At 48.9% G+C, this 69,238-nt stretch overlaps 3 protein-coding genes across 4 annotated transcripts; all 3 read left to right on the plus strand.

Annotated features, from left to right (window-relative positions):
• The first annotated feature begins 6,139 nt into the window (after window positions 1-6,139).
• KRT78 (keratin 78) lies at window positions 6,140-13,526 on the plus strand. 2 transcript variants are annotated; one of them, XM_045829744.1, is made up of 9 exons: window positions 6,146-6,695; window positions 7,094-7,308; window positions 8,065-8,125; window positions 8,596-8,691; window positions 9,562-9,726; window positions 10,067-10,192; window positions 12,514-12,734; window positions 13,008-13,042; window positions 13,124-13,526. In XM_045829744.1, exons 1-9 carry the CDS (start codon window positions 6,330-6,332, stop codon window positions 13,372-13,374), a joined length of 1,536 nt encoding a protein of 511 aa, XP_045685700.1. In that variant the 5' UTR covers window positions 6,146-6,329; the 3' UTR covers window positions 13,375-13,526. The 2 variants fall into 2 exon arrangements, with proteins under 2 accessions (XP_045685699.1, XP_045685700.1); XM_045829743.1 differs by having other exon boundaries at window positions 6,140-6,695; window positions 13,008-13,526.
• A 5,007-nt stretch (window positions 13,527-18,533) lies between these two features.
• On the plus strand, window positions 18,534-30,588 carry KRT79 (keratin 79). The gene is made up of 9 exons (XM_045829269.1): window positions 18,534-19,040; window positions 20,993-21,213; window positions 22,242-22,302; window positions 22,427-22,522; window positions 27,606-27,770; window positions 27,983-28,108; window positions 28,755-28,975; window positions 29,591-29,625; window positions 29,898-30,588. Exons 1-9 carry the CDS (start codon window positions 18,564-18,566, stop codon window positions 30,101-30,103), a joined length of 1,608 nt encoding a protein of 535 aa, XP_045685225.1. The 5' UTR covers window positions 18,534-18,563; the 3' UTR covers window positions 30,104-30,588.
• Window positions 30,589-36,592: 6,004 nt separating this feature from the next.
• KRT4 (keratin 4) lies at window positions 36,593-43,171 on the plus strand. The gene is made up of 9 exons (XM_045829544.1): window positions 36,593-37,131; window positions 38,730-38,944; window positions 39,886-39,946; window positions 40,314-40,409; window positions 40,930-41,094; window positions 41,345-41,470; window positions 41,890-42,110; window positions 42,369-42,403; window positions 42,517-43,171. The coding sequence occupies exons 1-9, from the start codon at window positions 36,670-36,672 to the stop codon at window positions 42,687-42,689; spliced, it is 1,554 nt and encodes a 517-aa protein (XP_045685500.1). The 5' UTR covers window positions 36,593-36,669; the 3' UTR covers window positions 42,690-43,171.
• Window positions 43,172-69,238: the final 26,067 nt, after the last annotated feature.

A 69,238-nucleotide genomic window follows, 5' to 3' on the forward strand; every position in this document is an offset into this window, starting at 1 on the left:
GTTTGTCAAACCAAGAGCAGTTGCTAGCAGCAGGGAACCCAACTGGCTGAACCTGATTGGGTCGGAGTGGTGGTGGCTGCGTGCTGAGCCCTGGATGGGCAAGTCCAGACTCTCAACTCAGGCTTTTCGGTCTGAACACCCCCTCTGCTCTCTCCGTCCAGCCCTCCTCCCTCTCCCAGACACCACCAGTTTGCCCCCAGACGTGTGCTCCTGACTCCCCTCCACCAGAAGGCCCACCCCCTCCCCCCTCCCTGCCCCTCCAAACCCAGGATTGCTGACTGCCTTCGTCTCTTCCCAACTCCGCAGTCAGTGACACCACTGTACTCAACCACAGTCACTATAGTTAGTGACATCTCACTGATAGCCATGGCAGGAGTGTTTACACCCCCCAAAATGGCAAATCCTACAAAACAGAGGGTTCCCAACCCCGCAGAGAGCCAGCTGTCACACAACAGCACACCCTGCCCAGCCTGGAAGCCCCGTGAGTCCCCTCCCTGCACTGGTCTGGGGGAAGCCTCTGGTTCCCTGTTGAACAAGGGAACACGGACATGCTCACATCACACACAAGAGTCTCAGGGGTGCTGCGGTGCTCCCACCAGACTATAGTCTTAAGTCAGAAGGTCTAGGTTCTCACCCTGGCTTGGCCCCTTTCTATCTTTGAGATCTTGGACAATTGCTTTCATTTCTGTGCCCACAGAGTGAAAACAGTAATATCCACTTCTTGGCTGGTGGTGAGGGTGAAAGAAAATGAAATATCTACCAAGGCCTGGATCAGCGATGATATTCAGAGGGTCCTCAATGTACTGAACTTTTTAGTGTGTTGTAAAGCATGACCATGTTACACATGTAAATGGGTCATCACAGCCATGGGTCATGTCATGACATTGCCCGTCAGAAGTGGACTGCACGTGCAGACTGGTGCCATGGTACAGTGGAGCTGAGACGCTCCTGTCATCTGGTGATGTAGCTTTCATAATGTTCTAGTGCACATTTAATGTGCACTAGGCTATGCCATGCCATTTAAGAAATAAATTGAATGTAGCCTAAGTGTACAGTATTTATAAAGTCCACTTATGAAGTCTCACTAGTGCACACTGATGCCCCAGGCTCTCATATTCACTCACCACTCATGGACTCACCCAGTCCGGCAGGCTCCATCCATGGTGAGTGTCCTGCATGGGTGTACCATCTGTATTTTTTAAAAAATCCTCAGCGAGGACATTTTTTCATTGGTTTGAGAGAGAGAGGAAGGGAGGGAGAGAAACACCGATGGGGTGCCTCCCGTACGCGCCCCTCCCGAGGACTGTACGCTCCCAGACCTGGAGCTGAACCCGAAACCTAGGCATGTGCCCTGACCAGGAATTGAACCCGAAACCTTTCAGACAATGCTCCAACCAACTGAGCCGCACTGGCCAGGGCCATCTGCATCTTTTTTTTTTTTTTTATAAAAATTTTATTTATTTATTTATTCATTATTATTTTTAAAATAAATTACTTTATTATTGTTCAATTACAGTTGTCTGCAATTTCTCCCCACCATTCTCCCCAACCCATCCAAATCCACCTCCCTCCCTTGCCTCCATTTCCCCCCTATTTACTTATTTTTAGAGAGAGGGGAAGGGAGGGAGAAAGAGAGGGGGTGAAACATTGATTGATTGCCTTTTGTATGTGCCCTGACCGGGGACTCAACCTGCAACCCAGTTGTGTGCCCTGACTGGGAATTGAACTGGCCACCTCCAGGTACGACTCCCAGCCACCTGAGCTACACCAGTCAGGGCCATTTGTGTTTTTTATACCGTATTTTCAGGTACCTTTTATCTGTTTAGATATATGTAGACACGCAAATACTTACATTGTGTTACAATTGTCCACAGTGTTCAGTAAGGCGACATGCCGTGCAGGACTGCAGCCCAGGAGCCACAGATTGCACCATGCGGCTGAAGTGGGCAGGAGGCTGCGCCCTACGGTTTGCGTGAGCACACTCTCTGATGTTCACAGGACAAAACCGCCTACTGACGCATTTCTCAGAATGAATCCCTGTCCTTACGCAGGGCATGACGATATCGCAAAGTTTGGAGTTGTCCCTCTCTCCTGCTCTCAACTTGGAATGTGAGGACATTCATTGAAATTCTGAACTCCCAGGTGGAACTTTGAAAATTCCTCTTCTCCAAGGCCTCTGTCTTGGGTATGTGCATCCTTTGAGTTTTGGGGTCTCATTGCAGGGGTTTGGGGGGCTGTGGAGGCAGCCGCTCAGCTCACTTGTGGGCAGCCCTTTCCTGGTACAATGAGCCCATTCTCTGGGCTGTGTCGCCACAGCCCATTGTCAGTGCAGCGAGGAGGGCAGGGTCGTCTGCCCCCAGCCCAGCAGGCAGGAGGGAGCCAGGGCAGAGGATGCTGCCCTGCGCCTGCTCTCCCGGCCTGGACAGATGAGGGGCTCTTTTGTCTCTTCCCTGCTGCCCCTACAGGCCAAGAGAGGTATAGTTATGAGGACGACAGACATGGGGCCCGGTTGGAAGGGGGCTTCTCTCTTCTTGCCCTCACTGGTTTGGGGGCAGCTGCGAGCCTTCCAGTTTTTGTGCAGCAAAGACAGGGTTGGATTGACCTGCGTTTCCTAGAGCGTGCTGTGTAAGCCTTTGGCACATGGAGAACATTTTACATTTTAATAGCTATGTTTTATTTGAATATTAATTAGAATTAGCACATGAATGTCACAATTTCAAGAATATTATTGCTGAGGCTCAGAATAAGTTTCGATTTAAATAAAAATATTCAGCACCTAATAGTTCTTATGGCATGATATATGGCATGGTGGTGAAGGTCGAATGAGGGTGACTGATGTTTGGGATATTGGAAATATCCTGGGTTAGAATCTGGCATGTGTTTCTTAGCTGCAAAGGCCAAACTGAGGGAAGGTTCCATGGTGCCCAGGTCAGGCGAAGTTGTCGGGCTGGCTGTGGCCAGAGAGGGGAGGCTGGCTAAAGGCAGGCAGCGCAGACTCACATACACACACAGACATGACCATTTTCGTTAAGTGTATGCATCTCCCAGCCTTGGGTGGGTGGGTGGGGGGTTGGGAGTGATTAATGCTTTAGAGAACAGAATTAAGAGTCACAAGGATCTCCAAACATCGAAAGATAGGAGAAAAGCAAGATGAAATTGAATGGGAATACATTCATTTAAGAAATATTTATTGAGCACCTACTTGCCAGGCACGTCTCTAAATTCAGGGGCTATGACTTCCAGCCAAGATGGAGGCATAAGGTAGACACACTGTGCCTCCTCGCACAACCAAAAGTTGGACAACAACAATTTAAAAACAAAGAAACAACCAGAACTGACAGAAAATCTAAATTCAGGGGCTACAGAAATGAGGAGAGAGACAAAAACCCTCCTCATGGAGCTCACATTCTAGTGCAGGGAGACTGACAAGTGAAAGGAACAACTAAAACACGTGGTGTGTCAGGGAGTGATAGGTACTCAGTGGAAAGCAAGCAAGCAAGCAAGCAAGCAAGCAGGGAAGGGGATAAGAAGTGTGTGAAGAGGGATGGCCTCAGTGCTGCAATTTTGGTGTGGGGCAGCTGGGGATGGTGACTTTTAGCCGTGCAGGTAACCAGGGAGGAGCATTCCTGGAAGAGTGGACAACCAGTGCAAAGGCCCTGAGGAAGGAGTGTTCCTGGCATGTTTGAGAATAAGTTAGGGGACAAACTAGTTTAGGCCTCTTTCATGCCCTATATATTTTTTCCTTATCGTAATTGCAATTAAATACTTGTCTAATTACTTTTGCACTGTCTGTTTCTCTATTAGACTCTAAGCTTTCTTGGTGCTGGGGGTGGTCCTTGCTCTCTGCTAAATTCCTAACTCTCAGCACAAGCCCAGGCACATAGCAGATGCTCAACCATATTTTGTTGACCAAATAAATAAATAAATAAATAAATGTGCATAAATGGCTTTGGGGTCAAAAAATTCACTGCACAAGCAGAACAGGCTTGAGAGCAATCAGAGAGAAAGAGGCTGGGCAGTTGTAGCTGTGGTCAGGGGGAACTTAGGGGCGTGCAGCGAGAGAAGGGGGCTCTGGGGAGCTACGAGGAGCTGGCCTGGTTAGGGGCTTTCTCGAAGGCGGGACCAGGTGGCCAGGGGCTGCAGAGCATGAGGTGTGAGTGCGAATGGCTGACCCGGAGCGGAAATATAACCGAATAGATAGAACCCATAGAGCCTTCGCATTGCCAGGTGCAGTGTCAAGCCCAGGGTTTGAGCCAGGAGCACCCTTGCTGCTGCATGAATTGGGATCCCTTAGTGGACTTCGGTGTGCAGGAACACATCACTTAGTCTGACAGCGGCTGAGCATTCAAATCTCCAAACGATTTTGTCATTCTCTCCATCGCTGCATGATTTTTTTCTACTAGAGGAAAACGTATGTATGTCACAGCGGCATTTGAGAACCTGAGGATTCAAGAAAGGCCTTGCCACGAATGAGAATTCCTTAAAACAAGTGCTTGTTGGCATCCAGTGTGTGCCGGACCCTGAGCTGGATAGAGTGGTGGACAAGACAGACATGGCGGAGCACTGGTCAAAGGTTTAGTGGGCTGCTCCCTGAAGCAGTGGTCTGGGCTCATTGGGGGTCCTGGCTCCAGCCTGATCAGCCTTGTGGGTGGCCCTGAATCAGCCACTCAGACCACAGAGCAATGGGTTAAAGCAGGCTTAGAGGTCATCTGGTGCAATATCTCGGGTTACTCAAGGATGCACAGTTTCTGCACCCCGCCCTACACCCTCCGGGACCTTAGTGTCTTTAAGTGTAAATTGAGGGCATTGGACCTTGAAGCTCGCTTAGGCTCTAATATTTGGTAATATTACAAATATGGGGAAGTTCCAAGGAGGAGAATTTGGCCCCATCCACATGTGAGGGGGGAGGGGTGGTAGAGTCCAGTCCATACAGACCTTTCTCAAGCATATTTGTGGGGCCTGAAGAAGAGCGCCTGGCCCTCTCTGCTTCCTCCGAGTGGTCCCAGGGCTTGGTTTTGGAGGAGGGCTCTCAGCAGGGAGGTGCGGAGCACCTCTGGGATGGTCTGCACTGCTAGGACTGACTTCCTCGTGTTTGGAGTGTTTATTGTGCTGAGTCTCTGTTTGTCCTTGCTTTGAGTTGCCTCATCAAAGGTCCCAGTGTCGCAGTTTCAGGGTGTCCCAGCTCTAGGAAAGGGGGCAGGGGCAGAAAGAAAGAACCCTCCAGTCATGTAAAGAAGAAATTTTGAAAGTTTCTAAAAACCAGAGCTTCTTTATGCTGCTTGCCAGCCGAGGAGGAGCCTCAGCGAGGTGGCTGATGCCTCCTCCCGGGGTTCTGCACTGGGAGAGGCTCACTCAGGGCTGGATGCACCCGGGCTCCTCCACTCAGCAGACCCTCGGGGCAGGGACAGTGTCTATCCTGTGGGGGATCCCAAAGCTCCTGGTTCAGCTCCGGCCCCCAAGGGAGTATGTTTCTAAAGGCACATTTTATTCCATAGCCCAGGTGTCTCTGGTTTGTAACCTGACCGACAGCGCAGTGCTTGACTCAGGTGGGTGGGCCTGGCAGTGGGTGTTTGTGGAAGGGACGAGGCTGGGCCCAGAAGTGCTCCGCTGGCCAGGATCCTGGATGGAGGTGCCGGGGTTGAGTGGGGTGGTGCCTCATGGGTGATCGCTGGGTTGGGCAAGAGGAGGGACTTGGACACCCTGTTTTTCTGTTTCATTACCAAATCCTGGACTATCTTTTAGCCAACACTGACAGTAACACCTCTATTATCCTCCTGGCTTCTCAGTGCTATGAAGTGCCTTCCTTCACCAACTCTTGTTGGTAGATTTTTCCTTGAGAAGCCTCTCTCTCCTCTGTCTAGCATGTCCCAGGCACTCAGGTGCTCTGTCTGAACCCCCTCCATCCTCTTTTCCCCTTGAATGTCCCTCCCTTCTCCCCCATCTTCTCCAGGAAGCCTTCCTTGAGTGACCCTCAATGATATCACTCAGGGCCATCGCTTCCCATCCTCAGCACTGAGGTCCAGGCCTCTGACCACTTCCTTGTCTCAGACACGTGCCCAGCTCTTCCGCAGCCTGGGAGCTCCAAGGGCAGGGCCTGGGTCCCCTTCTTCCTTGGGCTCGGCATGTGCTGGACGCTTATTCTCCAGGCGTGTCAGAATAGGTCAGCTGGAGCCAGTGGCAGACACAGTCAGGCTAAGAGCATCTTGCTCTCCAAGGCCCAGCCCAGGCAAGGGAGGGGATAAAAGTCTTGTGCCGGGGCCTCAGGGCAGGAACTCACACACCTTGACTCTCCTCTGTCTGTCTGCAGCTTGTGACTTTGGGTCCCTGCCATGTCTCTTTCTCCCTGCCGGGCCCAGAGGGGCTTCAGTGCGAGCTCAGCCTGTTCTGCCCTCTCCAGGGGCAGAGGCAGGAGTAGCTTCAGCAGCAGGAGCCTCAGTTCCTTTGGGAGATGCCGAGGAAGCTCTCGTGGAATGGCCTGGGGGTCAGGGGGAAGGCTGGGGGTGCGGTTTGGGCAGGGGAGTGGTGGGCCTGGGCTTTCCCTGTGCCCTCCAGGGGGCATCCGGGAAGTGACCGTCAACCAGGCTCTGCTGTCGCCATTGAAGATTGAGATTGACCCCCAGTTCCAGGTGGTGAGGACTCAGGAGACCCAAGAGATCAGAACCCTCAACAACCAGTTTGCTTCCTTCATTGATAAGGTGAGGGTCAACTCAGCTAAGCCCCTATCTCAGTGCATCCATCCCTCGGAGGAGCTGTTCTTGATGGACTTGGGAGTGGGTCTATCACTTCTAATTTGCTTCTGCAGCAAAGGGGTCCCCTTCGGCCTAACTGAAGTCTCTCGGGCTATGCTGAGGCTCTGTGGTCCCGTGGTTGGGGCTCAGCAGCAGAAAGCTGTCAGCCAGCAGTGGGGAGACCCTTCTCTGTTATTCTTTCTGTTTTGAGGTGCTCAGAGGCTGGTGGAAGGGCATGAGGCTGTGCTCAGGCTGGGTTGGGAGGCAGGGGAAAGGTGGGGTGACTATAGGGTCCACGAGGCTTCAGTTTCTAGAGGCCCAGGGACATCCACAGGGGCCTCAGGGACCCTCTGCTTATGCTGCAGGTGCGGTTCCTAGAACAGCAGAACAAGGTCCTGGAGACCAAGTGGGAGCTGCTGCAGCAGCTGGGGGTGAGTGACAGCCCTCGGGGCCTGGAGTCTTTCTTCGAGGACTTCCTGGCCCAGCTCAGAAAGCAGCTGGAGGAGCTCCAGAGACAACGAGGGGCTCTGGACGCCGAGCTGAAGTTCTGCCAGGACCAGGAGGAGGAGTACAAGGCCAAGTAGGGAGACCAAACCTCCCCATGGGGCCTGAGTGGGGTCTAGGAGGGCTGGGCTGTCAGCTGAGATCCCCCATCCCCCCTGACTGGGCTTCCCTTTGGTCCCTCTGCACTGCACTCCCTCTGACTCTCACAATGGCTCACCTGCTGCAGGTAAGGAGGCCCACGGCCCCTAAGGCCCAGATCTGGAGAGCCAACAGGCCCCAGCTCCCAGGTCTATGTTTCTGGTCAGTGCTGGGAGGGGTTTATTTAAACAATGCTTCAGCGGGTTTTCCTTGAGAAATTCCTGTTGAACAGGCTGTGAGCTGAAGTGACTCAGAGGTTCTCTGGTCTCAGGGTGGAAGACAATGTATTTCATGGGACCATCCCCAGGCCTGTGGCATGATTCACAGCTAGGCTGTGGTTCTGGGTCACCCACCTAAGTCACCTGGTGGTGTGGAGAGAGCCTTGGACTAACAGGAGGCTTGGGTTCAGTGACTTTGAGTGCTAGGTCAGAAAAGTATTTGAATGTGACTCGTAAATGTGAAGTAGTATGGCCCTATGTCATCAAGGGGACATGGGCTGAAAGAGTAGAGAGGGCCATGGCCGGGATGTGACAAAGGTTTCCTGATAGGAAAGGTGGAGACACGGGCTGGCGGTGTGTCCTGCTTTGGAGCATCTAAAGCACGTGTGGCCTTTTCAGGAAGGTTGTGCTCGGAGGAGGGATACTGGCTCTGATCCCCTCCCGTTAGACAATGTCTCTCTGTTTTTACTTGGCAGGTATGAACAGGAGGCCCACAAGCGGGCCACTGTCGAGAATGACTTTGTGGTTCTCAAAAAGGTGAGGGTGGGGGTCAGCTGCTGCACTTGGGGCCTAAGCAGCTGCAGTGCACAGAGCCCGGTTCTGGGCTGCGAGGGCAGAGGGGCGAAGGTGGTCATGAAGGATCTGCTTTCATGCTGCCTGCAGGGGTCTCCAGGGAAATGGGACATCTACCTAGATGCAGGGACCCCAGGACAAGATCCAACTGAGGGAGCATGTGATAAGCTTTGGGTGTCACTGCAGGAGAGGGTAGGGAATGCATAGAAGAAGCAGAACAGGTTGGGATTAATCAGGGAAGACTTCCTGAAGGCAGTGTGGGTCAATGTTAGGCAAAAGGGAGAGCAGGGCTGGGTGGGGCTGGAGGAGGAAGAAGCGGGTATCTGGAGAAGGCTTTGGGTGGGTGCTGGGCAGTGTTGAACAGAATCCCCGAGCCAGAGTGGGCCTGCAGAGAGGGAGAAGGAGATACATGGTTTCTGTCTCCCTGTCCCCAGGATGTGGACGAGGTGTTCCTGAGCAAGATGGAATTGGATGGCAAGCTGGACACTCTGAGGGAGTACATTTGCTTCTTGAGGCGTCTGTATGAAGAAGTGAGGATGTGCCAAGGGCAGAAGTGGTGTCTCCAAGGGCAGGGGGTAGTGAGGGGAAGGGATAGGGTGGGCAGGCTCCTTGTGGCCACTGTGGGAGTGGCCAGGAGGCGAAGCCTGGTTAGGGTGATTTAGATTCCAGTCATTCAGTCATTTGACAAACATTACTGAGAATTTACTATGTGGATGGTTAGGTTCTGGGGATACCCCAGTGAATAACCAGATGAAAGTCACAAATCTTGCTTTCTACTGGGTGATAAACAATAAATAATAGACTTAGTAAATAAGTAAATTATAGAATGTGTTAGAAGGTGATAAATGCTATGAAAAAGGAAAATTAAAATGGAAGAAGGAGGATTAGGAATGTGGTTAGTAGGGTAGATGGCAATTTCAGATAGGATGGTTAGTGTGGCCTTATTTAGAAGATGAAATTTGAGCAAAGTTTTGAAAGAGGTGAGGGAATTAGCCATGCAGGCGGGAATTAGGGGTTCCAGGGCAAGGGAGTGGTCCATCGCCCCGTGTGCTGGTATCTGAGGAACTGCAAGGAGGCTGTGGGGCTGCAGGAGCCTGAGAGAGCGCAGGGTGACAAGAGGTCAGAGGAGTGATGAGGACCAGGTAATTCTGGGCCTTGCAGGACCTTTTCCTTTACATTCCAAGCTGCAAGAGTTGTTGGAGACCACCTCCTGCAGCCTTCATTTCCGATGAGGACACAGCTCCACAGAAGCAGGGAGCATTCAGTGTCACCCAGCATGAAAGAGGGCTGCACCCCCAGATGGGGTGCAGACAGAGAGCCAGGCCTCCCGCCCCTGCCCTGGGGCTCCAAGGGGAACGGGAGCTGCAGGATGGTGGGCGCTGAGTCAGTCTTCCCCGCAGGAGCTGGGTCAGCTCCAGACCCAGGCCAGCGACTTGTCCGTGGTGCTGTCCATGGACAACAACCGCTGCCTGGACTTTAGTGAAATCATCGCCGAGGTCCGTGCCCGGTACGAGGAGATCGCTCAGACCAGCAAAGCTGAGGCCGAGACGTTGTACCAGACCAAGGTACCAGGGCTCGGGGGCAGCACCATGCTGGAAAGACTGGGTCTTCATGCTTACACCTCAGGGTGGTTATCCATCTCGGTCCCATTGGGCAGTTCTGATAACCTCCCTGAAGATCCAGGGCTGGGTGGACACGACTATTCCCCTTCTCCAGGAGGGAGGCCATGCAGGAAAACCGTGGGCGATGAGTTCGAACATCTGCAAGCCCATTCCACCATGTCCTGGTCTCAGCATTTAACCCACATTCCAAATGAGGATGTGAGGAGGCAAAGAATGTGGGACATGGGTCCCCCCATGGGTGAGGGGCTTCTCATCTAATGGTGTCACCTCTGCCCCCACTCAGTACCAGGAACTTCAGGCGTCTGCCCAGCTGCATGGGGACAGCATGAAGGACACCAAAATCCAGATCTCTCAGCTGCAGCAGGACATTCAGAGACTGCAGAGTCAGATTGAGAACCTCAAGAAGCAGGTGAGGGGCCCAGAGCTCTCCGAGCCCTGCCTCTCAGTGCCTTTGTGCCAGGGCCGCCCTGGGTCCATGAGCACCTTGATAACTGGCTGTACTTTGGATAATTTGGGGGAGAGAGAGCCTGAAGCCCCATTTAAGAGGGGTTTCCTCCTGTGCATTCTCACTGCACGGGCTCTGCTCATGCTGCATTTCGTGTCCAGGTGCACACCTTGCTTTTGGCTCCTGGGGGAGAGGGGTAATTTATCTCTTTTTTTTACCTCTTCTTTTGACTTGGACTCCTTGAGCCCAGCAGGGGCTCTAAGGCCATGCACAGAGTTTCCCAGTGCCCTGCCGGGGAGGGTGAGGGCCAGGACCCCAGGGAGCAGGTGACATGGACAGTAGAGTTGGGGGCTGAGCCCTCCTTGAGAGGAGGTGCTGTCGGTGCCTGGTGTGGGAAGGAGTGGGGGAGATGGAGGGAGAGAGCGGCAAAGGCCAGGAGACGGTTTCCTGCTCCTCCTGGAGACTTCATTTCTAGATGTGAAGGATTTCAAATGCCTAAGTTTTAAAGTATCTTTGTATCCACTTTCCCCAAATCTGAAGAATTGGTTTTGCGATCAACGGAGAGCATTGAGAACTGAGACCCCAGAGTCAAGCACTTTCCTCCAGTGCTTCAACTTGACCCCCCATCTCACATGACCCACCCACTCCCAGCAGGGCCCTTCTGGGAGAGCTCTTAGGGCACAGGCCACTTAAGGCCCAGAAGCAGACTCCAGCTGTCCTTATTTGCTCTCCTATGGAGTGTGAGGTGGGACCCATTACTTAATTTGCTGCCAGTGTTTTGCCCAAAAGTGTGGACTCCTTGCTTTGGAATTCTCTGGGTTGTCTGTTAAGATAGATTCCTGTGCCTCCTGCCAGAGCGAGGGAATCAGGGTCTCCAAGGTCTTTAGAAAGCCCAGAAATCTGCTTCCTAAACTCAGTTTGCTCAGGTGATGTGAATGCCTGGAGTCTCAAAGCCAAGGTGCCAGAATTTAGGAGTGGTACTGCATCCCCAGGTCTGGGAACCACAGCTCCTCCCATAAAGGCCTCCTGTGAGAACCCCTCTTGGGGTTACCACCCCCATTAATCCTCCTCTTCATGCACAAGCCTGTTGAACTGGGCTCCCCTGTGCCAGGCCCCGGGCAGAGCTCTGTGGATCACAGTGAGGGTGGTGAACTGGACATCAGCTGTCTTGGGTTAGACCGGGTCCCAGCTTTGCCTTTCTGAGACTCAGTTTCCTCATCTGTAGAATGGAGATGATGTTCCCCAGCCACAGGGTGCTTATGTGGGAATAGAATAATGAGAACCTTTAGGGAATGCCTTCTTTTCCAAATCAAACATGAGGGTCAGTCAGCTGGACGGCCAATCAGACAGGGATCTCGCTCTTCATCTCTGAGTTTTCTGTGGGACTGGAGAGGTAAGGGCAGAGTAGATTTTTCAAAGCAAAGATGGAGGCACATGGTTTGATAAACTCTGAAAACAGGACAAAATATTTGAAATGAGACTGTTCTAAAAAATCTAAGGACCGTGGTGGCTCTCAAGATGAGACGTGTAGATGATGAACTAAAGAGGACAGGAAGAACATTAAGTGACCTGGGAGGGGTTCCAGTGCAGTGTTGAGGGCTGGAGTAGGGAGACATAGGAGATTACTTGAGGTGGAAGAGGGGGGGATTAGTTCCTTGTGGCTGCTGTAGCAATGCACCCTGGACTTGGTGGCTTGAAACAACAGAAATTTATTCTCTCAGACTGGAGGGTAGATGTCTGAATCAGGTGTCAGCAGGGCCACACTTCCTCTGAAGGAGGGAGCTGGGAACCCTTCCTCGCCTCTTCCTGGCTTCTGGTGGCTCCGGCAATTCCTTGGCATTTTTTGTTTTGTTTCTGCATCATTCCAATCTGGCTGAATGTGGTGCCTTCTCTCTCTGTCTGTCTATGTTCTCTCATCTTTTTCTAGGGACACCAGTCATTAGATTTAGGACTCACCTTAAATACAATGTGATATCATCTTGAGATCCTTAATTAATTACATCTGCAACACCCCCTCTCCCCCTGTTTCCAGATAAGAGCATATTCTGAAGTTCTAGGAGTACATGACATTTTGGGGGGCATTACTCAATTCATTATGGGAGTTAAGGAAGCAGAAGAGGCAATACTTTCCCTGAGAATGAGAGCCACTGGGAATGGCCAGGGAACACTTTGACCTCATGTGATTATGGTGCACCCCAGCCTTCAGGTTTTATCCACAGTAGGTACTTTGGGAGGCTATGTTGTGCTTGCAGCCACTTTCTTGCTCATTTCTGCACCCATCCCAGAATGCCAACCTGGAGGCCAATGTGGCAGATGCTGAGCAGCGTGGGGAGCTGGCTCTTAAAGATGCTCAGACCAAGCTGGCTGAACTGGAGGCCGCTCTGAGAACCACCAAGCAGCATATGGCCCAGCTGTTGCGTGACTATCAGGAGCTGATGAGCACAAAGCTGGCCCTGGATGTGGAGATCGCCACCTACCGCAGGCTGCTGGAGGGCGAGGAGTGCAGGTGGGGCCAGTCAGAGGACCTAGGAATACGTGCCCAGAGGGTAGGGTGGTGGAGGGTAGAATGCCAACACAGAGCTTTCCTTGTTAAGGGGAGTTCTGAGAGATTTCCTGACATTCTAAGCCATTGAGGGCAACCCATTCTGCTAGGAGGAGTTTTAAATTGCAGAGCATGGATTTTATCTGTTAAGAGGGTAGGTGAGCTGCTCCAAGAGGCACCAGGATGCATTCTTGCAGTCTTTTTCAGCAGTTCCTCCTCTTGTCTTTTCTCCTCTAGGATGTCTGGGGAATGTACCAGCCAGGTCACTATCTGTGAGTATCAGGGGATTTTGGGAGAAGGGTCCCCATGGGGACCCAAGGACCCTGCTGTGACCCTGGTGTATTTCTTGGCAGCCATGGGGGGAGGCAGCGCCATCCTGCCTGGAGGAGCTTGTGATAGCGCTTGTGGACTTGGAGGTGGAAAAGGCACTTTTGGGTCCAGCTGCTTCAGCGTCGTGACTGGAGGCTCCAGCGTGGTCCTGGGCTCAGGGCAGGGCCCTGTTATGGGCTCTTGCTCTGTGTCTGGCTCTGGCTCGGGCTCTAGCTGCCACACCATCCTGAAGAAAACAGTTGAGTCAAGTCTCAAGACATCTGTCACATACTGAATGCCATGGCGACCACCTGCTCCACTGCCTTCCTGAACTCGTTCAGCCCTGGCCCCACCCCTTACCCCCATCCCTGCGTGTCCATTTCTGTGTCCACTACCCACATGGGATGCTGTAAAAGTCAATAAAGTCATGCCTACCTGCTCTTCTGAGTGCTCGTCTAGTCTGGTCTTGCTCTGCGTACTGATTTGTCTAATTTGGGAGGCCACTGCTTGCCCCAAGCCAAGGTGCACAGTGCCACATCCCCCAGCTAGCCAGCCTCATCCTCTTCTCTCCTCTTCTGGCCTACCTGCTAGCTGAGCTGGGAAGACTCTGGGTTGAGCCCCATCAGACTTCATCCCATCCCAAGTATCATCCTTTGTGGGGAGGGGAGAGGTCTGAGGCCCACTGGCCAGAGCCTGGAGGCTAGCACCAAGGGGTCTCACCCTCATCCTATTCACCTGCCTCTGGGCCTCCATTTCTATACCTCTCCTGTGAAATGAAGTAGCCCCCAATTCTCCATGGGGATGAGTCTTCCTCTCTTTCTCTCCCCATTTCCTCCCTCCCACAAATTGTATTGAGTGCAAACCACACTTGAGGCACTGTTTCAGGAGGGGGCTACTCTGGCAAGCAAGACCAAACCCTTCCTGTCATCCTAATGGGTTTAATGTCTCTGCTTCTGGTTTCTCCAGCATAACACCTCCCTCTCATGAGGACCAGATCTTCTTTCTCAAAGCCCTTGGCCTCTAGGGCCAGAGGCCAGCCTCCTATGGCTAATTCAGACACCCTGGGTTGAGAGGTGAGGCCCCTTTGTGTCTTGTCCTGTCTTATAGTCCCCTCCTCCTGATGCCCCAGCTCCAGCTCTGTCGAGGGTGTCAAGGCTGGGTCTTGTCACCTCACCCCCACCTTTTATCTCTGAGCTTTAATCTGGTTGTTCTCCCAGACAAGGATGTTCTAGTCAGGTTGATAATTCAGCACTGATGCTGAGCAATCACCTTAAATATGTGTTCCAAGGGCATTTTGAGGAGATGCTGCAGGGCAAGGACAAAGGTTCCCTGTGACCACAAGCAGCGTCTCTGCCACTCCTTCCAGTAATTCAGCTCAGCCCTCAGGCTTGCACACCTCACCCAGCAAAACAGAAGGTGTGCCACTGCCCAGCCCAATCCCCATAGAAGACAATCTGTAGAATAGTTAGGGCTGTTCGGGTTATATCCAATGGGCATCTCACTTCTCACCATAATCAGCTTATCAAGGGCTTTCTTCCAACCTCCCAGTATACTTCCTGGCGTGCCCTCTATCTCCTCCATTTCCATGGATGTGTTAGCATCTCTTCTAGCATGTTCCCTGGTTAATCACCCAGAATAGGCTCTATTTCTGACTCAGGACAGCCCCTGTCATCCTTGCTCCTGCTTCTTCCCAAGTCTGAACCAGATTTTGTTCTCCCTGGAAACCTTCCCAATTCCCTGTGTCTGTCCCCAGCACAGCCTGTCTGCACCCATTGCTGTCCTGGGCTCTGTTTCTGTCTGCTCTGGTCTAGGATCCAGTTTCTCTCTTAGTCTGGGGCCTTTGGGCAGGTTCTTCTCCTGCTCCGAAGACAGGGATCAGTAGCTCAGCTTGTGACGGTGACTCTGATGGGTATTTGGGACTGTAGTATGCCCCACCCCCCTTATCCCTTGGCTCTGTCCCAGCCATGGGCCTGTCTGAACGTGAGACCGGACACTTCTCTTCCTTCCCTCTTTTGCAGGAAGCCAGGAGAGTGGGCATCAGGGCCAGGTGCTGGCCCTGCAGTTACTCTGGTTCTTGCACTGCTCCTCTGCTCTTCTCCGTCTCCACTTGGGTCACCTCCAGACTCCATGACCTGGGCTGCAGGAGGTCACATCATTCCCCTGCTTTAGGGGGAGGTCAGCCTTTTCCTCAGACCCATGGGTCTCTCCATCAAAAGTATCCAAGAAGGAGGCTTGTCAGCCCTCTGTAAGACACATGAGTAGGTGAGCACAGGGCTCTGGAGCTAGAATTCCTGGGCTAGAATCTCAGCCCCGAGATTTACTCATGGTGTGACTTTTACCAAGTTACTTAATCTCTCTTTGTGCTTTGGTTTCCACACATGTGAAAATACACTGATAATAATACTAGCAGGGCTACACGGGATGGTACCATTCCGGATCCCAGAACGAAACAAATTCACTCAAGATAGTTCAGTAAAATGGACTTTAACGAAAGGGTTATTTGGAGAGGTGTGGGCATGGCTAAAAGAACAAACATGGGGTGCAGAGGCCAGAGGCTGGCGGCACCGGGAAACCATGGCCCCCCAGAGATGGGGAGGCTGCCGACTTATTTGTCCAGGTCAAGGGGTTTTCTGAGATGGAGGACTTTCAGTGCCAAACTGGGACTCCTGGGGAAATCAGGACCAGGCAGACACCCTGTGTAGAGCTGGAGACACAGGAGGAAGAAATGGAGTGACCAGGTGATAGAGTTGGGGGACTGTGGAGGAGATCACTGGGAAGGAGGAGGCAGCCAGCGCTGAAGCAGAGAAGGAGTGGAAAGGAATGCCAGCCTTCTTCCTGCCAGATTCCTGTTGGGGTCTCCCTTTGCCACCCCAGCTGGAAGCCGGAGAACAAGGGAGTAGTCTATCAGGGACAGGAAGGTTGGTGAACAGATCTGGAATGGGAAGGAGGCGAAGGGATCATGCCAGAGTGGAGACTAAAGGTGTTATTGCCTGGAAAGTGTATGGGCCCCAGTCTGCCCTTAGTAAGTGCTGGCTATGAAAATCATGGTTGTTAGGTCAGAAAGTCCTTGCCCCGCATGGGGCTCCTCCAGGGCAGCGACTGTTTTCTTCACCCCTGCATCCGTTCTATTGCTCAGCACCTGGGCTGGCCCGTGTTGGGTTCTCAATTGTCTCACTTCATCCATCATTCCATCGCCTCTTGTCCTGTTGCAGGAAGAGCTTAGGGCAGATGGCAATCTCCAGAGATGGAGGCCCTTGGACTGAGAAGCAGCAGTGGGGAGGAAGCTGTTCCTTCTTGGGCTGCAGAAAGAAGGCCTGAGCTTGGGTGTCCAGCGAGAAAGTCGAGTGGAGAGCCAGGGTAGGGGGAGCACCATGGCTCCCACACTCTGTCCGGGCTGGGACTGGGGAGATGTCCTGCCAGGGTGGGAGGGAGGCTGTCTGTAGGAAGTCACTGTGAGAGTGGCCCAGGTTGTCTGTGTGTCTGTCGTCAGCTCCCAGCCACAAAGCCTGGCACAGAGCGCCAGGTAAATATGTGTGTCTGTCAGTCTGCGGGAGGGGTGGAGTGTGTATCTGCAGCCCACTCCACTCCCACCAGCTTGGCTGCTCTTGACTCAGACGGTTGACATCACCCCTTTCCCCAGGGAGGGGGCCCCACTCACAACTGTCTTTCCCTCCCACACCCCCCACTGGGGAGAGATAAGGGAGGCTGAGAAAGTGATAACAGCCCGGGGGCAGGAGACCAAGGTTAGGGCATTGACAGCTCAGTCCTGCACAGGCAGGCAGGTGATTTTGGACAGGACTTCCCTGGCAGGCCCTGCTTGTAGGCGGAGCCAAGGAGGCCCAGAGAGGTTGAGAGTCTCCAGAAAACACACAGCTCAGTGAGGATTCATCCCCCAAATCCTCTCTCCAAATGCCTGGGATCTAGCTCTAAGCAGGGAGGAAAATTCCCTCTTGGGCATTAGGGACAATTCTGTGAGTGTCCCTCACTCTATGCCTCATGGGAGTATGTTCAATTTCTTGAAACTAGGAGCCACTTACAGCCTCCCAAGTGGCCTTAGGAAGGAATCCTACAGCCTCCTCTGGGTTTGAAGGGGGCCCATTCTCTGCCGGCCTCCCTTGGGCTGTGCAGGTGGCCCCATGTCCTCTCCTTTGGGGTCTTGGAAACACTAGCTGGTGACAGGCCCAGCTCTAGCTCTGGCTGCTCTGTGAGGAGCACAGCCAGTGCTACCTCCATGCCTTCCCTCAGGCAGGTCTCTCTCTTCCCGGGTCCCTTTTTTTCTCCTGAAAGCTGAAGTGGGTGAGGAGGAACAACCTCTAAAGTCACCTCCTCAGCACTCCCTTGGTCCTAACATTAAATAACATTTCCGTCTTCCTTTGTTTAGTACCAGTAGCCTGAGGTGGTTTGGGCGAGAAGGTGGTTGTGCTAAGTGATTTGAGGACCACCCCTGGCTCCCACTGAATCAAGCAGGGGTCCCCCTATGGACTTGGAAGAGGGAACGTTGGGATGCGCCATGGGCCGAGTGGCGCTTTTGTTGAATACATGCTTCTTGGACCTGTATCTATGTCCAGCCAGGATGGGACATGTCCTCCACCCATCTCCAGCCCCCTCCAAAGTGGCTGGGCCCTTCTGGGGAGGCTCTGCTAGGAGGCAGAGGGTCGGGGGTCTCAGGTGATGGTTGAAGCTCCCTGTTTCTCTTTAGCTCCCAGAACAGTGTGTTTTACCAAGCCCTCCCCCACCACCTTCCTGGCTCCTGGGCACTGTCTGAGGAGCCCAGGCCTTTCTATTTCCTCATCCAGTGCTCAGGCACCTTTCTGTCCTTGCACCCACTTTGCCCAGCGAGAATCTCCACCCATCAGACAACCTGCCAGTGTGTGACAAAAAGATTGCCCCCACCCCCACTCTGTCGTCTGTGCCCCCCACCCAGACCTGTCAGGGGGCAATGAGGCTGTGGGCTGGGAGCTACGACTGCGGCAGGCCTGGGCACTCTCCCCACAGCACATTGCCCAATGCTCCCTCCCTCACCACCTGCACAGCCCAGGCCCTGGGGCCTTGGCTTACAATAGGGGCCTGGGACAAACATGCAGAACAGAGCCCCAATTGATGGCGGCTACCAGGGCTGGGTGGGAGGAGACCAATCCAGCCACTGGTGGTGGAGGTGGCTGTGGGAGCCCGTATCATCCTGTTCCAAGGCAGGAGAGCCCCAGGGAGGAGACTCCTGCCCCAGACAGTCTCAGCTCAGCCTCAGTTCTGGAGCACAGGTGATAACTGGGAGCAGCCTCTCCCTCCTGCTGGGGAAGAAGGGACTCTCCACGCCCCCCAGCCCACAGGGCCCCTCCCTCCCTTTCCTCCAGGCAATGGAGCAGGAGTGTCTGTGGAGGTGGGGAGCCAGCCCAGTTGGGAAACGATAAAAAGCCCATTAGGGGCCCAGCAGCCTACTGTGCTCCCTCCCAGCTCTTAGCCTGTGTGCCAGCCCCTCTGACAGCCATGAGGTCCTCTGTGTCTCGGCAGATGTACTCCACCAAAGGGGGCTTCAGCTCCAACTCCGCCAGTGGAGGGGGTGGGTCCAGGGCCCACACCAGCTTCAGCTCTGTGACGATGTCCCGGAGCAGTGGCAGTAGTGGTGCGGCACGCTGTGGCCCCCGCATGGGCAGCTTTGGCAGCCGGAGCCTCTATAACTTAGGGGGCAGCAAGAGCATCTCTGTCAGTGTGGCTGGAGGGGCCTGCTCAGGGCGGGCCCTAGGAAGCTTCGGCCATGGCAGCGGGGCCTACATGGGCCTGGGGGCTGGAAGGCAGACATTCGGGCCTGTCTGTCCCCCTGGAGGCATCCAGGAGGTTACTGTCAACCAGAGCCTGCTGACCCCTCTCAATGTGGAGATCGACCCAGAGATCCAGCGGGTGCGCACCCAGGAGCGGGAGCAGATCAAGACCCTCAACAACAAGTTTGCCTCCTTCATCGACAAGGTGGGCCTAGGTGGAAGCAGGCAGGGAGGGGCCCTGGAATGGAAGCAGGGCCTATAAGAGGGGGTGGGCCGGGTAGAGGTTGTTGTAGCCCATGTGACCTTTTGGGTGGGGGTTGATGGGATGACTTTGGAGCTCTGCTGGCCTAAGCCTGGGATGCCCAGGTGTGGATGGCTGGAGACAATCTTCAGGCCTTTGCTGTAACTGCTCAGGTGAATCCTGGGCCTATTTATGGGGCCTATCGGCCAAGCCCGCCCAGACCATGCTGCAGCCTTGCCTGTGGTCATCATTAACGTCATTACCCAGCAGCCTTATCTCACAATTACATAGCAGATTGTCCTCATTGCTGCTCTTAGCAGGGCGACCCTTACTGCCTTTTATCACTTGACAGCTGGGAAGTGGGCTCAAGTGCCAAATTACCCAGGGAGCCCTGCTTGGGTAATTCCCTCTCCTCTCAGTCTTGGTGGCAGCCTCAGGACAAAGCTATGATCAGACATAATGGGGAAGGGGTTGTCCTAGAGGAAGTCTCTTTTTTCATTCTCCTATTCCTTCTTGCTGTTCCAGCCAAGAAGCTCAGTTTGGGGTGGACAGTGAGAAGGATGGTCACCGGGTCACCATGACCTGGGGGCTGGAGTTTGATCCGTCCCAGGTTGGGAGTGTCTCGACTCCCTCTCTGGTACCACGAGGAGGACTGGGGAGGCTCGTGTACTGTTCCCTGGCAGTCCCAGGGCCGTTTCAGTGGCTTCATCTATCTCCACCTTGAGCCTCCAGGACCATGATGGGGGAAATCCTGGCGGATGACTGGACCTTGGTTCAGTGATTTGTGGGTTCCCAAAGGACATTCATGTCCTCTTTCTCATGTGATACTCACAGTGTCCCATGAGGAGTGACAATAGGTAACATTATGCCTATTTTTTAAGAAGAGAAAACTGGGTTTAGAGAAATCATGTGATTTGCCCAGGATCATACAGATACTTGGAGGCAGGGGCGGGCCTGGACCCTGGGTCATGGACCTCATGGTGGTTGGCACTAAGAGGGTTCGTTATGGCTCATGGCAGGTGCAGCTGCTGCGTGGTGCCCCCGGGCCACGTGGCTGTGGGCCCGGGGTGCTGTGGGCGTGGGAACTGGAGAGCCTGGCTAGCAAAGGGTGAAGCAAGCCATCCCACCCACCCTCCTCACCTTCTCTCCTAGTGACTTCTGGTTCTTCCGTGGGACTGCCCCAGAGGTTAAACAAGCAAAAACCTCTCTCAGGCTCTCAGAATCATGGCCGGGAGCTGGGGGTCTGAAAAGCTGCCTGGGACTGGCGTCTGGGAACCCTGGCTGGGCAGAGAACCCCAGCGGCCTGCTCAACCCTTGCCATGAGCCCCCTTGTGAGTCTTTAGAGATAGGGCTGGGCATCAGCCTTTAAAAAAGCTTCAAAAAGTCATATTTTCAGAAAAGTTGCAAGAACAGTACAGTATATGTCCATGTACTCTCACCTAGATTCATCAGTTTTAAATATTTTGTCACCTTTGTCTTCTCTTTGTGTGTGTGTATGCATATAAGCACAAATATATACATATGTAGTTGTATATATATTATATACACACACACATATATGCATCTACAAACAGTTGACTTTGATGTAGAATTAGGGTTCAGAAACACTGATCTAGTCCAGTTTACTTGGGACAAATGAGAAAGGGAAACCCAGAGAGACTTGACCATCACTAACTAGTAAATGACTAAACTGAAGCTTTTATGTTTATTAACTCTTTAGAGTCCTTGTCATCAGATGAGACTGTCTTTTCCAGCAAAGACTGTTCCCTCAGGAATTCCTCTCTTCAGCAAGGCGCAGGCCTGCACTGCCCCTGTGACGTGCTGGTCATGGACGGATGGTGGCGATGGGCCCCATTCTCGGTGCCTCCTGGGGGAGGGGGTGGTGCCAGCCCACCACCCTTCTTGCTCTGGCTCAGGTGCGTTTCCTGGAGCAGCAGAACAAGGTGTTGGAGACCAAGTGGGCGCTGCTGCAGGAGCAGGGCCAGAACTCGGGCACCACCAGGAACAACCTGGAGCCCCTGTTTGAGACCTACACGGGCAGCCTGCGCAGGCAGCTGGACAACCTCCAGGGCGAACGAGGGAGGCTGGACTCGGAGCTGAGGAACATGCAGGACCTTGTCGAAGACTTCAAGAACAAGTGAGGAGGGCTGGGCAGGCTGGGGCTATGTGGGGACAGGGTGGAGGAGGCACTGTGGAAATCTCCCCAGAGAGGGCCATCTCATTTGCAGGGTCCTGGGACCCACCTGGGGCATGCACAGAGCTGCTCCCTCAGGTACTCAGGCACTGGACCCATCACACTCGTCAATAATTTTGAAAACTCTTTCTTGTGAGGTGGAGAGAACAGTGTAGGGAACTTACATGTTCCCATTACCCAGCTCTGATAATGATCACATAGCCAACTTGTTTCGTCCGTATCCCCACTCACTTTCCCTCTTCCTTTACTGTCTTGAAGCAAACCCCAGCCATCACATAATTTAATTAACAGGAATTTTACTGGATATGTCCATATAGTTCATCTGCATAACTTGACTTAGCAAACATAAACACACTACCATAATCACACTTAAAATTTTTAAAGCTGTAACTCCTCAGTATCATCAAATAGTCAGTTTGGAGTTTCCAATGGTCCAATTAGTGTAATAAACTGAAGAAATCCAATTTGTTGAATCAAGATCCAAATACAGTTCATATATTATCATTGGTTGATAAATGTGTTTTAATTTGAAGGCATAATTTTTCATAACTTTTCCAGCAACTTGATGTGAGCAATTTCTAAACCTTCAAGTCTCAGCAGAAGCCACTGGAGAGAAGTTAGTTGTTTGAAATGCCATCCTGTTGTTGAAAGTGGAGGCAAAGGTTAACCACTGTTGACGCATCTCCACCTGTTCCTGTGAAGCCTCTAAGGGCTCTGATCCAAAGAGATGGCTGCTCTTGACTGCCAGAGTATTGCACAACTCTGTGCCCGTTTTCTCAAAAAAGGCAGGGAGGAATATTTAAAGACTGCACCCCGAGTTTCTTCACTGGTTGGCTGCATTACAGCACTGCTTCTCAAAAATGTTCTTGGCCAATATAGGACCCCTCAGGGCTCCCTTAAAGCCAAGAGGGTCCAGTGCCTTAGAAGACAGAACTTGACTGAGCCTGGCCTCAATCTTCCCTGTGTGACAGGTACGAAGATGAAATCAACAAGCGCACTGCCGCCGAGAACGAGTTTGTGGTGCTCAAGAAGGTGAGCAGGGTGACAGGAAGTGGGGGCAGGTGGTCCTGTGGCTGCTGGAGTGCTGGGCTGGCTCTGAGAGGGATGAGAGCCCTGGGGGCTGAGCCACCTGCCCTGCTCTTTTCCTCACTCCCAGGATGTGGATGCTGCGTACATGGGCCGAACGGATCTGCATGGCAAAGTGGGCACCTTGGCAGAGGAACTCGACTTCCTGAATCATCTCTATGAAATGGTGAGATGGCCAGTGGGGAGGGTCCTGACTTGTGGCATTCCCACAGAGCTCTAATCTGTATTCACCAGTACAATGATTTGATAGAAGATAAACCTGGACCTTTAATTTAGTAGTAGCTTCCATTAAGTACAAATTAAGTTAAGTGCTTAAATAGGCCAGGCACTGGGCTAAGCTCTCGGCCACTCCATAATGTAAGTACTATTGTCTCCATTGTGTAGTCAGGGACACTGAGGCTGAGAGCAGTTTGCTCATGGTCACATAGGTAGTTAAAGGCAGTGCTGGAGGTAAAATCTCATTCTTGAACCTCAAACTCTGACACTTGCGACTGTGTTCCATTGTGTTCCCCCTTTTGCCCAGTTTGTAATGGAGCAAGGGATGGAGGGGCACAGGTGGGCAGAACCGAGATGGGGACTGAGATTCCAGGCTGGAGCAGGAGGTGAGGTGTGGGTAGTGGGCAGATCAAAGAATCTGGGGGCGGGGGTCTCAGGAGACAAAGGGGCTCCGAAGACCTGAGTAAGAAGGTTGAACTTAACATGAATTGGTCCTAGAGACTTAGACTCTATAAATAGGTAGGCACCTCAGGGTCAGTTTCCACTCAGTTCCAAACCCTTTCTCTAATCTCCACCATGGGCAAGTCATGTAAAGCCTACTTGAACACTTCTATTCTTTGGGGGGAGGCAGGTATTTCCATTGTTGAACAAATTTATTAGAAAGTTTGACTTGACTCTTCTTCCCATGGCTTCTGCTCTCGATTGACCCCGATTCTGCCCTCTGGGCTGCACGTATCCAGTGACCTTCCATGTGACCTACGTCTTTCATAGGACAACACTTTAGAGGTCAGGATGGTTAGGGGACTGAAATCTGTGTTGTGTGAAGCAGTTTATGAAACTGGGTTGTGAGTCCAGAATTCAGAAAACAGAGGGGTGGGGAGGGAAGTCACAGGTACGGACTTCTCTTCATGTAGCCTAATATTGCCCTAGTTTCCTGTTGTTTTTAGGACCCATTTCACCAAGTTTGTTCCTTAAAATCCCCCTGGATTTTTTCACATGAGTGCTTTCAAGTGAGACAGGCGTCCACTGTCCTCCAACTTCCTGTATTTAGGAGGTTGAATTTTTGAAACTGAATTGAAGAGCTAACGATTCCCCCTCTTCTAGTGAAACATTACTGAGGTTTCATCCCATTGTATAGGTCACTGTGGGCACTTTGAAATTGGATTCTTCTCTCCATATATTGGAGCTGCCCAATTGCATAATTGGATATATTAGTGATGCATCAGCTTTGGGTTATCTGCAGACTCGATAAATTTTCAGTTTAGTTATCTAGTAATGTTTCAGTGTAAATCATTGATAAACACATTAAGGCAGACAGGTGAGAACGGAGTCCTAGTCCAAGGACTAGGTCTTCAGGGTGCTTTCCCACCAGGCTGACCTCACTCCACTAATCAGTAATTTGTGGTTTAAATGGCCCAGCTACTTTAAAATCCAGTTAACCACATCATCATTTGGCCCATATTTTTCTGTCTTATTTTTAAGAATACCAGAAAAAAAAGCATTTTCAAAGAGAGAGAAAAAAATATGCCTCTCCCCCCTTCCTCCCCCCCCCCCCAAAAAAAAAAGGCTGGGTGAAACAATGTCCATGGCAGTCCTTTAGCTACTTGGTGATACAACCATGGGGAGAAAATCCATTTGATGTGACTTTTCCTTAGGGAAGTATTGCTGGTGCCCAGCCTCTCACAGACATTTTATAATTCATACCAGAGGTTCATAAGAGATGGACATCAAGTTTAACTTGGAGAAGTCAAAATTTCTCATCTTTGAATATGAGGACATTTGCTGTGTCTGGGGTTCTGGTTTCTGGAATCTGTCTTACTCTCCATAGTTCTCAAGGATCACTGGTATACTCACCCTCTTAGCAATCTCCCTGGCCTCCTAGGATACCCTCCTCTGGCCTGGACCCTTGCAATCCCCAACAAGGCCAAGGCCCCTCATACTCTCTGCATCCATTTTGGTTTCCATTTCTTCTATACCATCCTGCCTTTTCCTGCTTGATGGCTGTTCCTGTTGACAGAAAAGAACAAATAGCACAGCTGTTGAGTTGTTGGCTTTGGACCTTCCTTCTGCCTTTCTTGTCATTCTCACCTAGAGCTAACAGCACCTGTCCACTGGCTGTAGCATTTCCCTGGCTCATCTTTGGCCATGTTGTTCTCTGTTCAATGTCTCTATGTGACTGGTCTGGATGGAGCTTGTTGGGGGTATTCTGTGGCTTCATGCTGATTTCATAGGTGCCTCCCCAGTTTCTTCCTTACTGGTTCACTGATGGTCATTCACTGTTTAGGACTTCCTCATTTCCTCTCTCAGGTTCTTATGTCCTTCAGGTCAATGGTTCCTAACCCCCTCTTCTCTGAATGTGTAGCCATTGGCTTTCCTGCTCACTAAGGCACACATAAGGCATACCTAGCATTCTTTCCTTTGCTGTTCCTTGTCCATTTGACACATATTTACTGAATATCTCCCATAGGACAACAGAAGGACAAAATCCCTGTCTTTGACAGGCCTGGGTTACCATGTGATGAGAGTCATCACAGTGACAGGGACATGGTGCATGGAGTAAGCTGTGGCTGACACTTCCTGGGTCGGGGGACTTGGGGAGTTTCAGGAGATGGCATTTGAGTTAGATTTTGAAGGAAAGGTGGGACTTCTAAAGGAGGAGCAGGGGAGCTGCCAGCCAGGGCCCCAACCAAAGGGCACAGTGTGTTTGAGGGACAGCAGGTGGGTCAGACACTGAGTGTGTTGGAGATTAAGGTGAAGAGGTGAATAGGGAAGGTGAGCTAGGGACCAAGCCAGGGTCACTTCCTATCGAAGTTCTTCATTGCTTATCTTTACTTCTTTATTGTTCCCTTTCTGCCTTGTGGGTGAATTAACTGCATTTGTCATTGTAGCACTTGGTGATGGATTTCACAGTTTGGTTTTGGTTAAGCCAGATCTTAAGGAAATCTGGAGGTCCAACCAGCAATTCCTGGCATGTTTTATAGGGCAGGAAAGGAGCCTCTTGGCCTTCCTCTGGCCTGGGGGGACCCTGCAGGATCCAGTTCCTGTTCCAGTGCCATCACTACAGCTTCATGTTGCTCAGATACTCCCCACCCGCTCTTCCCTTCAGCATCCCTGGTGTCTAAAGATGCACGGGCCTTTAAGCTCTTTCCTCTTCACTTGCATTGGCTCTGTTTCTTTAGAAAACCTGATCTCTCTGTCCCCTGGTTCTAACAAGACCATCCTCATCCACTCTTGGTGGTACTGGGTGGATAGTTTTTGTCTCCTTGTCTTAAAAATTCTAAGTTGATTTTCCTTAGGACCACACTCTGGCATGGGACTGTAGAGGGCCCCTGAGTTGGGGAGGGTGAGGGGTGATCCTGCAAACGATGCCAGCAGTGTTGTCATCATGGGGAGGAAGACAACTGTGACAAGGTGATGTCATCTGTGGTAAACATGCCTTGTGGGCATCTTGAGTGACCTTCAGAGAACGCTGGGCAAATAATGCATTTTACTGAGCACTTACCATGAGCCATTATGGGTCTGAATCCTTGCAGCAGTTGCACGAGGAAGGCATTGTATCATGTCCATTTTACAGAGGAGTGGACTGAGGCTTCGCGAGGCTTAGCTACAGCCCTGGTCACATAGCTAGTGAATGTTAGGCTGGGGACTTGACTTAATTTTATCTCTCTCCGGAGCTCGTGTCTTTTCACTAAAACCATAAACATTTTAGTGAATGGATTTCTGTCCCCATCCTCCCAATCCATTCCATCTTTTAAAAGGTATTTTTAACATTCTAAATCTATGTCAGTATGGATATCAGTTTTAGCTTGGATAGTTCTCTCTTTATTTCTGTCTATCTCTACTTTACTGCATGTCATCTCAGCTCTGGTGGCAGACTCCCTAGGTTTGAGACTGAGCTTCTCTCTTATTAGTTTGTGATTTGGGGCAAGTTGCTCTTTGTGCTATCAGAAATGAATCAGTGCTTGTCAAGCATCTAACTCAGGTGCAACAAGAGGAATTGTTTATTAAATGAGAGCCATTATTATTCTGTCTTTGTCTATTATAATCCCATTGGCTGCAAGGAAGGGCCAATGTGTGAGAAAAGATGGAGACAACACCAGAGTATGTTGGAAGGTGTTGATTTTTGGAGGGAAGATGCTCTCCCCATTGGGAGTCACTCAGGAGCACTGAGTGGATGAGTGATTTGATCAGAGCTGGAGTTTGGAGCAGGGAGGAGCAAGGGAGAGACAGGCAGCCCACCCGGGAGTCAATGCAGTGATGACCTAGTGATAAAGCTGGTCTCAAAGCCAGAACACAGGAGCCAAACCTGCCCTTCATGTTGTCTTTGAATGCCTGTTTATGTGTGACTGCTGTTAGTCCTCAAAATACAGGGAGGGTCCAAGAACATCACTCTGGTCTATAAATGACTGTATTCTAGAGGAAACCACTTGGGCTTTGTCATTGAAGTGACTGGTTCTAGTCTGGACCCCACTCAGACTGGATGACCTTGGATCTGGTGAAGTTGGATGTGTCACTTCTCTTCTCCAAGTCTTTTTCCTTACAGTAAGGACCACTACAAATGGTGGTACAGGTTGTAAACTGGCTGAGTGGATAGTGTGGTTTGAATCAGGCTCATGCTCAGCTTCCCAGGTGCTGGTATGGGAGAACCTGCCCAGAGGGGAACATTTTCCCAATTTGCACAAATGCACCCTGTGGGCCACTTGTGGCCCTGCCTGCCTCAGAAGGTGTTCTGTGATGAAAGGAACTAGTGAGTGTTCTGGCTTGGGGTCTGGCACCAGATTGAGTACAGTAAGTACACATTCCCTTTCCTTTCCTTTAATCTTTTGGAGGTCTGCAAATCCACAAAGAAATGCTATTTATTAAAGTGGGAACCCATTTCACAGCTGAAGAGACTGAGGTCTCTCTTGCAGTTGCAGCTCCTTCCAGGGTATAGCCTGGAGAAGGGCATAGGCCTCCTAATGTCACCTGAACCTCTGTCTTTCATCCTTTGGCTGCTTCTGAGGGCCCGGTGGCAGCTATTTCTGTTTCTGCAGGAGCTGAGCCAAGTGCAGACTCACGTGTCTGACACTAATGTCATCCTTTCCATGGACAATAACCGCAGTCTTGATCTGGACAGCATCATTGCCGAAGTCAAGGCCCAGTATGAGCTGATTGCCCAGAGGAGTAGGGCTGAGGCTGAGGCCTGGTACCAGACCAAGGTGAGGAGAATGACTGGCTTGGGTATGTGAGCTGGGACAGGACCTTTCCCAACTGTGAGAAGCCTGGGCCACTGGGCTGCTTACAGGCCTGGGGCCGAACACACTGAGCTTACATAGGGACCTCCATCTGTGAGGGTGAGCTTGGGGGCCAGTGGTTACCCTTGTGGGTCTGGAACTATATGACAACTCACTGCCACTTTTTTGGTTTCTAGTATGAGGAGCTGCAGGTGACAGCTGGGAAGCATGGGGACAATCTGCGTGACACCAAGAATGAGATTGCTGAACTCACCCGCACTGTTCAGAGGCTGCAGGGTGAGGTGGATGCAGCCAAGAAGCAGGTGAACCTCTGGTTAGAGGCCCAGGTGTTGGTGGAGATGGGCAGTGAGGCCTCTCGCTGTCATTCTAAGGGGTGATATCTGCTCTTCTCCTGGTGGATAGGACGCACTCAAGAGCTGGACCATCAAGATCATCATGCGCCTTTTACAGGAGAAGAAACTGAGCCCAGAGAAAGGAAGGGATTGTCCAAGGTCACATAACATATTAGTGATAGAACATGGGGGATGACCTCCTCTAAGGAGATTGATCCCATTTCTAGGAGACCAGAGCAGAGGATAAGGGTCCAAGGGTCTAAGTCATAGCTGCTGACTCCATCTAGGGTATGGCTGAAAAGTGTGGACTCATCCCCAGATCAGAGTGAAGCGCTGGTTATTGGTGAGGTTGTATTACTTGTTTTATTTCTTTCAAGGGACTAGGCTGAGCTGCAGCAACAGGGACTAAGATTAGACTTCAGTAAGGACTTCCCCACTGGTGCTACATGATCCTTCTTGTATAATAACATTTCCTCTTTCAGATGAATATTTCTGATTTCCTTCTCTCCCAGTTGGTTGTGGTAGGGGCAGGTAGGGGATGGTGATGCCTGGCTTAAGGGCAGAGAGGTAGGTGCACCTTGGAGGGTATTCTCAACACCTCTTATCCCCCGGGCAGTGCCAGCAGCTACAGGCTGCCATTGAAGATGCAGAGCAGCGTGGGAATTTGGCATTAAAGGATGCTCAGAAGAAACTTGGGGACCTGGATGCAGCCCTGCTCCAGGCCAAGGAGGACTTGGCCCGGCTGCTGCGTGATTACCAGGCCCTGATGAATGTCAAGTTGGCCTTGGACGTGGAGATCGCTACCTACAGGAAGCTGCTGGAGAGCGAGGAGAGCAGGTGGGGGGCCCTCCTGCCTGATTTCAAGGGCTTCCCACCTCTGCCCTGGGGGAGAGTCTGTGTAGTTGGCTCTGGTGTCGGGGGCAGGGGGGTAAGGAAGGAATCAGGGAACTGGGCTCCTAACCCCGAGCCTGAGGGAGACTCTCCACCTGTGTTTACTGCCTCTGCTGTGCATCTCCTTGGTTGGCACAACCCTCGGTAATCCTCATGGTGGTTGGTAGGCCAAGGGGAATGAGGCTGCTTCTTCCAACGCCAGATTCATCATCTTCTGCCCTTGGGGAAAGCATGAGATGTAGAGAAAGTCGACTTAGCTAGAAACTGGGCAACTCTGTTTTGGCATGAGCTTTGTTTCCCTCCCTCAGCAGGGGTGCTGCCCACAGCCTGTGTGAGGACAAAAGGGAGGGTGGGGTGGTGTGGCCTGCCAGGGCTCTGCTCTGGCTGGAAGGGCCCCCAGGCCCGGTGTGGCCACAGTGCATTCTTCTCGCATCTCCTGGTCTTGGTTCTCAAGAGCTGGCCAAGTGAATTGATCCACTGTAAAGGCAGAGAGAGGGAGAGAGTTTTTGCTCAGGCTCCTGGAACCACTGACCCCTTTCCTGGCCTTTCTGTTTCCCCCAGGATGTCTGGAGAATGCCCCAGTGCTGTCAGCATTTGTGAGTATTTTGCTGCCCTGCCCCGGGCTGGGACCCTGTCCTCTGCTCAGTCCACTCAATTTGCCCTTGGCCAAAAGCACACATTCCCTCCATTTGAGGCCCTGGAAAGAGGTTCAGAGGGTCCCCAGAGAATGAGCTTTCTATCCCGACCTCTCCATCCATTTTCTATGGCTCCACTGCCTGATTTTGTTCCTGCCCCTCACTGATTCTGAGACTCCCCCGCCCTCTCTCAGCATGGCTTCCTGGTCATATCCACATTCTTTGCTTTGCAGCGGTGACTGGCAACTCTACCACTGTGAGCGGAGGCGGCGCAGCTGGCTTTGGGGGTGGCATATCCCTGGGTGGGAGTGGGGGTGCCAGTAAGGGTGGCTTTAGCACCAATGTGGGCTATGGCACTGTCAAGGGTGGGCCCGTTTCTGGGGGCACCTCCATCTTACGGAAGACCACCACAGTCAAGACATCCAGCCGGAGGTACTAGCTGCTGAGCCTTGCAAGCTGCGGCCCTTGTAGTCCTTTCCCCACCCCACTTACCCACCTCTGCTGCCTTCCCCACCCAGGGAGCAAGAATAGCCCCAGGACCACAGATCTGGTGTATTTGCATGCCAGACTCTTTGCATGCAATCTGCAGTTTGGGAAGGGCTCAACTCCACCCAGCTTTCTCCTTGGTTCTGTGATGGGGATGGGAGGGGAAGTTAAGGCTACCAGCTTGAGTGATGTGTTTGGGGGATTTGGGGTGACCATTTGACCACTGAGAAGAGGTTGGATTTCCCAGGCCATCTTGGCTTCCCACACCTCTGGTTTGACCTCAGGGCAGGCTAGGGGAGGAGGAAGGGAAGCCAGGAGTGGTCCCCAAATGCCCTTCAACCTCACCAGTCTCCCACCAGCCCCACCCACACCCTGAATCTACCCACAGCCCCCTCCACTGTTTGTGCCTGTGATGTGTCTCAATAAATGGTGACTGCAGCTAGCTGTCTGTGGCTCCATCTGCCCTGCCTGGGGAATGGAAATTGTCAACTGATTAACTCCCTGATGGTTGAGGCAGCAACAACTACAAACGCACTATACTCTAATCATAATGCTGAAAACACATTAGCTCAATATTATCACTAATCTTGGACTCAGCTCATACTCTTTCTTGAAGAGCTCATAAAAGGCTGGGGGGTGGGTGCAAGGAATATGTAAGTTGCTCAAAGCAAAATCCAAGTACTAGGTACTGGACAGCTGCCTATCACCTAGCCCATCCCCTAATGGTATTAAGCCCTCCAATAACTCTGTGGGCCAGGCAGCATGATTGTTCAGGAGAGATCTTGGGCTTCAGAACTAGGCAGACTTGGGTTTAAATCCCAGCTTTGCCACTTACTAGCAGTATGACCTTGAGCTAGATACTTAACATCTAAGTGCCAGTTTCCTCCTTTGCAAAAGCAGGGTGTGATGAGAACATGTGTGAAGCATCTGGCTTATGAGGGTCTCAATAAGCATTGCTTCCTTTTGCTTTCCTTCTCCTGGTGTTCTGGTTTCCCAGCTCATCCTCCTGGAGTCTGATTTCTCTCTCAGCCTTCTCATCCAGTCATCCATAAAAATTCACACTTTTCTGTCAACAGCAGAATACACAATCTTCTCAAGGGAACATGGAACATTTTCTAGGATAGATCATATATTATGCCACAAAACAAGTCTTAGCAAATTTAAGAAGATTGACATCATACCATGTATCTTTGCTGACCACGATAGTACAAAATTAGAAATCAATAATAGGAGGGAAACCAGAAAATTCACGAATGCATGGAAATTAAATAATGCTCTGTTGAACAACAAGTGTATCAGAAAAAAATTAAAAGGAAAGTAAGAGTTTCTTGAGACAAATGAAAATACACACACCAAAACTTATGAGATGCGGCAAAAGCAATTCTAGGAGGGATGTGTATAGTTATACACGCATACATCAAGACAATAGAAAGATCTCAAAGACAGAACCTAACTTTACCCCTCAAGGAACTACACAAAGAGGAACAAAGTCCAAATTTAGCAGAAGGAAGGAAATAATAAAGATTAGAACAGAAATAAATTAAGTAGAGAATAGAAAAACAATAGAAAAGATTAACAAAACTAACAGCTGGTTCTTTGAAAAGATAAACAAAATTGACAGTCTTTAGCTAGAGGAACCAAGAAAAAAAGAGAGAGGACCCAAATCAATAATATTATAAGGGAAAGAGGAAATCTTACCTCCGACACCACAGAAATACAAAGGATCACAAGAAGCTACAATGAACAAGTGTGTGCCAACAAACTCGGCAACCTAGAAGAAATGGATAAATTCCTAGAAACACACAACCTACGAAGACTGAATCAGGAAGAAAGAGAAAACCTGAACAGACCTATTACTAACAAGGAGATAAGATCAGTAATAAAAAAATCTCCCAACAAAGAAAAGCCCAGGACCAGATGGCCTCACTGGTGAATTTTACTAAACATTTAAAGAATTAACACTAATTCTACTCATATTTCCAGAAAAATCAAAAAGAAGGGAAAACTCCCAAACTCATTTTATGAAGCTAATGTTACCCTGATAATAAACCCAGGTAAAGACGGTATAAGAAAAAACTATGGGTCAGTATCCCTGACGAATATAGATGCAAGAATTCTTGACAAAATACTAGCAAACCACATTCAGCAACATGTTAAAAGGATCATACACCACGATGAAGTGGGATTTATCCTTGGAATGCAAAGTTGATTCAACAAACACGAATCAATAAATGTGATACATTACATTAATGAAATGAAAGATAAAGCATATATGATCATCTCAATAGAGGCAGAAAAACATTTGATAAAATTCAACATTCATTCATGATAAAAGCTGTTAACAAATTAAGTATAGAAGGAACTACACTTCAACACAATAAAGAACCCCAGAGGGTGCTCTCAGGGGCTCCTGGGGAGGCCAGCAGGTGAGAAGGCTCTCGGGTCCCTGCTGGGCCCCAGTCAGTGATTTATCTGTTTTACAAGTGGGGCTGGGCATGTGGTTTTGAGGATAAGAATGGTTTTGCTGAAAAACACGTTGGGTAACCCCCGCTTGGGATGACCAGGAAGGGCTGCTCTCTACCCCTGGGGAAGGGGGTCCCTGTGCACAGACCCCCTTACTCCTGATTCTAAGGAGGTGACCTCATGTTGACCTTACTGGTTCCTTCCCAAAATGATGAGTAGGCCTTCTCTGCAGTCTCTGATATGCAAGTTGGCTCTGGCTTCCCACAGAGTGACTCAGGCTCAGTGGCATTGCTGAGGCCAGTGACCGAACTGGTGAGGGCCCAGACGGGGCCAGGTTTGGGGCTGAGAGTGAAAGACCTTGGGATTCCGGTAATCTCAGGGCTGAATGTGAGGCTTGCCTTTCTCATTCAGAAAGTCCTGAGCAAACATACCCGCCTGGCCCTGCTCCACACCCCTGTCAGCTGCTCATCCATTTTGACAAGGCCTGGAACGATTGCCAGATGGGGAAGGGGCAAGGAGGACAATAGCAGGAGCTGTGGGGGTGGGGCAGGGATCAGCTTCTAGCTGTTGCTACCAGCTAGAGTGGTCCTGCCCAGTCTCTTGCCTCTGGCTCATTTAGGCTGGAGGTATCTTTCTCATTTTCAGGGAAAGAAACTCTCCTCTTTACCTCTCTCACTATAGCATAAAAGCTCTCTTGCATAAGAAGCTTTTCCTTGCCTCTCTGCCTTAGGCTTCTCATGCTATATAGTTTTAGGATTTGGGGAACTTCTGACAATAATAAAGCCACAGAATATGGCTCTAGACTAGAGCCATATTTCCACCCTGTTTGGTTTGGGTTTATTATAGGATTTGTAATTAAGTTAATTTGGATTTATTAATTGGAGGACACAGAACTGGCCCCTTGAGACAATGTTATACCTTATTGGATACTTGTAAGTTCAGGGGCACATAAACCAAGCAATCAATCATTTGACGACAGCAAGGATGGAAGGAGCAGAGACACTTCTGTGGAAAATGCAGTGAACTGCCCAAGACCTGTTGCTGCTCTGGTGGACTGTGAACTACTGGTCTGTATAAGTTGCCATATACTTTTCCCCCTGCAGCTTCTGTGTAAGACAGAGTGACCGATAGAAAGCATTGTGTTGTAGAAGTTAAGGTCACAAGTTTGAAGTCAGGCAGGGCTGGCCTCCTGCCTCCCCCACTCTCTAGTTGTGCAATCTCAGGGAAGACATACAATCTCTCTGGGCCTTGTTGCCTGCGCTCTCAAGTGAGCATAGCAATACGTCTTTTGCAGGGTTGTGAGGTTTGGAAGTGTTATAAGAAAAACACCCAGTGTTCAGTCCACAATGGCAGGTCTGAATGAGAGTCCCTTTTACCTGAACACCGTTGTGGCTCTTCCCTCATCTTCCTTTTTGTTTCAGGGATGGTATATACCTCAATGTAGAGTTACCTTCCTGGGAAGTACCTCAATCTTGGCTCCATAGTTTGGGTGCCCGACAAGCACAGAATCAGATTAATTGTATTTTATATACTATTTCCCCGATCAGATCACTTGCTTATTGTTTTGGGCATTGGACACAAGTGGACACATCTCTAGGTACAACACACCACGTCATTTTCTCCTAGTAGTAGGGTGTCTCAGCCACAGACTATAGGACCCAAGAGACTCATCCTGGGGCTTCCCTTCTGTGGATGCAATCTGTCCTCCTAGCCTGCGAATGTCCTCATCGATGCCCCAGGGACAGCAAGGAGAATGGAGCCATGAGTGTGAGGGTGTGAGGGACAGAGATGCAGGTGAGGTAGCCAAGGGTCTGAGCTCCTGAGCTCTCACTCAGGTTATGATCCTGGCAACATTCCTACCTCCTCCTGGGGCAGGAAACCAGACAGTCTGACCTCAGCTCCTGCAGCAGCTGCCCCAGAGACCTGAGGTAGCTCTACCTTCCTTATCAGCCGGGCCCATGCTTGGAGTCAGGGTGGAAATCAGCAGAACTTTGGGTGCTGGGGCTCTCCGAGGCCCCTTGACCTGATCAGTTGGTTCAATCGGGTTTGTTCAGGCACCCAATTCTGGATTGGCTGCTGCACAAATTAGACTAACTGACTTCCTAACAGGCAGGATGGTATGGGCAAGAGGCCAGGGAATGCAGAGCCTTTGGGAGCAGTCTAATATGGGTTGAAGTCTTGGCTCCGCCACATGCATTTGTGTGACCCTGGGCTAGGTCCTCATTGGCAGACAGGGCTGATGATACCGAATGCACAGAGCTGGGGGAAGATTAAGTAATCACATGTATATAAAGCATCCCACACAGAGCCTGGCACAAAGTTGACACTCACTAAATATGTATAGAAAGGGTGAGTGAATGTTCAACCCTATCCCTTATAGGAGATGATCCTGGTTCTAGAGTGCTCACTTACTGCAGGGGGATGGGCCATCCCTTGGGGTTTCTCCCACAGACCTCGGATGGAGCCCGGGTCATCCTGTCATCACTGTCACAGTTCTTCCACATACTCTCCATTTACTTAGAGGCCACCTGGGCATAGCATGGAGAGCCCAGCAAAGGCAGAGGTAGGTGGGAGAGAGAGGGGGCAGATGAGAGGTAGAGGCAAGAGGAGGACAGGGAGAGGAGAGGAGGAGAGAACTCCCAGCCGGTCCATCTTTCCCTGTCCCCAAGGCCTGGATCCACTGACCATCCTCTCCTTACCCATTGGCCCCTGCTCTCTCTCTTTGCATGAAGGGAGCTGTTCGTTTTCACCGTGGCCAGCTTTCCTTCGGTCAGGGTCAGCTCAGGCCTGTGGGAATGGTCCAGGCCCTGGTCTCTGCTGCTCCCCAGCTTTGAACTAGCAGTCTCATTAGGAAGTGAGAAGCGGAGAGGGGTACAGATTTTCCTAATTTCTCCTCAGGAGTGGCAATGGCAAAGCCCGGGCAGGAAGAGAATGAATGCTTACTGACCTACTAAGTGCCAGGCGCTGTAGGTAAGTTGTCTTATTACCTGTGAGGCAGGTATCCCAGTTTATGGATGAATGGATGAGTGGGATGAGTTCCGAGGGGTTAGCTGACCTGCCCGAGACTGCACTGCTACTCAGTGGCAACAGGTAGGATCTGTGGCAACAGGTAGAACACAGATCTGTTGCACTCAGTGGGAAAGACTTTGTGTTGGGGCTGAAAACTAGGATTTTCTATTTGAAAACATTGCCCTGAGAAGGGCCTCCTAGGTTTCACCATTCTGCCAAAGGGGTCTCTAGCACCAAAAAAGTTACACATGTGTTTGAATGCTGGGACCAGTTATGAGAAAGCAGAACAGGCTCTGTCCTGGAGGAGGCAAGCACGTGGCTGGGCAGCAAACCGGGCAGGGGTGAGTCTTGATCTAGGTTAGAAAAGCTGTAGGCTGTAATGTGGATTTACCCTTCGGTAAATATGCATGGGGCCAACTGCCCATGGAGGAATAATAATGACAATAATAACACATATAGGTGCAGGTCCTGATAATTTACAAAGTAACACTTCTAATTTCCAGGAGAAGCAACTGAGCTTCAGAGAGCGATTTGCTCCAGGTTTGCAGAGCTGGTAAGGGCAGGCTGTGCACTTGAACCCAGACCTTCAGGTTCCAAATTCTGTGGAGTGGGAGAAAAGCAATGGATTGTCTTGTCTGGAGCAGGGAGGCCACCAGAAGGCTGGTGAGGTGGAAGGGTGGTGGGTGGGGGACCTGGAAGGTGGGGCACCTGGCAGGTGGGGCCAGGCAGGGCCTCGGATGCAGGAGGCCCTGGAGCTCTGGTTCAGGTTCTCCCAAAGGGGAGGGATTGTGTTGGATTCCAGTTACCTGTGCCCTCCAAATGACTTCTGTAGGTGTGTTTAGTGACATGCTCTGCAAGTGTGAGAAGAATGGGCTGGTGCCAAAGGCCAAGCCCAGAGATATTTCAGATTTTTCCTTTTATGCCCCTGCAACCAAGCCCTGCTGCTCCAGCTCATATAAGAGAAGCAGGCTAGGGCTGCAGCATTCACTGGCCTGGGCCCTCTGGCTTCTCTCTGACTACTCCGAACTCACTCTCTGCTCTCCAGCCATGATCTCCAGACAGCAGGGTGTCCGAGGCCTGTCCCAGGGCTTTAGCACTGGCTCCGCTGTCTTAGGTGGAGTCAAGAAGGTTGCTTTCAGCTCAGCCTCCATGTCTGGGGGTGCAGGCCGCTGTTCCTCTGGGGGCTTTGGCAGCAGGAGCCTCTACAACCTCAGGGGGAACAAGAACATCTCCAGCAGCATGGCTGGGTGCCGTCAGGGTGCAAGCTTTGGGGCTGCTGGAGGTTTCGGGGCTGGCAGCTTTGGTGGTGGATTCGGGGGCTCCTTCGGTGGACGGGGTGGTCCTGGCATTGCCGTCTGCCCTGTTGGAGGGATTCAGGAGGTCACCATCAACCAGAGCCTGCTGACCCCACTCCATGTGGAGATCGACCCCGAGATCCAGAAGGTCCGGACTGAGGAGCGAGAGCAGATCAAGATCCTCAACAACAAGTTTGCCTCCTTCATTGACAAGGTGAGCCGTCCCCTTGGCCAGACAAGGTGGCAGAGCCAGGGTTGCTGGGTCCTGGAACCTCAGGCTTGAGCCTGTCACGGAAAGACCACTGATCTACTCTGGGCCTCCACTTTCCAGCTGTTAAAGGGAGTTAGCCTTCTGAGCCTCTTTTGTTCCATGGTTGGTAGGCTGTCAAAGCAGTTCAGTATTTGGAGTTTTCTAGATGTGCTGTGTGATACTTAGAAAATCACTCAACTTTTCTGAGTCCAATCACCCCTGCTATAAAGTAGGTTCATTATTTCTCTGTGTTTTTCTCAGATTTTGGTTTTAAAGTAACAGTTAATAATTTAATAATTAGCAAAGACTTAATTGTAGTTCCCATAATAATATAACTATTGGCACTTCTGTTGGAACAGAAGAAAATCAGGCTGGTCTCTCCAATGAAAAGTGGACTGACTCCAATGGTGGAATCAAAGTCACGGCAGGCCCTTGGAAGGTCATTGCTTTCATCCTTCTGACTCTGGGCAAAATTGCTTATCTGGGTCTCTTTGAAGAGATGAGAGAATGGGTCTGTCCTTTTCTTTTTGTAGTCCAACTTTCTTCATGCAAGGTTAGAGCTCAATTACAGCCAAGTATAATGGGTGACAGGAAGCAGATCAGCCTCAGAGAGCTGAGGCATACAGTGATTAATGACTGGATGGGCAGGTGTGGCACACTTGGTGAAGGATGCCCGAGGTGTCTGTGCACTGAGGCCTTAGTCCGCTTAGATGTATGAGGCCATAGTGAACAACCTTGGAATAGATTTGAATGGGGCTCTTTGCTCTTCTTGCTAGTTTGAAGAGACCAATAGTAGCTTGAAGAGGCTTATTGTGACTCTAAGACATACAGATATAAAAGAAAGACCAAAGTTTTGGCGCTTTCTTGTGTCATCTCATCTTTTGGGTTCAAACTGTGATTAGCGGCCCTTACCTGCTTTCAAGTCTGAAGCACGTAAAGTGGAAATGTCATGCTAAGCTGCTACCCTAATTTATCTAGTTAAATCTTTTCACAGAAAAAGGGAAAGTACTGGGAGGTCCCCTTGCAGAACTGAGTCTTGCTGAGACTCAGAATATGTCTTGGGCCGTGATCTTAATGAACTGTACTCAGTGGTGCACAGGTTCACAGGGACATACCAGGTCTACTTATGACTAACCCTATTTAAAAAATCTGCAGTGAATTTATTATTCCTTTGCCATGGGCCCAAATCACTTCGAATGCAAGCCCTCAGATAATAGTTGTGTCCCCTAATTTTGTTTTATTTTATTACTTCATAGAAGTTCAGTGTTCTTAGCAACCCATCCCAGGGTCTCTGGATCTCTGTAGGGGAAGTTGTTCTTGCTGCCCTGGCTGTGCTCTCTCTTCCGAGACCCACGTGACCCATTTGCTGCTAAGGGCTCACAGTGAGGCTACTGTGGTGACCCCACTGGATGGTTCCTGGAGTTGCAACGTGATGGCCTTATGTGGATCCCTCTAGGGCTCCCTGTTTGCCTTGTATTGATGGGGTTGGTGTTGGCCATGGCCAACCCTCCTGTCAAAGCTTCAGACCCTCATTGGTTGGTCTGTACCTATTTTAAACACAGGTGCGATTCTTAGAGCAACAGAACAAGGTTTTGGAGACAAAGTGGAACCTCCTCCAGCAACAGACAACAACCACATCCAGCAAAAATCTGGAACCATTCTTTGAGGCCTACCTCAGTGCCCTGAGGAAGCAGCTGGATACCTTGGTCAATGACAAAGGACGCCTGCAGTCTGAGCTGAAGACCACGCAGGACAGTGTGGAGGACTTCAAGACCAAGTATGTGGGGAAGAAAGAGGGGATGCCATCTCACAAATCTGCCTGGCCATGCCCCAGGCTCCCCTGGCTCCTCTCTGATCATTGAGAACCCCAGGCTCTGATGATATCCTGAGAGTGTCAGGAAGGTCCTCTAGTCTGTTCTCCTGTATCTCCATGGTCAGTTTAGTGGGGTGAGGTCTAGCAATCCTAAATTATTCCAAACGTAAAATAAATGATACATCCAGAGAGCTGGACTTGCCATATACAAACAAGATTAGAAATTGAACAGAGGAAAAGTACTATACCATGGTCAGAAGAATACAGGTTGTAGAGACAGGTGGACTTGGTTTGAATACTGATTCTTCCACTTACTTGCTGTGTGATCTTGGGTAAGCTACTTCACCTTTTTGAACCTTGGTTTTCCTCATATTTAAAATGGGAATACTATTCCTACCTTACAGGGTGACAACTAAGTGAAATTAAATGAGGTAAAGAAAGTAGGTAGCATAGTGCTGAACATACAATGAGCATTCACTCCATAGTAGCTCTTATTATGATGCTCATTCATTACGGGGTGGAGCTGAGAAGTTACCAACCCTCTCTCTCTCCATTTACTCTCACATGGAACAAAGAGAATTTAATTTACCAAATGGCCAAAAGAAGAGCCCTTCAATGGAAATAAAATCAACCAGATCATTGCAGGCTTCTTGCCTCATATCTTATCTCTTGAAAATGGTCTTTTTAAAGTTTGGTTTGCACTTCTCTGAATAAAGTGGGGCTAGACTGGTACCTCATACATGGTTATTATTTGATAAATGCAGGTTGAATGAATAATTGTGTGAAGATGGGGATGTAGCCAATTAGCTGGATATTTCCAAATAGTTAGATGTTTGGAAAGGAGTAGCAGATTGCTGAGAAACATTAGCTCACTGTAGAGTTTCCTTTTCTGTCTCCGCCCCCAGGTATGAAGATGAGATCAACAAACGCACAGCTGCTGAGAATGACTTTGTGGTGCTCAAGAAGGTAAGAGATAAAGGAGACTGGGGAGGTGCAGTGAGGACACCCTTCCCCTGGGTGTGGTCTTTGGCTGGAATCATGGGGTTGGTCCATCTCTGCCTCATTGCCACCCCATTTGGTACCATCCAGAACTAAGTGACCCAGGTTCTAAGGATTAAGGCTGGGTAAAAAAGACATTGAAGTAATTAACATCCATGTCTGTAGGTGGCTTTAAGGGCAGAATATGTCAAATGATTAGTCCCTCACCACCTCGCCTGATGCTGAGAAGCCTTTTCTAAATGCTGCTGAGAATACCTCTGTGTGCCACTTACTACCCACTGCCCCTTGTTGTAAGTACTGTAGCTTGTCTCTTATCTCCACTCTTCCTCTGCAGGATGTGGATGCCGCCTACATGAACAAGGTGGAGCTGGAGGCCAAGGTGGATGCCCTTAATGACGAGATCAACTTCCTGAGGGTCCTCTATGCTGCGGTGAGGACTCCATTGCCCCTTTCACTCAGGGAAGGGAATCCTCCATCTCTGAGGCTGCTGGTTGGAGTTCACGATTCTTTGAAAGGACTCTGGCTCCTTTACTTCGGGGCAGGGGGCTCTCAGCAAGGTCATAGATAGACAGGCTTGATGTGAGAGGTTCTCAGACCAGATGTTGTCTTAGAAGAGGTGATTAGATCTAAAGATTGCATGGGATAGAATTGATTCCCACTTAGCATTTCTCTAGTGAAATGGATCTTCTCCATTTCTTTCCATCCAATGAACTGATGCCCACTGACATGGAGTGGCTGATAGTTCCCAAGGAGCAGAAAAGACTACAAATATTGCTTTTCTGTCTGGAGATGTCATCCACTGCTTGCTTTCTACATAGAAATTTACATTGGGAATGCTAACTCTGCTTCTATCTGAGCCTGGGGCATGGCCTATGATGATAGCAGATTTCTGGTGTCAGAGATTAGAGAAGACTCTCCAGGAGGCCTGATGGGAGACATTTCCCCTATAGGAACTGTCCCAGATGCAGAGCCACGTCAGCGACACATCCGTGGTCCTGTCCATGGACAACAACCGCAGCCTGGACCTGGACAGCATCATCGCTGAGGTCCGGGCCCAGTATGAGGAGATCGCTCTGAAGAGCAAGGCTGAGGCCGAGGCCCTGTACCAGACCAAGGTGGGTTCTGGGGACTTCTCAGGAGTTGGGAGTGGCTTTTGGGGCTTTGCTTTGATGTCTGTGAGCAGGTGATTATCAGCTGAAGCCCAAGAGAAGTCAGACATGGACTGATTCCTTGAGGTCTCATTTGAAGTTATGTGAAGTTTTGTATTATCCCTGCCGCCTGTAGCTACTCTTGCTGAGTTGACTTGAGAATAGAGCCTACTCAGAGACCTCTGACCCCTGGTTTCTTGTGTCTCTTGGGCCTTAGTTCCAGCAGCTCCAGACCTCAGCTGACCAATACGGTGACAACCTGAAGAACACCAAGAGTGAGATTTCGGAGCTCAACAGGATGATCCAGAGGCTGAGGGCCGAGATCGAGAATGTCAAGAAGCAAGTAAGTGTCACCTCCTTCCAGCTGCAGGACAGGGCCAGGGCCCTAAGGCAGAATGTCTCCAGAGTAGATGTGCAGATAAGGCACCAGAACAGGGATCCTGAGCTTTTCTGCAGGGGAGTTGTAGCTTTTATCATAGACCTACCCAGATCTTTTCAGTTCCTAGTTCACATGACATGCCACCCCAGTAAATGAGGTTTCTTGGTTCTCTGTCATTGGTTTTGGCTCTTCATCTAATCAGTCTGGTAGGGGCATTGGTGGGCTCTGGCTGAACTAAATGAAATGCATAAGAATCAGGGAAGGTAGGGAGAAGAACAGACAGAGCTCTGACATCTTATCCCAAGCAAACAGGAGAGGGGGCAGATGTAGAGGTCTTGGCAGCTGGACACTGATGGTTGTCTGTCCCCTGTCCTTGTCTACAGTGCCAGACTCTGCAGGCCTCCGTGGCTGATGCGGAGCAGCGTGGGGAACTGGCCCTGAAAGATGCCTACAACAAGCGCACAGAGTTGGAGGCTGCTCTGAAGAAGGCCAAGGAGGAGCTAACCCGTATGCTGCGGGAGTACCAGGAGCTCATGAGCGTGAAGCTGGCCCTGGACATCGAGATTGCCACTTACCGCAAGCTGCTGGAGGGCGAGGAGTGCCGGTGAGGGGAAGAAAGCAGGGCAGAAACATGAGGAATGGAGCGGTTGGGGGCCATGGAAGGTCCAGGGCCCTTTTTGGGGGCCAGTTGCTTTAATGCCATTCTGGTGCATTACAAACAAGCACAGTTTTAGATAACAGGTTTGTATTTAGGCCTTAAATTTGTCTGCTTAAAGATGGGAAAGATGCTTGATACCTGCTCACTGAATGAAGCGTGGTTCTGGGCTCCGCTGTGGCTCATTGCCCTTTGTCTCCCCCACAGAATGTCTGGAGAATGCCAGAATGCCGTGAGCATCTGTAAGTACCTTCTGTCCCTGCCGTGGTCATTTGTTTCTTCACCCTGGTTTGAGCTGTGACTCCTGGGTGCTGGCACTGTTGGAGTAACCATGTCCTTTGCCTCTCTCCCACAGCTGTGGTTGGTGGTGCTGCCAGCGCAGGAGGCGTCGTGGGAGGATTAGGAAGTGGTTCCGGGTTTGGCCTGGGAGGTGGCTGCGGCTCTGGCTCTGGAGGTGGCTATGGCTTTGGTGTGTCTGGCAGCAAGATTGTCTCTACCACCACCCTGACCAAGAGATCTCACCGATAGAGGAGATGAGCTCCCTGTGGCCGCCTGAGCCCAGCTGGGCCCAGTCTTGGTGTCTCTGTGCTTTTTTCACCTCTGCCTCCAACCTGCCTTTCTGGGGTTCATCTTACCAGTGTCACCTCAGTGCTGGGGTGTGGACTCTCTGCCCTTTTGGAGTTTGGTAGCTTCTTCTCAGTTTGGGCTTGGTGACTCACCTGGAATGGGAGGGTTGTCAGCTGACTCTTCACCCACCAAGGACAGAGGAAAACACAACCAGAAGCTTCATCTCCAGAGTCATCAGGGTCACACATGTTCCCTCTCAGCCCAGTGCCCTCTCCTACCAGACCCTGGATATCTCTCTACATCAGGACCAGATCCTTCTCTATCCCTTGACAGCTACTGGCCTTGCAAGGTCAGAACAAGAACCACTCAGTGTCCCACCCAACTCTTCTCCTTCCCTCTATCCATCTTTGGGTGAATTTTCAATAAAACACTCTTGTCATTCACTCTGAGCAATTGTTCTTGTTCTCTGGGAACAAGCCTCCAGAATTCGGGTGCAAGTGAAGGAGGCTGGGGTCTGTGGGCTCTGTCTGGATAGATCAAGGCCATCAGCAGATTTCCCAGGTCTCTCTTTCTGAGGTCCCTGGAGTAGTGAGGGAGAGGTGTGGAGCCTGAAGGCTGCCTCCAAACAGAGGCCCAGACTGAAAACAACCTGCTGTTACACAAACGTCAACCATTGTAGGCAGCCAGGGCCAGGCCATCTCAGTGCTGAACCTGGAGGGGAAGGGTCCAAGTCTGGAAGTGTGGGTGTAGGATGGGCATGAAGAGAGGCAGTCAGGGGTCTCCACTGAATATGGAATAAGTGGTTAGTGTTTGTACGCAGAGTCTAGCAAGGCCCCCTAATTAGGAAACTCCAGGCACGCAGCTCGATCGCACCGGAGCAGCAAGACTTTCAGGAACTTGCCTAAGAATCAACAAGGTCATGACTGTTGGATGGAGGAGTGAAAGCGTGCACCCTTCACAGAGCTTTCTTGCTGTGCCCACTTCCCCAGCTCTCAGGTGGCTGTGTCTCGAGGAGTGGCAGGAGTGCCTGGGCCATGCACGAGTCGGGGAGGCAAGGGAGGTCTTCCGGAGAAGTAGAGGGTGAAGCTGCCTGACTGGGACTGGCCCTGGAGAGTCTGGTTGGTGGGAGGCGGATTGAGGATGAGGACAGGCAGAGACACTGTTTCTATACTGGACCAATTCCAGGATACCTGCAGCAGCATAACCTTCCCTTCTCCAGAGAAAGACTGAACAGCTCCCCATGTGCCATCTGACCTAAATCTCTCTCACTGCAGATACAGGAAACACTCATTTCCTTGGCCACCCAAGGGCGTTCACTGGGACTCCAATCCCTCCAGTGCAGTGCCCATGGGGCCCTGACGGTGTGCACACAGAAGGCACACGGTTTGCCCAAGGCCAGTCCTTGCTCATGGGGCCTTCACACAGACCTGGAGGTCAGCTGGGGCAGCAGGGGTGGAGCAGTGAAGGGAGCAAAGGGTTAATCTGGAGGCCTTGGTTTCCTTGGGTTGAGGCCTTGGGTCAGGAGCAGCCACTCCCTAGTCAGAACTCTTTGGTCCTTCACAAGCCCCACCCTAACCTCCCCATTGTCTCAGGGGCTCACCCCAATTGTCAGAACAGGAAGTATCTGACTTCTTCCTATCCCTGAGCCCCTCCCCTGAGAAAATCATGGGATGGCTCTTTCCTGAGTTTCTGGTGTGCCTGAGAGCAGTCAAGGGTTGGAAGAAAGGGAGGAACTTCTCCAATTCAATCACCAGGAAGCTGCTGGTTGCCATGGGCCACACTGAGAAGTCAGGGGCGGTGGTGGTAGGTGGGGGTTTCAGGGCAGGCTAACATATTACTCATGTCCTCTGAGCAGACAAAGTTCGAGAATAACCATCTGAGTGGCACTGCTGGGTCTCCAGGTTTAGTATTTGTAAGTCAAGTGCCTATGTGAGTGTTTGGTATTTTATTTATATAAGAAGACTCCTGTTTTACAAAAAAGAGAGAAAACATTCATATCATTCTCTATTTCCAGAACAGTCCAAGGCAGTGGATCCTGGCCATGAGCCATAGGTTTGAAGCTGGCTGGTTAATCAAAGGGAATTATTTGGGGAGAAAATCCACTTCTGAGACAGTTGGTGACACTGTTCCCTCAGATCCCTTACCTAGAATCCTGGCCAGCATTTCATGTTCAGGGGAACAACAGAGACACAGGCTGCATTACCTACTCCTGGGGAGGCAGCCCCTCCCACCCAGTGCTTTACCTCGAGGTACACTGAAATCATTTCTCACATCATAATGGCCCAAATGTGGGCTGGGAAATCTTTAACTCAGTTTACTTGGTTCATCATCCCTGATCCCTGCTCTGCAAGCTCTTGGCTTCTAGTTTTGGCTGCAACATCACCCTTGGTTTGGCTCAGACTCCTTGCTCCCAAACATGGGTCCCTCTGCCTTTACCAAAACCCTCTGCTCTGGGTCAAATCTTCTCAGTTTCAGCAAATTTTTACAAGCACTTCTGGGGTCTCCCTCCCTTGTTCCTAGTAAAACCAGAAGAGTTTATTAGTAGTGTCCTACTATGGGATTTTGGGTTAGCTTACTGTTGGGATCCAGGCTTTGGATTCTAAAACCTTTGAATAAGGCATGTCTGCTATCACATGTTGGGTGGATGGTCAAGGTTGAGTGTGACAGCTACCTGGGGAAATAACCGAGGGAGCTGTGCCCCTGTGTGACCCCTCAAGGCATGGTACCAGTGGGCCAGCCCAGGACAAAGGGGAGGGGCCATCTGAGCCTGTGCTCCATCTCTTTGCTGTGTTGAAGGCAGGGACTGAACAGTCATGTCTTATCCCAGGGGGAGAAGACTGCGAGTGCAGGGCCATGGCCATGGAGGGCCTTTTTAGTGGTGGAAGCCCAAGGACTCAAGCTCATTGTTTCTCATGGTTTCTTGGTTGACTTAAGGTAAAATTGTTCTGTATCTGTAGTTTTATTAATTAAAGTGTGGATTTGATCCTCAAGAATTCAAAGGAGAAGGTTAAGGAGAGACTAGATGAGCGAGGAAGAGGTTTTGTGGAGGAAAGTTTCATTGCCTTTGGCCAGACACCTATCAACCATCTCTCCACCTACCCACCCATTCATTAGCCTTTGGATTCTTTAAGGGCAGGGACCGTGCTGTATTCACTTTGATGTTTCAGGGCCATTGTGCTTGACTCATCGGCAATGAACAAACGTTGGTTGAAAATGGACAACAGTGTGGTGATTGTGGGGGTGGGGCAGAGAGGGATATAAAGGGGATAAATGGTAATGGAAAAAAATAATTTAAAAAACAAACAAACCCCCAAGTGTTGGTTGAAAAAATGACCAACTGTTTATTGGGTGCCCAATCTGTTCTAGGCAATGTTCTGATAAGAATTAGACTCTGCTTTCAAGTAGTGTTCAGTATAGATGATAATGTCTGGATAAGAACATGCACATAATAATTTGGAAGCCAGATAAATGCTCCTGGGGGTTTACAAACAATGAGTATGGGAGTCCAGAAGAGGATGAAATTACTTCTCATCTTGGGTGAGTGAGCAGGTTGGCAATCACAGAAGGCTTCATGCAAGAGGTGGCAGCCCTGGCTGGTGTAGCTCAGTGGATTGAGCGCGGGCTGGGAACCAAAGTGTCCCAGGTTCAATTCCCAGCTAGGGTACATTCCTGGGTTGCAGGCCATAACCCCCAGCAACCGCACGTTGATGTTTCTCTCTCTCTCTCTATCTCCCTCCCTTCCCTCTCTAAAAATAAATATAAATAAATAAAATCTTAAAAAGAAAAAAAAGAGGTGGCATATAAGTGGGGGCCTTGAAGGGTAGGTAGGCCTAGGTGTTACAGATTACAGGGCAAGTGATTTGACAGAGAGCAAGTTTCTATTTTATATTTATTTTTCGATTGCAGTTTGCATTCAATATTATTGGGAACAGGATTCTAATCTCCTCCAAGAGGAAGTTCTTTTTTGCAGAAAGCCTCCTGGAGAGACTCTACCCTATTGGCTCACCCTGCTGCTCTGTCACACTTGGCCCTTCTCAGACCTCATTCTGATCACATTCCCTTCCCTTTGCAGTGTCCTTGGGGGCTACAGTATTTCTTTTATCAGACTAGGAGCTCCTCTGTCTGCAAATTCACTAAGAGCTTCAGCTGGACAAGTATCACACAAGAATCATCATACTTGAGAAGAATATCACTCAATGTGAATATGCATGCATGAAAATGGGGAGTTTCGGGGAGGCAGACATTAAATGCAGATTTTCCATATTTTTAGGTGAGTGTTAGAATGTTAGTAGATATAAACACTGAAGTTCTGGAAGACCAGGGGAGAAGAACTTGCTTTTGCCTAGAGGTTCAAAGAAGGCTCTGTGGAGGAGGTGATACCTCAGATAAATCTTGAAGCCTGGAGAGTCAGCCAGGTGAAAGGGGTGAGGACTTGGGGTTGAAGCGAGGGGTGCAGGGGTGCAGTGGAGAAGGGTGCTCTAGGTGGCAAGCATGCCAGGGTAAAGGTGGGGAAGTATAGCTCAATGCAGTGTGTCTCTGAACCCAAAGCAACTTAGCAACCCTCAAGACTGAAGGCAGGGAGTGGTGGGAGGGGAGGCTGGAGAGGTAGGTCGAGGCCAGGCTTAGCGGACTATTGCTTGGATCATTTGGTCCAGTTCATTTGGGGCTTGGGCTTTGTGTTCCAAGGCTGAATGAGCTCACAATGAGGCATGTGTGAGAGAACACGCTCTGAAAGAGATGAAGGGGGGACTCTGGGCCACCTGCTTTTAGGGTGTGGCCTTTAGGGCCATGATGGGCTTTGGGCTCCTGCCTGGGAACTTGCCCCTGCACCTCTCTCCCCTTCCATGGAGCTGTGATGCTGAGCCTTGCAACTGCTCCGCCTGCTTTCCCACTCCTGTTCACCCTGAGAAATACTCTCAGGGACTAAGAGGAGTGTCCTTGTTCCTTTGCCTCCTGGCGGCATCATCTCCTTCACAATGATATTCATTCCTTCAATATTTGTTGTGTACCTTCCGTAGGCCAGGGGCTCAGCATCGCTATTTCTAAATCTCCCCAGGTTGCTTACACGGTATCTCGTGGTCACCTTACATGTCATGGTCACGATCACAGCCTCAGCTTTAGGTCCAAGTGGAGTCCCTCAGATTCTCCAGTGGAGGGAGTGAGATCTGTGCTTTTCAGATCACTGCAAGGCAACCTAAATTTAAATTTCCTCTTAACTTGTTCTTCCCCAGGTTAAATGATCACTTAATTGGTTCCTTCTCCTCTCTTATCTTTTGTTTCAAGTAACTTATTTAATGACTTCCTGTAATTAAATCTCCCAGGGAGGACAAGATGCTTTGTGCGGCTACAGCCTCTGGTGTGAGAGGCACGGCAGACAAACATGACTCAGCATATCTGTGGGGTGAGCTGCTATCTACAGAGGATCTTCTGTACATAAAGGCTTCCTCAGGGTGAGCCTCACCTTCAGTTTTATTGTCTAGTTTATCTTCTCTGTATTGCCTTGTGGCTGCGGTTCCTTATTGTTACAGCAGGAAGTAGGAGTGAGTGGTTTCAAACAGGAAGCAAGTTTCCATCCTGGAAGGTGAGGAAGGTGGAGTGGTCTCCTCACACTCTCCCTCGACTCCTAGGATCTGCTCTCTACATAGCAGCCAGGCTCAGCCTTTTATTTTATTTTTAATTTTAAGAATGTACTTTATACAAAAAAACCCAGTTCATATGAAAATAAATCTACAGACGTCTGAGGATCAAGAAACTTTTTAAAACATTCTTTTAAAAAATTATTCAGTGCACAGTATTAAACTGACTATTGAAGTAAGTGTTGCTCTCAGTGAAACAGAATCAGCAGACCACGGCAAAATATACAAAACATAAAAATAAATAACATTCTACTTTCCAGTACTGGCCAGGAAAGTTCACACAGACTGGGCAGCAGACGCAAAGCATCCCTGACCCTGTCTGTGGGCCACAGGCTGGTGGACACTGGCCTGGGCTCCCGGGAGCTGTGTGCCAGGCAGGAGGGTGAGGTGCCAGAGCTCAGCTGTGGGAAAGAAGGGGTCCCACAGAGTGTCTGAACAGGGGCTCAGCATTTCAGTAACTTACTCAGTATTCATTTCCTTGTTTCCCACCCCGCCCCACCCCACCCCACCCCACCCCAACCAGGACAATTAGTTGGTTATCAGGCCTTTCTACATAAAGGTTCAGTGAGTCCCATGGTGCAGAAGGAGAGAAAGAGACTAGCTGGGAGACAGCTTCACTAGATGTCTTTTTAGCAAAAGCCTGCAAAACAGACAGGCAAGAACACTGGGGCTTTCTGGAGTGCAGTGTCCCTCTGGACAGTGCTCCGGCCGACACTTCAGGGAGGGTACTTGCATTGTGGCTGAGCACGCAGAGGCTTTACCCCTGGGCTCAGAACATTGTTTAGGATCCAGGACTGTGATTGAGACTTGCTACATGAGGAAAGACCAGGCCCCGTTTTCCCTTTTTGGTGGGTTGGACTCTGCCATACAGCCTTAGGACACTGAACCTCATTCTCCTTTCTTTTTGGGAAAACAAGATTTGAGTGGACATGTCTGCATCCCGTATCTTGTATGAAGCTGGGCACAAACTTTGTCTCCAGACTCATCCTTTGAAACGTCAGCTTGTGTCTCACCTTTGCCGAAACCCTTCAAGGGATTTGTCTCTCAGAATAAAAACCAGCCCTATTCAGCGTCTCAGAGCCTTGCATGGTTTGCCTCCCAGCTGCCTCAGCCCTCATCTCTCTGACGCCTGTTCTCCTTCCTCACCTGTTCCAGCCGTCCTGGCCCTCAAACACTCCTCACACTCCTGCCTCGGTGCCTTTGCACTTGTGGTTTCCTCAGCCAGGACACACTTTCCTCAGATGTCTGCATGCCTTGCTCCTCGACTGCATTCAGATGTCTACTCAGGTCCACATAGGCCACCCTCTATGAAATAGCACCCCTCATCATGTCTACCCCCTTTTCCCGCTACAGCTGTTTCATAGCACCGAGGTAACATGTACTTATTTCTTTGTTGTCTTTTTCCCACTGGTATGTTAGCTCTCGGAGAACAGAGACTTCATATGTGGTGTACTTTACTGCCTTCCTCGTGCCTAGAACAGTGCTTGGTAAACAGCAAGTGCTCAATAAGTGTTCATTGCATGAATAGAGAGAGCCAGAGTAGGCTGATCAAGGCTGATGTGTTGAATCTGTGGAAGAAGCAGGACATTAAGTCAAGAATATTGTGAAGAAAATGGGTGCTTGGGTCATGTATAGATGCAGATGGAACAACACCAACTCCATCTCTGTGTCCGATTTCATTTCATTTTTTAGTTTCATGTCATGACCTTCGACCAACTTCACCGTCCTGAGCAAGCATATGAAAGCCTTCTAGCTGATGATTATCTGTGTTCCTCAAGATGTAGCTGTAAGTATTTTTGTTACTAATGGCCAGAATGGCATGACAACTGAGCTAAATATGAAACTGGTGATAGTATTGATTATAAGTGATCATCTATCCTAAGACCACCAGGAAGTATGGCCCAGGTGCTACAGCACTTTTTGTCCCTTTGCCTTGTCAATCATTAGTGCCCAAGTTACACCATAGAAAAGGACTCCAACAGGGGTCTGTTAGTGGAGAATAACCTGCACAGAATGCCTGCTCGTCTTTCCTACTCTGACCCAATCTTCCCGTAGGTAAATTGCCCTATAGTAAACTCTGTGATAGTCTGTGGAGTTGTTTGTTTGTTTTCTGGTCTGAAGATATCTTCTCATCATAGACTCCATTACACCTTTTCTCCACCATCAGGCAGGTAGTCACAAGAGAATTCATTCATTGAATTAAACTGTGATGTTTCCAGAGCAACAGAAGAGGCCCTATTCTCATATTAAGACAGCGGTAAATCCCAAAGTGACACAGAATGACAAATATTTCCTGAGTACTAACTATATCTAGGTACCATTCTCAGTGTTTGCCATACATTATTTAATTCAATTCTCACAATAGCTATGGAAGATTAATCTGCTATTATTTTTATTTCACAGATGAGGAAAGTTGCCCAAGATCCCATAAGTTAAAGGCAAAGGCAGGATTCAAACCCAGGACTGCCTGACTTACATGGGTAAAGCCCATGGTCTTGGCTTGCAGGTAGGATCAATATGAGCCAAGTTACAAAAGGGGATAGAGTCTTAGCCTGCACTGAAAGAGCAGAATCCACATCACAGAAAGTAAGGGTCCCCCTACTAGTTTTGGTGTACATTATACCACCTCCAAATATTATATCTTAATTAGGCACCATGATTTTTAAGAGGTACATTAAGAAAATAGAGTGAAGAGTCCTGGAAACCATGTGTACTGGAGACTAAGATAAGCAACTTTTTTTATATCTGGAGAACATCTTTTGGAATATGTTTTCTGGATTTTACCCCAAGAAGATGGGGATCACAATGTGGGAAATGAACAAACTGTAGGAAGGGTATTCAAAGATGCTGTGTAGATACTTCTGGTTAAGATGGAGGCTTAGGTAAATACAGCTTGCCTCCATGCACAACCACAGCAAAAATTACAACTAAACTACAAAACAATTATCACCCAGAATCATCAGAAAATTGAGCTGTTATGGAAGTCTCACAATCAAGGTATTAAAGAAATCCCATTCATCCAGAGGGGTAGGAGGGGCAGATATATGGAAACATGGAATGAACTGGTCCCATACCCACATGTGGTGAATAAAAATCGGGAGGAATACCTTGGGAGTGAGAGATCCCAGCCCCACACCAGACCATCCAGCCCAGGGTTCCAGTGCCAGGAAGATAAGTCCCCATAACTTCTGGCTGTGAAAATCAGTAGGGGTTGGGGTGGTGGAAGAAACTGGGATTCTCAGGAGTTTCCTCTTAAAGGGCTTGTGCTTCCTCTGGGCTCCAGCCCTGGGACAGCAGCTGGAAAGACACTAGTGGCATATGGGGAGAAACTAAGGTATTTGGCATCAGGTCAAGTGCTGGCGGACAGCTTCCTTCCAGACAAAACTCCAAAGGCCAGGCAGCAGCATTGTCCACTTTCTGAACCCTGTCCCACACAGAGCCACAGAGCAGCAACACCATCTGAAACTCCATCAACCTGGTTCACATAAATTGCCCCATCCTGGCAATTACCTAAGGCTCCACCCCATCCAACTTACAGGTGTGCTTTTTCTACAACAGGATATGCTACTAAGACAGGGAGTCAAAGTAGCTCTACCTAATACACAGAAACAAACACAGAGAGACTGCCAAAATGAGGAGACAAAGAAATATGACCTGAATGAAAGAACAGAATAAAACTCCAGAAAAAGAACTAAACAAAATGGAGATAAGCAATCTAACAGGTAGAGTTCCAAATACAGGTTGTTAGGATGCTCAAGGAACTCATTGGGTACTTCAACAGCATAAAAAGACCCAGGTAGAAATTAAGTTTACATGAAGTGAATTGAAATAAGGAAAAATTTACAGGATATCAATAGTAGAGTGGATGAAGCCAAGAATCAAGGGAATGATTTGGAACATCAGGAAGAAAAAGAACATTTTATGAGAATAGCCAGAAGAAAAAAGAATCCAAAATATCAAGGATAGGCTAAGGAGTCTCTGGGACAACTTTAAATGTACCAACATTCGAATCATAGGGGTGCCAGAAGGAAAAGAGAAAGAGTAAGAAATTGAAGCCTTATTTGAAAAAAATAATAAAGAAAAACTTCCCTAATTTGGTGAAGGAAATAAATGTGCAAGTACAGAAAGCACAGAGAGTCCCAAACAAGATGGACACAAAGAGGACCATACCAAGATACTTCATAATTAAAATGCCAAAGGTTAAACATAAACAGAGAATTTTAAAAGTAGAAAGTTACCTACAAAGGAGTTCCCATAAGACTATCAGCTGATTTCTCAAAAGAAACTGCAGGCTAGAAGGGACTGGCAAGAAGTATTCAAAGTGATGAAAAGCAAGGACCTACAACCTAGATTACTCTATTCAGCAAAGCTATCATTTAGAATGGAAGGGCAGATAAAGTGTGTCCCAGACAAGGTAAGCTACAGGAGTTCATCATCACTAAGCCATTATTATATGAAATGTTAAAGGGACTTATTTAAGAAAAAGAAGATCAAAACAATGAACATTAAAATGGCAAACACGTTCACAACTATCAACAACTGAATCTAAAAAAACAAACTAAGCAAACAACCAGAACAGGAACAAAATCATAAATTTGGAGATGATTTGGAGGGTTATTGAGTGGGAGGGGGAAGGGGAAGAATAGTGGGAGGAAGGTATAGGGTTTAAGAAGTACAAATTAGTACTTACAGAATAGACAGGGCAATGTTAAGAACAGTATGGAAACGAAGTGGTCAAATAGCTTATATGGGTGAACCATGGACATGAACTAAGGGGGTCAGGGAACCAGGTAGATGGGGGCAAACGGGGAAAACTGGAACACCTGTACCAGCATAATCAATAAAAATATTTTAAAAAGATGTTGTGTAGTTACTAGTGACAAAAGTCTCTTACAGTCTTCACTTCCCAAATCTACCCGTGCTTGTTTTCAGTGCAGAGCCTTGGCTCATGACCACCTGGGCTGAAATGCCTTTCCTCCTGTCTATCCAAGCCTGCCCTCCTTGAAAGTCTGAGCTCAAGTCTCTTCTTCATGCAGACTTCCCTGTGGGCCTCACTGGGTAAAGTGGAAGCATCATTTTATTGGATGGATTCTTTTGACAGGTATGAAAGTTGAAATTCTCTGTGTAACTTGCAAACAAAAATAGTTAAAAATAATAGTGGACACTGATGGAACACTTACAGTGTGCTAGATCCTATCTAGGCATGACAATGACTCAGTGAGAGAGGTACTGTAAATGACTTAATTTTTATAGATGAGGAAACTGAGGCCGTGTAGTGACAAAGTTGAGATTTAAAAACTGGGTCTATGTATAACTGAAACTAATATTGTGTATGTCAACTATACCTTAATTAAAAAGGAATTAATTACAAAACAGGTCTATTTGGCTCTAAAGTGCATGATCCTAAATATTAAAAGGCATATATAGCTATATTTTGTGACATGTTTATTCAAATACTTGACAGAGATTTCCTTCATCCAGCTATATTCCTGGGAGATCCAGAGGGGCAGAAATGATGGATTATCTTCAATGGTTAATGATGCTGATGCACAGAAAATTTAAACAGCTTTGGTTAGTCATGGGGAGGGGCTGGTCCAGCTCTGGGTTTTGTTCATTCTTTAAACTCTGGTTCCTCCGAGGAAGCAAAGATGCTGAGGCTGTCTGTGTATGGCCACCCTCTGGACCTTGGGCTCATTTCACATGCCATTAAGGCCTGGGCAGCAGCTGTGGAAGATGAAAGCTGTAAGTCAGACATGCCAGAGAGGGAACCCCAGCACTGGGCAGGGGGCAGAATATGTGACCTCGGATGCCCAGTCAACTTCAAGTTGATTCTGTGGTTGAATGCTTCTTGATACTGTAATTCTACCACATTTTTCCCACAGGGGAGGAGGTGATGCTCATTTTCCATGTACATTTTCTTAAGTCTGAACACCAAATTTGAGAAGTCTGGGTTCCTCATGTTAAGATAATATCAGTTAGCTTGGCCTACCAGATATAATGGGATTCAAACAAGCTTTTGACCAGTTTTATTCCGTTGTTATCTAGTATACAGGTGCAATTCATTCATTACTTCATAGATCGATTGATTGATTCACTCAACCAACCTTTATGAGCATCTATCATTGGCAAAGCATCTATTATTGGCAAAGGTGCTAAGAATGAAGGGATCCAGTATATTGACATGACCATAAGCTCTGGGAAAGTTTATGGCTTTATTCTGGGAAGGGCCTAGCACGTTGCATAGCCTCAGGTTAACAGATGGGGGAGAGAAGGACGAGGTGGGTGAACCAGGCCATTAAAGAACACTTCACTTCCTCCGCACTTGGGCCATCTCCAGCTTTTCCCGGCGAGCATCACAGAATCCCCTGTTCTTTCTTCTTTTCTGCCCTTTCTGAGGATGCTCCTGCTAAGGCCACGCAGGCCACACCCTTGGCAGGGCCTAAAGTGCAGCAGACAGAGTGAAAAATGGCCTATCCTGGAGAGATGAGAGGATACCTTTGGCAGGTGCCAGAGCTGCACAGGAAGGCTTTCCTCTTGTACAAACCCAACCCAGCCTCTAAGCCCTTGAAAACAACAGGCTGGCAGATTCTCAGGCTTTCAGAGTCAGACACCTGTGCAGTGCTGCAGGCTTTGCCAGGTTTGGTTTCCTGAAGCTGGTGGGTGGGTCTGGAGATTGAGCCACAGACCTCCCAGGAGCATGGGCCCTCCACCAGAGAATGGTCGGTCCCACAGGGGCCCCGAGTGTCTTCTTCATGCCTGAATCTCCAGTTCCTGGTATGAGTTAGTCCACCTGAAAAATTTGTTGAAGTGGTGGTAGAATTGATGTTAGGATTTCCAGTTCCCTAGGACTTGGACTGAAACCAGAGGAGTGCCAAAAATGGGGGGAGCAAGAATGGAAACCTTAGAGACCCCAAGGTGTGGAATAGTGTACAGTTTTTCTGGGAAGTTTTCAAAACAATGAACAAACAAGTACACATTTTGCTATTGAATTTTGCTAATGTCTCATCAAAGCACATAGGTATTACCTGCCTTTTTTCTTAAAAGGCAATCGCCAACTCAAATGCCACTGCCTCCCAAACTATAGCTTGGAATAGAGGGGGAACCAGAAGGCAGATTTGTGATGGCTCTGGGCTTTGTTTCTAGGAAGAGAGGAGGAGAGGTTACCACTTCATCCCCAAATCCAGCACAGAGCTGGGCACGCAGTGGGCTCTTAATGACCATGTGCTGATGGTAGAGAGAAATGTATTAGCTATTCTATTGAGATATTTTCCGTGAGTCCTTGGCTGGGCTTCAATGTCTACCACCCAGACAAGCAGAACCTCTCCAACCCACCTGCCATGCTGTCCTTTCCAGAGCTGAGCTCAGCTCTGGTAGGACCAAAGGTGCCTGATATGGATGAGCGTGCCTTCTGGGTCCTGTCAGACAAAGTTAGAAGGTAGCCATGCACAAGCAGAGGCAATGCCAGGCACCGCCCCCTGCTGGGTAAGCCTGCCATCTTAGCACTTTTACCATTTCGGGTTATTTCCAAGGAGGGTTTAGCAGCCTGGAACAAACTTACTGCCTTGGAGGCAAACCCAGCCCATGACTATGTGGGATTAATTTTCCCTCCTTCATTTGAGCCCAGCAACCTCTCAGCTGTTTATAAAGGGATTTATTCTGTAGAGGCCTTTGCTTTCCTTCATTCTTCCTCTGACTCTAGGTTTCCCCACTTCATTCTTGCATTCTTCCCCATGAAGAGACAAGTCTGTGAGAAATCCTTCAGTGGCAGGAGCCAGGGCTTCTTCGGTTGCTCTGTCGTGGTCTCCGGCAGCAGCAGGATGAGTTGTGTAGTCCACTGGTGCAGAAGTCTGTGGGTTCTGTAGTGGGGCAGGTGGCTTTGGCAGTTGTAGCCTCTACAACCTGGGTGGCAATAAAAGCATCTCTATCAGCGTGGCTGGTGGTTTGAGGGGAGGGTCTAGCAGCTGTGGTAGTGGCTTTGGTGGTGGCAGAGGAGTGGGAGGTGATTTTGGAAGGGCTAGTGGTTTTGGAGGGGCTGGTGGCTTTGGTGGGCCTGATGGCTTTGGCCCTGGTGGCTTCTCTGGGGGAATCCAGGAATTGACTGTCAACTGGAGCCTGCTATATCCCCTCAGTGTGGAGATTGACCCCCCAGATTGGGCAAGTCAAGGCCCAGGAGTGGAAGCAGATAAAGACCCTCAACAACAAATTTGTCTCCTTTATGGGCAAGGTGATGAAGCTCTGACTGGGCCCTTATTTCTAGGCTGGGGACTTTGAGTTTGACATTTAGACACAGTGTTTAGGATGAATTTGGGATGGCCAGGCTGAGCAGGGTTGGGCTGAGGCAACATTCTAGGGTCTGTGAAGATGCTCAGGACCAATAAGCATATCTATATGAGCATGTGAGTAGGAAAGGCAGCGGTCTTCTATCTGAACCCAGACATGTGCAAGTCCTGCTTGTCTGATTCTTTGCTCAAGTCTCCACCTGTTGTCTTAGGCAATTTTGGCTGTGGCTTCACTGTGTCAGGGGGAGCAGGCAGTGCATTCAGCAGAGGCAGTGACTTTGGAGGTGGCAGCAGCTTGGGCTCTGGCTCTAGGGCTGGCTGTGGGGCCAGTGGTGGAGGTTTCAGCTCAGGCAGCAACTGGGGTGACAGCGTCAGGTTCTCCCAGTCCTTCCAAAGCTGTTCCAAATAAATAAGGTGCAAGGGCACCATCACCACCCCAGTGCTTCCAGTCCCCATCTGCTCCTCCCCTCTGACAGACATCAGCAACACCCTCAGTGTCACTCCTCAGCCCACCCCACCCCACCCCACCCCACACCGGGCTGCTCTTTGGGGCTAGGAGACCAGGGCCTCTTGCTCCTCCTGGTCAAGCGCAGTCATGAGAATTTCAGGCTCTCTCTGGCTCCAGCCTGTGCTTGTGATTGTCCAGGGGTGGCTGCAGCCACCACCTTCTGTTACCCTTGTGGTTCCCTCCTGGTGGAATGGTCACCACAGTTCTGATGTGTGTAATGCACAGGCCCCTCTACCCATTCATTCTGTCACCAATAAAGTGCATCGTGTTTCACACCAGGCCTCTGAGTCCTCCCTGGACACCTTTCTCCCTCCTGGATGGTCTTCTCTCATCCTCTCCCAGGGTGGGCTGTGTGTGCTCAGAACAGCTGGAGTATGATTCCTCCAAACCAAGGTGGTTAGTCCCTACTGCCCAGTGCATGGTATCTAAATGGGCAAGATCCAGTTGTTCATTTATTCTATGAACACTGAGGGAAGGGCAGGGGCTCACTCCAGGAGGCCGTAGGGCCTCATAATTCTAGGGGGGATGCTGAACCATGCAGACACCCATCTCTTGCTTTCTCTCATTGGGGGGAACTTAAGAGGACCTTGAGTTACTGAGGGAATTAGCGACAGAGGGTTTCTTTCCTTGGTGCTGTTCCCACTCCAGCTGACATCCTGAAAGCGCATTCAAAGTGCATTTGGGAAAGTGTGAGCTGCTAGAACCCCAGTGCTACAGGGATTTCCTGAGAATCAGCTGCCTCAGAGTCTAACCCACGGAATCCCAGTCTGTTGGGGAGCATTGCAAGAAAGGGTTTCCTGTCCATTCAATCTTCCCTCTTTGGAGCCCATGTTGGAGGTTCTGAGAAGTCTTGTAGCAAAGAATGCCTGTTAGCTACTTTTAACCCAGTGTATGCCAAAGAGGGCCCCTCCCCCACTTCCTGGTAAACAACTATTAACCACCCCAGAAAACCTGCACCTGAGCACTGTCTGCATGCACTCTGGGTCCTGGGTGTGTGCGCCAGCCACGGAAGCTCTCGGTGTCTGGCCTGCACCAGGAAGCCCTGAGACAGTGTTAGTTAGATATGGGAATGCTGTCTGTGAGGTTGTGGCTGGAAGGGACTCAGGCACAATGAAGCCAAGAACTTCATTTGCAAACAAGCAGACTGAGGCTCTGAAAGATGGAGTGGTTTACTTAGGGTCTTAGAGCATCTGAGGGTGTGAAACCTCGGTTCACCCAAGTATCCAAGTCCAGAGCTCCTTCCACTTTCCCACACTGTGTCTGGGGCTGTGCTGCTACCCTCTTGGCATGGCTGGTTGCCTGGGGACCCACAGAACACACAGGCAATGGAGTAGAAATGCTCAGCCAGGCCAGGCCAGGCCAAGGAAGCAATACTTCTATCTTAGGCCAAGGCTGAATTTACTTCAGAGAAGGGGAACGACAATAAAATAAACAAAGAAAACCAGCAACTGGGGCTAGATGAAATTTGTGTGGAAATCCCACTGTCCACGCTTGGCAGAGCAGTTCAGTGCCAGCTGCACCCTGAACTCTAGGAAGGCTCTTTGAAGGAGGTGGGATTTAGTAGTTGTTGCCTCATATTGGGGCAGAAAGATGCCTTCTCTGGCTGGTATCCCTCTGTGGACAAGGAGAGGTAAGTGGAGAGACTCAACGCCTGCCCCAGCTCAGAGGATTTGTCCTGTGGGAATGTGCCAGGCCAGTTATAGCTATGTTGCCCTAGATGAAGTCATTATTAATGAGTTCCTTCCTTCAACCAATGTTCATTCAGCGTTCACTCTCTGGCACTGGGCTAAACATTGGAGATGTACTGGCGAGCAAAAATAAGATGCTGCCTTTTGCTCTCATTTCAGTGAGAGAGCCCAACAACAACAACAACAACAACAACAACAACAATGACAACAACAAAAACAAACAAAGAGCTTCAAGTTGTGATTAAATGTATGAAGAAAAGAAACGAAGGGCCAAATTGGAGAAAGGTCAGACTTGTTAATGGATAAGATGTTGGGGGTGAAGGTATAGGGGAGAGAAAGTTTAACCAGGCTGCCCAGTTTCCCAGAATGAGCAAGTGGGTGGCTGGCAATACCATCTACTGAGGTGAGAGGAGGTGGGATGGGTCTGAGGAGGAACTTAGGACCTTGTTTTCGGCAAGTTCGAGCTGCTCAAGAGACAGCTGAGTGGAGATACCCAGACTATATTTGGAGATGTGAGTGTGCATTCATAAGGGAGGCTGGTCATGGCTGGAGATGCTATGACATCATGGCATCATCAGTGTTTGGATCGTGAGGGTGGTTCCTAAAGCCACAGAACTGATGAGTTCTCCCAGAAAGGGCAGAGAAGAGTACTCAGGCTGAGCTCCAAGGAAGCCCACCATTTAGAATAAGGGAGAAGAGGACAGTTAGCCAGGTAGCAGAGCCTGGTCCAGGTTTTCCAGAATGCCGCACCTAAGAGGTCAAGGGTTTCTACATGGTTCCCAGGAAAACTCAGAACAAGCCTAGTCTTCCCTGGAACACTGTTCATTGGTCTCAAGGCACATACTCAGGCCTCTTGCCTTGCTGCTCTTCCCTGTACTCTCTAACCAAGGCCCATCTGCCCCTGTCTACCCCTCCCCCCAATAAGTAGCCCTCTAGTGGCAGGGGTAATCCAGGCAGCTTCTCAAATGGGAGTGTAGTCAGGGGTAGTCTGGCTCAAGAAGAATGGCACTGTGGAGAGGGTTATTTCTAAGATGTGTTAGCATGCTGGAGGAATGGTCAGGCAGGTGAGCTTGGAGCCAGAACCTGAGACCGAGGGCGTTAATTTCATGCTTGACTAGATGTTCTCAGTCCAGCCCTGACCATTTCTCATTCAGGCTGAAACATCTCCGGGGAACTTTACCTTCTCTAGTGCTCCTTCTCTTTACCCTCTGAGTGCTCCTTCTCTTCCTGTCACCTCAGTGTTTCTTTGTATGTTGACTTTTCAAGTGATCTTGAGTAGCTGGGCTTGGGTTTGCTTTCTTGTACTTGACTTTTCATTCTTTGAGTAGGGAGCAAGTTGGCGCTGTGTTGTCCATTCTTGTCCTATTCTCTAAGGTATAATTTTTTTTCCCTCCTGCAGGGGAAACTCACAGAGGTTGTTGAATAGTGTTGACTTGTATGCCTGGGCCCTGAACTGGGATTGACGCCATTGGTCAATGGTCAAGTGTTTCTTTTGCTTTTTCTGCTTTGTTCCACATCTCTCTGCCTTGGGTGTGGAGTGGTACATCCTCCTGTGATGACACAGACTAGCAACTTCTATTCCCCCACCCCCACCCCCACCCCATTCATTCCTCTCTGCCTACTCTCTTCTTAAGCCCCACTCCCCCAAATGGGGGGAACACTAAAAATAGCGCCGTCCTGTTCAATGAGCTTGTTGACTCACTGGTTCAGCCATCCTTTGATGCAGAGGAAACTTAGACGTGTTTTAAGACATCAGGTTATTTCCTTCTTGGATGTAGGCAACACTACAGGCCAGAGCAAGTATCAACAGTGATGGTGGCACAGTCACAAAAGGCTCAGTTAAGAAAATCAGGGGATTATTTCTCATAAGAATCTGCCTGTGGATAATCCAGACGTGACTGTTGATAATCAAGGTTTGTTTATAAAGTTTTGGGTAATTTGTAGGTAAATAAATTCCTATATGGCGTTTCTCTGTTTTGTCTAGGGCAGGGTGGGGTTTTTGTTAGCCAATCATCAGAAATCATCTTTTGGGATTTGGGTTACCCCTTCTCTTTGCCTTTTTAGTACTTTAGCCCAGGTACATTCTCTCTCTGCAGCCAAGAGTAGAAATGTGGACACTTTGCAACAATCTTGGGATGACTGAGAAAAACTCAGAGTTCTGAAAACACTTCATGTATTTTATCTATCTTCTGCATACGCCCCTCTGGCAGGCAAACTGCTTAATGCACATCTTTTTTGTGTGTCTAAAATCAAGATAATCACCACCAACACTTTTACCTAGGCTGAAGGTAAAGTCTGGGTGGTTCTCCCAACAACTGATAGAGATATAGTGGGAGCAATCTGATACCCTTGGAACTCATGGCCACATCACCAAATGGTGACAGCTTTATCAACTCCTGGAGAAGACGGGGCAGGAAAGGGGGATTCTAGATGGCAATGAAGCAGTGATTCTCAGTGGGGGCAACCCCACGACCCCCAGGAAACATATGGCAATACCTGATGGTATTTTTGGCTGTTACAACTGGAGGAGTGCTACTAGCATCTAGAAGGTAGAGGCCTGGTTTGCAACTAAACATCCTACAGTGCACAGAAAAGCCCCAACCACAAAGAATTCTCCAGTCTTAAAAGTCAGTAGAGCTTGTGTTGAGAAACCACACACAAGCAAGAGTTCATTTCATTCACCTCTCCCCTTAGGAAAGGACCCGTGGCTGTGATATTGATTACAACTGAGCTGAACAGAGACCATTCTGAATTTGAGGGATGGATACGTATTTAAATGTTTGCTTATTTTAAAATGGAAATGCCCTTTTATTCTTGGCAAAGACATAGGAAGCAAGCCAGGTGACCAATGAGGTATTTGCGATTCTGGTATAAATCTAGCTATCTGATGCTTCTGTGCCTTTGGTAATCCGCCTCCCTGGCCGAGAATACTCATTCTACATTCAGTTTTGACTAGTCTGGACTTCTCATTGAAGATCACTCAGGCACTGCCTCCTGAAAGCTTACCTGGACTTCCCACATGACACTGAATGTCTGTTTGTGTGCTCATGGCTCTCTGTTAGCCCCTTTGTGTCACTTGCTGTATTATATTAAAATGACTAGTTTCACTGTATGTTCTTCATACTGGAATGGAAGTCACTTGAAGGGATGGATGTGCCTTCTTCATCTCTGCCTCTCAATGTCCCTAACAGTATTTTGTGCATAATAGACACTCTGAATGTCAATGAGCTAATGAGGTACTTGAAAAGCACAGGGGAGACTTAAATGCAGTCTCTGTCTTGACATATTAACAATATGATTAAACAACTAACTTTTTTTTGGATTCTTACTGCTGCAAGTCATATGCTGGACATTTTGCACATGTCGTCATATCATTTAATCCCCACAGCCACCATAGGAGCAGGTAGTAATTATCCTCATTTTCCAGATGAGGAAACTGGGGCTTAGAGACAGGGTAACATTAACATGCCTGGCATCAGAAAGGAAGAGGCAGATCTGGGCCTGAAATCCAAAGCCTACACTCGTAACCACTGTGCAACGCCACTGAACGGGGCCGGCTGACTATGTCTTGGCCTCCTAGATGCCCTTTCTTCTACCAACTCTGGCACATGGTGCTAACAACTCTGGAGTCTCAAGGAGCCAAAAACCAAACTTGAAGTTCTTATATTAGCAGGAGAGATTTTCCAGCTGAGGCCCTGTGAGGATGGGCGGGCCCACCATCAACTCTGGAGAATTCAGATCTCCAGCAGAGAGGCCAGAGGTTGACTGGGAGAAGGAAAATACCTTGATAATAATGGGTATTTTTCTTTGATGCCAAAGGAGAATTGGTGTGTTTAAACCTATTTCATTACACAATTGATGGTTTAGGGCACATCTGTCCATCACATTCTATGGGTGGACTCTTTAAATGTCAAAGTGGACTCTTCACTCTGGGATGGTGTACTTTGACACGCCAAAGCCCAAACAGATAAACATGATTCATGAACTTATGACAGGCTTTGGAGTTGGATAGTTTGATTAAAATCCCAGCTCAGTCAGCTAATTGATTTGGGGCAAGTTAATTACCCTCACTAAGCTTGTTCTTATTTGTAAAGCAGAAATGAAAATTCTGACTTTGCACAATTTTTATGACAATTAGAAATGATCAAGGAACATGTATAAAGGACACGTGGACAAAGCCAAAGGGGGGTGGGATTGAGGGTGAAAGGAGGGGATGGGTGGGGTGGGAGGAAGTAGTGGGGAGAAACTGAAGACAACTGTACTTGAACAACAATACAAACAAACAAAAAAGTAAACAAACAAATAAAGGATATTGTAAACAGCCTAATTCAATGTCTCATATACGGGAAGCACTCAATCAATGTTAGTCCGTTTTATATTTTTTCACAGACAGGTGAAAGAAGCAAATATTTGAAATAGGAAATTACTTTTACGAAATCATAGTCCCCACAATTCTGGGAAGTATGCAGTAGCTCAATACATATTTTTTGGTTGGTGGATTGCATTACTGATGAACCCCAGAGTGGGAAACTGTTGTGGCCAGGCAGGAGAGAACAGCTTTTAGGTAACTAGCAATTCTGAAGCTGTGATTCCTTACAATTTTATGCAGAAACCGGACTTCAATGCTGCTTTAACCTTAAACTGGGCTACCCCTTAGAACTTCTTAGAACTCTTCCCTCCTCTTTAGCCTCCAAACCCACAATTTCTAGAAGGGCTTTGTACATAGACTTTGTCATCACAAGGGCTGCCACATGCTGAGCACCTGCCTTGTGTGAGGACTTTCTAATAGGGCCTCATAGTCCTCACTGCAGCCCGATGAGGAAGCTATGCTAACTCAGATTTACAGACCAGATAACTGAGACCTGAAGGTAAAATAACTCCCTGGAGGCAATGTAACTGGAAGGTGGAGAGGCTGAGCCTTTAATACAGGACTAACACCAAGGCCTACATGTTTCTACTCCTTCAGGCTGCAAGGAAACAGAGGGAGGAAGTGCTGTCTTTTGAGTTCCAGAGACTACAGCATGCCAGTGAAAAGGGATGAGTTCTCTTTCCCGTGGTGCTTTCTGGAGGAAGATCAATAGCTTTTCAAAAGACTCAGCAAGATCCATGGCTGGTGAGTACACACTGACAGGAGAATTGGTCCTCCCGGGCATTCTCTATTTTGTAGCATCCCAGAGCCCTTCTCCCAGCCTCTGCACCTGCAGGCCTTAGTCCACTCTCAGCTTCCTCTGTCTTTCCCACTTGCAGCAAGTGCTTTCTTTTCAGGGATGAGGCAATTCTCCTTGACCTCACACCTTAACCACTACTGCCCTATCTGCACATTCTTTTTCATTCTGGATGCATAGTTGGACTAGTGTTTCTCCAAGTATATTCAACTGTATGTTAATAGGGGTCAAGATAGAAAGGTTTGTTGTAAACAATCCAATTAAAAAATGGACAAAGGACCTGAACAGACCCCTCTTTAAGGAGGATATACAGATGACTGATAGACATATGAAAGGATACTCAGCATCACTAGCCATCAGAGAGATGCAAATTAAAACCACAATGAGATACTACTTCACAACAGTCAGAATGACCATGATAAACAAATCAACAAACAATAAGTTCTGGTGAGGTGGTTCAGAAAAGGGAACCCTAGTACCTTGTTGGTGTGAATGCAGACTGGTGCAGTCACTGTGGAAAACAGTATGGAATTTCCTCAAAAAACTAAAAATGGAACTGCCATTTGACCCAGCAATTCCACTGCTGGGATTATACCTTAAGAATCCTGAAACACCAATCCAAAAGAACCTATGCACCCCAATGTTCATAGCAGCTTTATCTATAATAGCCAAGTGCTGGAAACAGCCTAAGTGCCCATCAGTAAGTGAGTAGATAAAAAAACTGTGCTACATTTACACAACGCTACACAGTAGAAAGAAAGAAGGAACTCCTACCCTTCTTAATAGCATGGATGGAACTGGAGAGCATTATGCCAAGTGAAATAAGCCAGGCAGTGAAAGACAAATACCATATGATCTCACCTATAAGTGGAACTTAATCAACAAAACAAACAAGAGAGCAAGAAAGAACCAGACACATGGAAATAAAGAACAAACTGAGAGTGACCAGAGGATGGGGGGAGGGGGAGAAGGGGAGAAAGAAGGGGAAGGGTCAAGTTAAGGAACATGTATGAAGGACCCATAGACAAAGACAACAGAGGGGAGGATTGAATGTGGCAGGTGGGGGGTGGGTAGGGCAGGGGAGTGTAATGGGGAGAAAATGGGGACAACTGTAATTCAATAACAATAAAGAAAAAAGAAAGTTTTTTTTTTTTTGTTAAGCTTGTTTGGGAAACTCCAATTAAGTAAAAGTAAATGATTCCTTTCCAAAGGACTTCTCAGGGTTTTTAATATGTGAATGAACTTTGTTAAAACCCCAAGAGAAAGCTATAAAATTTTCATTTCCCAAATTTATTTGAACACAGAACCTTTTAATCAAGGGAATCTTGAGGGATAGAATTCTGCCCTAGACAAGCCCTAGGAAAGAATCTATACCAGATAAGGATTTAGGTATGAGTTAAAGATTATTTTAACCACATCTGGAGAGAAGACCAGAATTAGAATAAATTGAGATTGCTAATGGTTAAGAATTAGTAACTAAAGGATTTAGTTTACTTTTAAACAAGCTTTAGCTATAAAGGGAGTTGCTGTGCATGGTAATATAATTTTACTGTTCACTTGTCAAATAAAGTTATTTCAGTAGTGATAAGTTTTTATTTTAACATGATACAAAGGAAAAAACAATGGTAATTCTTAGTCCAGGGGCAGCATATCTAGAATGATCTTGAAAATTGGAAAATTCACACTTATAAATGGGTGTGCAACTCTCAGCCCTTCATTCTTAGCTCTAGGTGGAGAGGGATGTCTGCTTGCTTTGACCCACAGGTAATGACTACTGTCTCATGACACCTCCGCTCGCAGTTACATCTCAGGCTGCTTTTAAGCATTCTCACTGCAGTGAAGACCAGAGGACAATTTGGTTGGGGGAAATAACTGCTTGGTGACAATTCTCCCTATTTTATAGAGGAGGAAATAAAGATCCAGTGTGCTTAGTCACTTGGCAACCTTCACACAGAAGGTTCTGGTGGGCGGGTGACTAGAACTCAGACTGTTGACAGCAGGCAGCCCATTCAGACGCCACTGCTCTAAAAGGTCCTGCAGTGAGTAAGAAAAATATTGCCAACAATGCTAACTCTGGGTATTTCCAGAGGCTTCAGTCAACTGCTAAGAAAACAACTCCAACCAGCTAAAGAAGGTGATGCTTTGGCAGGCTCGGGAGATGTGGATTAGGGGAACCCAACCCAAACCATGTTTTTGTGATCAGCCCATTGCCTCTTTCCATCCCCCTTCTCCAGCATCGCCAGGGTGGCAGAAATGAGCCACACTTAGGAGGCTGCCACTGCTGAGTCAAGGGAGGGGAAGGGAATGGGAGACGCTGATGTCTGTCCTTGTTTGCTTTGGGCTCTCACATGAGGCTTCAGGGGATCCTGGCTCAGCATTTTTCCCAAAGGGGGCATCTGATCTACTTTTAAAGGAATTTCAAAGAATATGAATAAAGACCTCAGCAACAGATATTGGCACTCAATTAATGGGTGGAGTAAATGTCTCAAAGAAGAACCCAACACAGAACCCCCTTTGTGAATTTTCTGGACTGGTAATATTTTTTAAAAATGTCCAAACATTTGTTGCTGGACACTATTTAAGTATCAAAACAATCCTGCAGGTGGGGTAGAATCCTCATTTTTCAAATAAGGGCAGAGTGGCTCAAAGAAGTCAAAGGCCTTGTCCAAGGTCACTACATAGTGAGAGATAGACAAGGGATATGAACCCAGTCTTCTGAAGTCCATCATGACAGGCTTTCCGTTAGACCACGGTTACCTTATTCTTACATGACATTTTGTAATTTTCAAAGGACTTTCACTTACATTTATCCTGTGAGGCTTGCCACCAACCAATGAGGTAAGAAAGGATTTGACAGACCAGAACAGACTTATGTGTTAAATCACAGCCCAAGGTCACCCAACCCAAATCCATCCTAGCAGAGGTTTTGCTCTCTGCTCTCCCAGCTTGGTTTTATTTCTTCCTTTCTTTTTTCCCTTCCTCCCTCCCTTCCTTCCTTCCTTCCTTCCTTCCTTCCTTCCTTCCTTCCTTCCTTCCTTCCTTCTTTCCTTCCTTCCTTCCTTCCTAGGTTTTATTTATTTTTAGAGAGAGGGGAGGGAGGGAGAAATAGAGGGAGAGAAACATTGACTGGTGGCCTCTCATACGTGCCATGACAGGGGACTGAACCTGCAACCCAGGCATATGCCCTGACTGAGAATTGAACCAGCAACTTTTCATTTTGCGGGATGATGTCCAATCAAATGAGTGACACCAGTCAGGGCCCCAGCTTGGTTTTCTCACTCTCCACTTACACTCAGCTTCCTTTCCCTACCATCCCTTCATAAATTTCCCAGGGGTGGAAAGTTGTCTTGAGAACAGCTGAGGTCAGACATAAGTTATTCCTTTCTCCCATGTCTTCAAATAGAGTACTAGTAACAGCTAAACATGTAGTTCTTACTATGTGTCAGGCACTGGACTGAACATTTTATATTGATTTAATGTGTTTAATGCTCATAATAACCCCACAACGTACCTGCTATTGTCAGTGCATTTTATAGTTGAGGAAACCCAGACACATAAAAGTTAGTAACTTGTCAAAGGTCAAAGAGCTAGTGAGTGGTGGAGCTGGGATTCTAACCAGGCAGACCGGCTGTAGACAAACTGCCCAGCAGAGACTTGGGACTTAGCTGCAGAGCAGTTAAAATCGCTTAACTTGGGGTTCTTCAGGGTCTTTTACACTAATCCTCTGCCCCAGACTGCTGTATCTGGAGTCCATCGCTGAAAGATGGAAAGCTTGCTGCTGATTCATCTGAAATTCCGGAGATATACCAACCACCTATTTCTGGGGGACTCTAGAATCACTCCCCTCTACTTCTGTCACACTTTGTGAAGTCCCATACGTAGATAACAACCTGAGGATTTGCCCTGGCCAAGTGTGGTGTGGTTGGGTGTGGAGGTGGGCTGCACTGGGATGCGGGACAGCTGAGCTGTTGGAAGTGAGAGCAGTAACGTGTCGGTGTACCCACTCTACCACCAAGGGCCCTTCACTCCACCCCTCCTGGCCCACGTGCAACACTCATAGTCTAGACCAGGGCTTCCCCAACTCTCCTGGTCATAAGGATTACCTGGAGGGCTAATTAAAAATAGAGACATTCAAGCCCTTTCTCTGAAGATTTTCATTCCATAAAACTGGGGTGGGACCTGGGTCTAGATATTTACAGTCTTAGATACTGGTCACCAGTGAGTTAACACATGTTTGTGTTGTGCTTACCCTATGCAAGAAGCTGGAGATTCAGAATGAGTAGGATTCAAACCCTTCCTTCAATGAGCTCAGGGCCTGGAGGAATACTGACAAATAAATGGATAAGTATACATGAACTCAGGGCCATGGTGGGAAAAGTATGGGGTATGGTGGGAAAACAGGGAGGGGTATCTAACTCAGACCAGGTGGTGAAGGGGATAGCAGATCCTAAGGCCCCCAGATCTGACACAGCACATGCTCTCATCTTATGATGAGTGAGGTTTTGAGCTGATGCCACCAGCCAGCTGGAGGATGTCCACATTCTGTCCTCTCTTGCTTCTGGATCCGGAAGTCACTTGCTGTTCATCCAGGATGGTGGTGAAAAGGTTTGGTCTGAAACTCTTCCTTACCCACGTCTCCTCCTTCTTCCCAAGCCTCGCACTTGTTTGCTTCTTTTATGGCCCTCACTTTTCCCTCGGGTCAGACATTTTATCTCCACATTTGTTTCCCTGAGCAGCATTGCTCAGCCCAAATGGCAGGTTAGCTTAAACAGATTCCTTTGGCTCAGGTGGTGCCAGAGTGCACCCTGTGGGGTCAGTGTACTTTCCACCCCCCTCTCCGCACCCCAAGTCCTCCTCTGGATAGTTCTCTGAAGAGGTGGGCACAGATGATATGTCACTGGGCTGTGGCAATCTGGCATTGCAGAAAGGGACTCAGCCCACGTGAAAGAAGTCGTCTCATCTTCACCACTGTGTAATGGAGCTCAGTGGCTCCTAATCTCCTGGTGTTAAAACCAACTCTGCCTGCTGGATCAGGTGCTGTTTGAGTTCCCTGGGACCCCTGAGGAAATCACTTAAGGGAGGGTGGAGAGTTCTAGTCTTTTGTCAACTAAGGGAAGTTTGGGTGATTAAGCTAAGAAAGAAAAATCATTTTGGTCCAGAGGATTATCTTTGAGGTGTGTTGAGAACTTAGAAATAACTTATTGCCTAGTAGGCAAGCCAAACCCAAGATGACT

Source organism: Phyllostomus hastatus, unplaced genomic scaffold (genome assembly GCF_019186645.2).
Source record: "Phyllostomus hastatus isolate PE091 unplaced genomic scaffold, TTU_PhHast_1.1 phas_scaffold_93, whole genome shotgun sequence".
Taxonomy (NCBI): domain Eukaryota; kingdom Metazoa; phylum Chordata; class Mammalia; order Chiroptera; family Phyllostomidae; genus Phyllostomus; species Phyllostomus hastatus.

Excerpts from the sequence above, each read along its gene's own strand:
- KRT78 (XM_045829743.1), top strand. The coding sequence starts at position 6,330 with ATGTCTCTTTCTCCCTGCCGGGCCCAGAGGGGCTTCAGTGCGAGCTCA. Across the intron at positions 6,696-7,093 it reads TTGCTTCCTTCATTGATAAG|GTGCGGTTCCTAGAACAGCA; the intron begins GTGAGGGTCAAC and ends CTTATGCTGCAG. Across the intron at positions 8,692-9,561 it reads TGAGGCGTCTGTATGAAGAA|GAGCTGGGTCAGCTCCAGAC; the intron begins GTGAGGATGTGC and ends TCTTCCCCGCAG.
- KRT79 (XM_045829269.1), top strand. The coding sequence starts at position 18,564 with ATGAGGTCCTCTGTGTCTCGGCAGATGTACTCCACCAAAGGGGGCTTC. Across the intron at positions 22,303-22,426 it reads AGTTTGTGGTGCTCAAGAAG|GATGTGGATGCTGCGTACAT; the intron begins GTGAGCAGGGTG and ends CCTCACTCCCAG. Across the intron at positions 27,771-27,982 it reads AGGCCTGGTACCAGACCAAG|TATGAGGAGCTGCAGGTGAC; the intron begins GTGAGGAGAATG and ends TTTGGTTTCTAG.
- KRT4 (XM_045829544.1), top strand. The coding sequence starts at position 36,670 with ATGATCTCCAGACAGCAGGGTGTCCGAGGCCTGTCCCAGGGCTTTAGC. Across the intron at positions 42,111-42,368 it reads CTGGAGGGCGAGGAGTGCCG|AATGTCTGGAGAATGCCAGA; the intron begins GTGAGGGGAAGA and ends TCTCCCCCACAG. Across the intron at positions 42,404-42,516 it reads CCAGAATGCCGTGAGCATCT|CTGTGGTTGGTGGTGCTGCC; the intron begins GTAAGTACCTTC and ends TCTCTCCCACAG.